Source organism: Nuphar pumila, chromosome 8 (assembly GCF_984573655.1).
Source record: "Nuphar pumila chromosome 8, dmNupPumi1.hap1.1, whole genome shotgun sequence".
Classification (NCBI taxonomy): domain Eukaryota; kingdom Viridiplantae; phylum Streptophyta; class Magnoliopsida; order Nymphaeales; family Nymphaeaceae; genus Nuphar; species Nuphar pumila.
In genome coordinates this window covers 113,206,288-113,267,235 of record NC_143256.1, presented here as the reverse complement: position 1 = coordinate 113,267,235, position 60,948 = coordinate 113,206,288, and the positions used below count along the sequence as shown (strand labels likewise).

The 60,948-nt window shown below is 39.2% G+C and overlaps 1 protein-coding gene across 3 annotated transcripts; it reads left to right on the top strand.

Annotated features, from left to right (window-relative positions):
* The first annotated feature begins 335 nt into the window (after positions 1-335).
* On the top strand, positions 336-42,466 carry LOC149830270 (adenine phosphoribosyltransferase-like protein, putative (DUF2358)). 3 transcript variants are annotated; one of them, XM_090015763.1, is made up of 9 exons: positions 336-425; positions 611-753; positions 949-1,058; positions 2,739-2,804; positions 6,623-6,705; positions 39,808-39,854; positions 41,269-41,347; positions 41,446-41,550; positions 42,213-42,466. In XM_090015763.1, exons 1-8 carry the CDS (start codon positions 351-353, stop codon positions 41,533-41,535), a joined length of 693 nt encoding a protein of 230 aa, XP_089871889.1. In that variant the 5' UTR covers positions 336-350; the 3' UTR covers positions 41,536-41,550; positions 42,213-42,466. The 3 variants fall into 3 exon arrangements, with proteins under 3 accessions (XP_089871889.1, XP_089871887.1, XP_089871888.1); XM_090015761.1 differs by having other exon boundaries at positions 41,266-41,347; XM_090015762.1 differs by having other exon boundaries at positions 41,266-41,347; positions 42,168-42,466.
* Positions 42,467-60,948: the final 18,482 nt, after the last annotated feature.

Below are 60,948 nucleotides of genomic sequence, written 5' to 3'. Positions count from 1 at the left end.
TGTCACAGACCAACGGGTGCTATGCGTGATTGGTAAGAGCTGTCAGTGCACGTCCCCTTGTGGTGGGACGTTGCAGGTTCAAAACCCAATGGTACGTTGAATAACTGGTGGGGTCTGCCTCACCCAACTTGCCTTTAAAAAAAAAAAAGAGGTGTGCCACGAGTTTACAATGTTGCGAGCAGGCTTAGCCAACGCGACTGTATCTCTGATCTCGATGGTGGTTTCTGTTCTTCATGGAAAGATACTTAAATGGATCGGATCCGGTTCCGGATCAGCGTGTTACGACCCGTTTCAACCCTTCTGTGAAGTAGTTGACGAGCACGGGGTGGAATGTCGACCGTTGAGTGGCGATGGCGGCACTCTGCTGTTCGTTCCCTCCAAATCGCCACTTTCCCCTCTCCAACAGAAACAACGGGAAGATCGAAGTAAAGCTAAATCTCTGAGTTTCACTAATAATTCTTCGTATCCGATCCTTCTCGAAGTTCATGGATCCATGATTCTTTTTCTCTCTTCTTTTCGGATTTAATTCCGTCCCTTATTGCGTATTTTTCGTGGTTTAGAAAAAGAAACCGAAATCGTGATCTGGGGAATCGTTTTCTTTCGTTCGCAGAGTGGAAATAGAGTGTTTCCCAGGAAATTAGGGCAAAATAGTGGTTGGTTTTGTTGTTCGTCGAAGAAAGATTCGCGAATCCTCAGGTTTGCAGTGAGCGGAGCAACGGAGTTGCTTCGGATTTTCAGTAGGGGAAAAGCACGGTAATATCTGATTTCCTGACTTTTATTGAGATTTTCTTCTTTGGGGTTTTCGTTTTCGAGATTTTTGTGAGCATATATCATGAGAATTTCCCTGTTTGGCGCGTTTATGGTAGTTTAGGTAGTTTTATTTTAAATGCACTAAATTGGGTTATTTGCCTTTGCCCCCATCACGAATGACTTGGTTTTCGATGATAGTCCGAGAGAAATTGCAAAAGACCCCTCAGAAGAGAGGCTTTTGGTTCGCAATGTCGATGACGTGATGGACATCATCAAGTCGGATTATCAAAGAGCTTATTTTCTTACGGGTAATCTCTCTCTCTCTCTCTAAATTTTTTCCGATGAAATATTTGCTTGTATGAAGATTTCTTCTGCATTTTGTACTAGATATTAGCTATGGCTGCTATTATCAAATCTTTGATTTTTTTTTTAGTTTTTGTTGGTGTACGGTACTTTTTTTCACCTTTACGGTTGGTGGAGAAAAACTGATGAGCAATGCTGTAAATCTTGGATCTGATTGAAAGTTGGAAAAACTTCAAATTAAGTTGGATAAATAAAAGTCAGAAAAAGGATCGGATCGTTGTTTTCTTTGCTTAGTTAAAAATTCTAAAAAAAATATGAATATAACAGTTGCACATGAATAATACGAGAAAAATAGTAATTTGGATCATCAAACAAACATTCTCAAAATCCAGAATATTGAACGGTAAAATATAGAATTTCACTTGCATGGGTATGAATCATAAGAAGACATTTATTTGATTTGTTGTTCTGTATTTTCTTGGGCTTTGGACTCAAAAGTGTTTTTTTATGTTTTAATGATCAGGGCCTTCCTTTCATGAGATTAAAGTTCAAATTTTAATTCACAAATCTTGGAATATGAAACCAAATTTTTAGGAAGTTCTATTTTGTTGCACTTCTGACACTTTTCATCTTTTAATTATGTCAATTTTATCGATTATTTATGACCCCACAAGATCAAGATACTAAAATTATCATAATTTCCTTTATTTTCTCATCATTTTAACTTGAGAAAAAGTAACAACATGCATGACCCACAATCACTAAGGGGACAAAACATACAGATATAATAAGGCTGATAGCTGACAATGAGAACATATTAGAAAATTAACTTTGCATAAGCCAGTTAATATAGTACTGATGAAATGTTCCTTACCTTCTACCCCAAAAATAGAAAAGCCTGACAAGAATTTAACATCACCTGTGGAATTTTCTTGGAAACAGAATGGTTTGAAAATGACTAGCTAATCAGATTTCATGTTGTGGCAGTTATAATTTTTGATGATCTAGTTGTATTGATTAGTTTGCTGCACCTTTTATTTGGACACCATTATGTCCAACATTTTTCTTTAAATCTGTAGTGGTGGACGCTTGCTTTCTGGTAGACTTTATTATACCATTAAACTTCTTTGTTAGATTTCCTTGGATAAATAAAACAATTCTGAAAATATTGCAACAATTCAAGATCCCTGACCATGGGTCTACGAATATAAAGATTTTATGTTCCTTTTGTTTGAAATTCAGTAGGAATTCTTTTATTTGTTTCTGAATGGTGTTTAAATTCTTTCAGTTATACCTAATGATATGTGCAATTTGGTTATATTGATTCCAGTACTGTGATATTATAATCCTTTATTGGTGATGGTTTTGTAATTCTGGCGAAGGCAACACTTTTCTAAAAGTGTTTGCCACACTATCCATATCCTCATAATTTTATTTTGTAGTTTTTAACACGGATATTAGATGCATATATTAAATCCTTAGAAACTCATACTTGTCCTTAATCCTGCAGTTATATAGTGTTATAAGCTTTTTTGTGTCACTATAATTGCTACAGCAATCATTACAATTGCAAAAAGTTCATGTGCATGTGTATCTGAATTGATTTCCGCCTCATCATGCAATAAGAAACTGTTAGTAGATATCATTATTTTGAAATATTGAGGAATGTGACACCATTGCAACAGGGAATTTCACATCAGCAATTTATGCTGAAGACTGCTTGTTTGAAGATCCCACAATCAAATTCCGTGGTAAGTCTTTTGAATCAACTTGGTCATGTAAGCTTTCTTGTGCATTCGGTGTTACTGTGCTGAAGTTGAACAGAAAACTCTTTATCTCCCTAGTCCAAAATACCAAAATCATGTTTGGTAACTATATTCAATGTTTACAAGAATTTCTGCTTAAAATAATAGTTTAAAATCAGAACTGAAAGTCGGAGAGTGAAAAAGGTTGCCCTAAACCCCTGATTTGTTGCTAAGCTGGAAAAAAAGGTTTGATACATCAAAAGGCTCTTAAATCTAGATGATCAGTTGCAATAGAGCTGAAAAAAATAAAAGAAAAATATCTCTAGAAAGACGCCTATCAGATGCTTTTATTTGAGTCAGTAAAGTTCTCAAGGTTTTGTTGCTCCATCAAGCATATGTTCTTAAAGACAAAAAAGAGAAAATTGGTATTGGTATTGGTATTGGTATTGGTATTGATGACATTGTGATATTCCATCAGCGGCTTATCTTTTGGATTTTCTACACATATGCTAATAACTTCTTGAGGAATAAGAGTAGATAGAAGAGGAATAATGGTTAAGGGCCAGAGACTAATGTAGCCCCTAAATCAGTTTGTGTACGAGGGGAAGTTTTGAATTATACTATTTATTTAAAAATGCTAATCAGGGTTAAAATATATTACAGCGAAGCTATATCATATCTACGGATCTGCAACTCATGGGTGATGCAAAACCCAAAACGCAAATATTATTATACAGTAGTCAGACCCTGCCCTTATATGCATTTCATTAAAAAGTGAAGGCTATGATGCGACTTTTTATGTCAAAAATAGCATTTATATGCCAGTCTAACCAAGCAGTATGGTTAAACCCATGGTGAAACCTGGTCAGATATACTGTAAACAAATATGACTATCTCTCACAACAAGCCTTTTCAAGTTTGGGTGAAGATATCAATCATCCCCAACTTAAAAGCACACACTATCTGCACATACTATCTGGTTCTATTCATGACCCTTCTGAATAAATCAGCCAATTGATCTTGGGTTTTCTCATAAAGCACCTTGAATTTTTGTTCCTCTCTTCTCATGAACAAAATGACAATCTATATCATTATGTTAGGTACATTCATGAAGCATGAACTTGTTTACTTGTTTACAATGTATGTAATTGACTTGTTATCATAATAGAGTCATTGGTAAGGACACCTCAATCCCTGACTTACTTAGAATAGACTTGAGATACATCCCTTCAAAAGCTCCAAAGTTGTAGCTCTGTACTCCAACATGACACTTGATGTAGACACAATATTTTGCTTCTTGCTTCTTGCTTCTTCATGAAATGAGATTTCCACCAACAAAGATACAAAATTTAAATGTAGATCTTCTATCATAGTTTGACGCCCTGATCAGCATCTGTAAAATTTTTTATATTGCAATGGCTGTGGTTAACATATAAGATGTTTCTTTTTGGATATTTTTTTAAGTACCTTGGCACTCTTGACAAGGCTTGAATGTGATGTGAGTTGGTAATATGCATGTGCTGACTTAGCATACTCTCAGCATATGATATATATGGTCTTCTGATGGTGAGATAGATGAACTTGCCAACAATAATTTGATATCTTCCTATGCCTTCAAATGACTTCATCACTTTTGTCAAAGTTTTTCTTTTCCATAATGGATATACCTTTACATCCTAGCATTCTGGCCTATTTCAACAAGTCAATCACATATTTCCTTTGAAAAAATGAGACGCCCTTAGGTGATCTTAGTCATCTATTCCAAGGAAGTATCCTAATCGTCCTAAGTCTTCTATATAAAAAACTTAGCTCAAATAGAGCTTCAATCTTTTGATCTTCCTTGATATTATCTCCATCACCACTATATCATCAGCATAAACAATAAGAATGGTAATATGAGTTCTTTTCTTAATAAAAGAGAGCATGATCAGACATACCCTATTTGAATCTAAAATTTATTATAAGTATAAGTTAGAAGTATTATGACACTTGTCCTCCTATGCAACTTTCTCTACCTTGGAGATGGTCGGATTAGTTGACGATTCCGAGCTTAGGTTATCAAGGGCTTTGCACCGATGGGATGCGTTAAAAGGTATTTTATTGTGCTAAAAAAAAGAACCGATGAAACGTCTTTTAATTTATTGAAATAAGCAAAGTTTGCATGGCAGGGGTCGAACCCGAACCTAGTTTGAGTCGACTGGACCGAGCCGGGCTCAGTACCAAAAAGATAGATTGTGTCAAACTCAACTCAGCTGAGCCAAGTAAGAGGCTGCCCAATGTTGCCCCTTGACCGAGCCGGGCTCAGTTTAAGAAGATCGAACCGGGCTCATGCCAAGGTTGAACCGAGCTGGGCTTGGTACTAGCCGGGCTCAGCTCGGCTGTGCCTGACTAGCAGAAGTTGGGGACTGAGCTGGGCTCCATAATGACCTAGCTCAACTTGGACGGGCCTACCCAGCATGGTTGGGCAGGCCACAACCAAGCCAGGCTCGATTCCTGGGCAAGAGGGGAAACAAAGGGGGGGAGTGGGCGACGGCTTCAGCCGCCCCTACCTGGTCGGCACCCAACTGCCACAACAGCAGCCAGTGGGTGTTGATGTCCTCTGAGAAAGCAGAGGAAGAAGAGGGAAATACATAGAGGCGAGAGAGGGCAGGAGGGGGGTGTCGCCCTCCTCCCTGATGTTATCAGAGAGACGAGAGTGAGGGCTCTCATGAGCCTCTCATAACCCAGAGAGAGACGAGAGAGGGTAGGAGGGGCGACACCCTCCTGCCGTGTGTTAACAAAGATGAGAGAGGGCAGGAAGGGTGGCACCCTCCTGCCGTGATGCTAAAAGAGAGAGGACAGGAGGGCGACGCCCTCCTGCTGGCCACAGATGAGAGAGAGGGCAGGAGGGTGTTGTGCCCTCCCTCCGGCTGCAACAGAGAAGAAGGAGAGGTGAGAGAGGCGGCAGTGGCACGTGCTGAACCGGTCGGGCAGGGTGTCGGGCTGCTATAGGGGTTTCCCGATGAGGTGGTTGGTGCATGCGTGGGGTGGTTGTCGTGAACCACCACACGAGCGAGAGAGCGAGAGAGAGAGAGAGAGAGAGAGAGAGAGAGAGAGAGAGAGAGAGAGAGAGAGAGAGAGAGAGGTGCGTACCTGAGGGTTCGGGTTCCGGCCAAGGGAAGCTCGGCGAGAGGGGGAAGAAGATGAGGGACAGGAGAGAGAGGTGGTTGGGGGAGCTCGGAGGTGAGGGGGGGGGGGGGTCGGGGCAGGCTCGGGGGTTGGGGGTTTGCGTTAAAAAGAACCCCCCCGGGGGCTGTGTGGACCCAGATCCAGGTTGGATCCGGTCCTGGATCCAAAATAACATTTTTTTTTGAAAAGTGCGGGTCTTACATATACACCCAAACTCCAAAAGCTGTTTTAAACAGTTTTTCATTGAAACAATAATAATGTGTTTCTGTTTATTGTTTTTTATAGATATTTATAACACTGACCAGTGTATTATTTATAAAGGTCATACATAAATAAATACATATGGAGACCAGATAAAGGAACGTTAAAATCCTTAATCCATCTTATGAACATATTCTAGTTTTAGAAAGAGTTTGATTAAATATTTAAGTTACTTTATATACACTCCATATCCTTTTAAGTTTTGTACCCTCTGCGATATTCAGTCATGAATTTTTACGATTCTAACCCTATTATCTGTCTTTAGTTTCCCCAATATGTTGGAGTAGTTGCAAAATGCCTTTTATAGGAACATTTTTGTTTCTAAATGCATGGTATTTTGTGTTAACTGGCTTATAGATTTTAACAACAGAATCTCATTTATTCTTGTATTTCAGGTAGAGATCTTTATAGACGCAATTTGGAGTTGCTTGTGCCTTTCTTTGATCAGCCATCTCTTTTCCTAAAAGAAATTACAAAGGTATTATATGAGCATAAAACCCTTTTCTTAAAATAGTGCCAACAATGAGGCCAATCTTAAATGTTGTTGGGCTTCGTGCTGAAATATCATTATTCTCTGTTCTCGTGAGGATTATACGACTGATGTGGAATCTCTTTCTTAATCAGTTCTATAAGCATTTTGAAGTCATTTACTGGGCATATTGGAGCCCGTCTGGGAAAATTATTATCTATGACCTCTTTTATATTTCTTGATTTTGAGTTGTTGAAATGGTTTTGAAAATCATTAACAACCTCATGCAGGAATCTTACTAGTTTATGTACAGTGTTTCACAGTACCATTTCCTTTTCCCATTTCCATCTGCATTCTCAAACATTTTTGAATTGGATTGTTCCTTAAGTCTTGTAAAAATGTCTACGAAGAGACAATAATCATACAAGCACTAATACCTCACAAGAGATGTGCACAAAGGCGCTCAAATAACACTTGAACAAGTACGCACAAAGGCGTAAAAGGATATAAACATGCACAAAGGCATGAAAAAGAAATATATATTAAAAATGTGACAAGAGCTTGAGCTCCCAAGCTTAACCATTTACAAGGGGAAACACCCCTATTACATCACAAGAAGAGCCACATAGGAGGCTCCCAAAAGAGTCGTTGGGAGCCCTCAACAGTCACATTTGTGACCGTTGGGCTCCCCAACGATTCTTTTGGGGAGTCTTCCCTAGGTGGCACAAACCACAAAAAAAAAAAGAAAAAGAAGAAGAAGAAAAATACAATCATATTCCAAATGGAATATGCATAAAATAGGAAATTTCAGAAATACCCTTTTCAGGTTATTATGAGCAATATATATATATATATATATATATATATATATATATATATATATATACATGCAACGAGATTAAGGATTACATTTTAACACCCCCCCTCAAACTTACGGTGCGATAACCACAAGTTTTCCAAGAAGAAAATTAAATCTAGACGAACAAAGAGCTTTAGTGAAGAAATCAGTCAGTTGGTACTTAGACGTCACATACGGGAGATCAATGACCTTCTTCAAGTATTCTTCCCTTACATAGTGACAATCCGTCTCTATATGCTTCGTGTGTTCATGAAAATTATGATTCTTGGCAATATATATTGCACTTTTGTTGTCGCAGCATAACTTTGTTGGCTCTTTAATATAGACTCTCATATCTTCTAGAAGACGCCAAATCCATACAATTTTTATGGTTGTGGATGCCATGGCTCGATGTTCGGCTTCGGTGGAGAACAAAGAGACCTTTTGTTGCTTCTTGCACTTCCAAGAGACCAACGATTCACCTAAGAAAACACAGAAATCAGTGGTGAAGTGACGGTTATTGGTGTCACCTCCCCAATCAGAATCAGTATAGGCAATTAACTTTAATTTAGAAGATAAAGACAAAAATACTCCCTTATTTGCAGTTCCCTTTAAGTATCTGATGATGCGAATAACGGTACTCATGTGAACCATTGTGGGAGCATGTTGAAACTGACTGGAAATATGAATCTCATGTGACAAATCATGTCGAGTGATGCTAAGATACATTAGCGAGCCTACCAGTTGTCTCTAAGGAGTAGGATCGGTCAGAGGAATCCCGCCATCGATCTTCATTTTCGAGTTCACTATTTCAGGAGTTTCGCAAATTTGGTCATCTGAGATTCCTGACCTGTAAATAATCTCACAAGCAAGTTTAGTTTGAGATAGAAAATAACCACGTTGGTAGTAAGCAACCTCAATTCCTAAGAAATATGTCAGAAACCCTAAGTCTGACATTTCAAATTTCAAAGTCAAGACGGATTTGATATCCTTGACTCCTTTGACATCATCACCTGTTATTAACATATCATCAACATATAACAATAATATCACAATACCTGCATCGGATTTTTTGATAAATAATGTAGTATCTGTATACAACTGGAAGAAAATTCATTTTCTAACATAACATTATTAAATCTGTCATACCAGGCTTTGGGTGCATGTTTCAAACCATAGAGAGCTTTCCGAAGACGAAGAACATTATCTTTAGGAACTTTCATGCCTGGTGGGGCATTCATATAAACTTCTTCATTAAGATCACCATTTAAAAAGGTATTTTTAACATTCATTTGAAAAATGTTCCATTTTTTAATAGATGCAATAGTGATGAGACATCTGACTGTAACCATCCGTACTACAGGTGCAAATGCCTCTTCATAGTCAATTCCATATTCTTGACCATACCCTTTCGCGACTAAGCGAGCTTTATACCTCTCCGGAGATCCATCACTTTTAGTCTTAACTTTAAACACCCAACGACAACCTATAGTTTTCTTTCCAAAAGGTAGAGTTTAAAATTCCCACGTGTTAGCTTTCTTAAGAGCTTTGAGTTCATTTTGCATAACTTCTTGCCATTCTATACATTTTTTGGCTTTCTCAAAATTTCTTGGTTCAAAATAAGAATGAATGACACTAAGACAAGCTCTATACTTAGGTGAAAATGAGTCAAAAGAGACAAATCTTGTTGGAGGCTTTCTATTTCTTTCAGATCGTCTGGGATCATGTGTGGGAATAGAATCACTATGTTACTCAATTGCACTTCTAAATGTATTTTTATCTCTACGAGAATAGGTTATTGGGTCATTTGATGTTCTATCTTCTTGAGTATTGGGTGATTTGAAGTCATTAATGTCTACTTCATTATCACTATCATGGTTTGATGATATTTCATCATCACTAGACATATCATCATTACTAGATAATAGGTTAAATAAGAAAGAATAGTCAACATTTTCGTGGTGAGAGTCATTTTTTCCAAAGCCACTCTCATTTTCCAAAAATGTCACATTTCTTGAAACGTATAACTTATCATTTTTAAAATCGTAACAACGAAATCCTTTTTGAGTCTCGGAATATCCAAGAAAGACACAGAGAATAGCTTTAGGTGAAAGTTTATCATTTTTATCTGTAAGAACAAAGCATTTGCAACAAAAAATTCACAATCTGTTATAATCAGGTTCCCTTTTATATAGTGTTTCAAAAGGAGAGAGTTTACCCAAATTTTTAGATGGTAAACGATTGATAAGGTAGACAGATGCAAGAGTCGCTTCGGTCCAAAAAAGTTTTGGAATATTTTAAACTATGAGAAGAGTTTGAGTGGTTTCAATGATATGCCTATATTTTCTTTTGGCCAACCCATTTTGTTGAGAGGTTTTAGGGCATGACCTTTGATGAACAATATCACTATCTTTAAGATACTTCTTGAATTCATTTGAGAGATACTCTCCTCTGGAATAGGTTCTAAAAGTCTTTAAGTCGATAGTAAATTAATTTTTAATCATCACATGATTTAAAGCATGAAAAAACTTCATGCTTATGTCTAAGAAAATATATCCAAGAGTACCTAAAAAAATCATCCACAAAAATCACATAATAGGCAAACCCTCATTTTGAAACAACAGGTGTCGGTCCCAAAACATCCGAATGAACAATTTTGAAAGGTTTAGAAGTAAACATGGATCTTTGTTCAAAAGGCATACTTCTCATTTTTCCAAGAATATAGTAATTACAAGAGAATGTATCTTTACAAAGTTTTTTAGCAAAATGCAAATAAGATAACTTGGTGATATTGGGATGACCAAGTCTTTTGTGCCAAACATTTATATCCTTATGTTGGGCAACATTACAAAAAGAATTTTTAGAAACCTGAAGAGAGTCCATATAATATAAGTCTCCCTTCCTAGAGCTTTCCCCAATCAATTTCCTGGACCGACGATCCTATATTAAACATTTATTAGAGGAAAATTTAATATCATATTCATGGCCCGAGAGTTGAGACATGGAAAGAAGGTTCAAGTTTAATTTTGGTATAAATCTAATTTGGGGAATGAAAAAGTTTTGAGTTTCAAAATTCCCAACACCTTTATTTTCAAGAGAAGTCCCATCCGCAGTAGAAACAAAAGATAGAGAAATATTTTTTGAATATTCGGAAAGAGAATACATGTTTGGGGACATATGAAAAGAGGCACCCGAATCCAAAAGCCAAGAAGTTTTACCTGGAGGAGATGAAGTAGACATGGTGGCTCCCGAGATGTCTCCTTTGAGGAGAGGTTGAAGTGCCTCCATAATTTGGTTTAGTGAAAGAGATCCACTTGAAGAGGTCTCCTCCTTTTGTGGTTGAGAGGTGGTGTGGCCATAGCTAACAACTTCTTCCACTTTGGACAAACGGGTTTGATATGCCCTGGTTCTTTAAAAAAATGGCAAACAATTTTTCTATAATCTTTTTTTCCACCTTATCCACCATTTCCTCTTTGGTTTTGATTTTTAAAATGAGGGGGGCTGTCACGGGCCTATTTTCTTCAATGGGCCAACGCAGCGCAACGGTCCTTCCTTACCGCCGCAAGCCTACTTGTCAGCTTGCTTGCCAATCACGAAAGCTTGTAATCAGAGAGCAAGAGAGAATAGTGGGAAAAGAATTGCAATCACAAGAAGCAATCACAACGGGGGTGAACAAAATAAAGCTCAACGCATTTAATTCATTCACAATTTTGCCCGAGGGCTATTACAGTTCAAGCATACGGGCTGCCCCTTCGGGGTATTGATTCACCTCAATCGGGCAGCTTAAATCAGACTCAACAAAAGCAAAATAGACTCTAAGCACAACTTTACAATGTAAGTCGCAAGAGAACATGCTCCCCCCTTCAAATCATGCGCCATCCTCGGTGCCATCTGTTTCATGGTAAGCTATGACTTCAGCTGGGTAGCGGCTGTTCATTCGGAATGCAGGCTCCCACGTTGGTTCCGCTGTTTCCTTCTGTAATACCCGTGAATTTTATCCAATAAATAAACTTGAAATTTATGTCCTTCAACTGGTACAAGAATATTTTTATTTATTGTATATGTTATTTGTATTCGGATATCAGATATTTTGTTTGGATCTTCAATATCGGATTCATAATATCATGTTTAGATTTTTGATATTCCCTTTTGGATCTTAGATATCGGATCACAAACCTTAATTTGAATACTTAATAATAGATTTTGGTCAAATGGATCAGATCTCTGGTTTCAGATCCTCAATATCAGGGTCATATTAGATATCAGATCCAGAATCCATGAAGGATCCATATATATAAACATGCATATAATAAAGATATATACACAACGAACTCGAGGATTCACAGTTGGATCCATTTGGATCTAAATTTTGGATCCACATCATAAGGGGGTGGCGCGGATCCAACTCAAAAGGGCTTCCGGGTCCGGACCCGGGCCACGTCCGTGAAAAAAAAAATAGAAGGGATTTTAAGTGAGGGGCTTAAGAAGGCCCGATAAAACAAAAAAAAAAGAAAGAAAGTTAGGGTTCAGCGTGAACCCTAACTGATAGTGCATGGGAGGGGATGGGCCGAAGCACAGACTCATGTCTTGACTCTCACTCAGCACAAGTATACGATAGATGTTCTCAGCGAAGCAGGTATGAAAGACTGCAAGCCTCTAGGAACTCCAAGTGTGCTCCACCAAAAACTAAGTGCTCATGATGGAGACCTGTGTGAGGATCCCACCAAGTATTGCAGTCTAATAGGGATGTTACAGTTGTTAAAATGTACCTATTATATATATATATATATAAATTCTGTATATTACATCAATACCCGATAGGGGTATTTTTGTAATTTCACAGTTGTTTTAGAAAACAACTAATTTTTCTTTTTTGAATAAATGTAATTTTTAATTTTTAATTTTTATTTTTTTCATTTCTTTTTTATTCTTTTTGAGGACCTAAAGGGGCTCCAACATAGAAGTCGTTGGAGCCCCCAACGGTCACAAATGTGACCGTTGGGGGCTCCCAACTGTGAGAAATCAGATGTGGGAGTCACCTTACTATCGTAGCAAGAGATAAAGAGAGAGGTAAGAGGGAAGAGAGAAAAAAATGTTGGGCGGCAATGATGTCTTCTCCCCTTTCCATTGATATTTATATGTTGTACGAGTGGTACAATACAGTACAATAGTACAATACAGTACAGTATGCTGTACAATACAGTATAATACAGTACAGTAGTACAATACAGTACAGTATGCTATACAAGTGGTACAATACAGTACAGAAATATATTCATTTACATATACATATTTAACAGCCTCCCTCAAGTTGAGGATGATCTTCAATCATGCTCAACTTGCCCTTAAGTAACCAAAATTGATGACTAACCAATCCTTTGGTGAAGATGTCTGCTACTTGGTCTTCTGATCTGACATACGAAGCCTCAATTTCTTCTGTTTCAATCTTTTGTCTAACAAAATGCTGATCAATCTCAATGTGCTTCGTGCGACAATGATGAATAGGGTTAAAAGAAATATTAATGGCACTTTGATTATCACATAAAAGCAGAGAGGAAGAGATATGTTCATTCAACTCTTGAAGAAGATGCCGTACCCAAGTGACATCAGCTGTCCCTGCTGCCATTGCCCTGTACTCTGCCTCAGTGCTGGATTTAGCAATGGCCTTTTGTTTCTTACTACTACAAGTGACAATATTTGGGCCAATAAAAACACAATATCCTGAAACCGACCTACGCTCATCAGGGTCCCCACCCCAATCTGCATCACAATATGTAAGTAAACGGTGTCCTGTAGTGAAGCTTTCATCTTTGTGATAGAGCAATCCATCTCCAATAGTCCCTTTCAGATATCTGAGAATACGCTTAATACATTCCATATGACAATCAGTGGGAGCATGCATAAACTGAGATGCTTGATTTACAGCATAAGCAATGTCAGGTCTTGTAAATGTAAGATATTGCAACATACCAACAATGCGGCGATATAAAGTGGAATCATGATATAATTGGCCTTCTTTTGCACTAAACTTATGATTTAAGACAGATGGGGTGCTGAGAGGTTTACAATTAATCATACCAGTGGTGTGAAGAATGTCAAGAGTATACTTGTGTTGACTTAGAGTGAGTCGATCATCTTGTCTATCGACTTCAACTCCCAAGAAGTATCGCAATGGGCCTAAGTCCTTCATCTTGAATTTGGCCATGAGTAAAGACTTGACCAAGGCAATATGTGCATCATCACTCCCAGTGATAATGATGTCATCAACATATATAAGAACCCAAGTAGTAACATGATCATTCTTATACATAAATAAAGAATGATCAAGTATACTCTTAGAAAAGCCATGCTGCTGAATTTCCATGGAGAAACTCTCAAACCAAGACCGAGATGCCTGTTTTAAACCATAAAGAGACCTTCTCAATTTACAAACCCATGTAGCCGCATCATGTTCACTATATCCAGGAGGTTGCTCCATATACACCTCTTCCTTCAAGTCCCCATGTAGGAACGCATTCTTGACATCCAACTGGCTAAGAGACCAACCATGCTGAAGTGCCAAAGTGAGGATCACACGAATGGTGCCAATTTTGACAACAGGGCTAAAAGTTTCCTCATAATCTTGCCCATATTGTTGTGTGAATCCGCGTGCAACAAGGCGAGCTTTATATCTTTCAATGCTACCATCTGGTTTACGCTTGATCTTGTAAACCCATTTGGAACCAACAACATTTCTATCAACAGGTCGAGGAACAATATCCCATGTATGACATTCATGAAGTGCTGCCATTTCTTCGTTCATAGCTTCAACCCAAGCTCGAGAATGGGCTGCCTGATGGAAAGTAGACGGCTCTTTCTCTTTGGCCACATTGGTTAGAAACAACTGAAAGTCAAGAGAAAAATTGTTGTAACTAACCCAACGATGGATAGGATGCCTTTCACGTGTGGATCGTCGAAGAGGGGGAGCCTCATGAGATGGAGTTGAAGGGGCTCCTCGACGGGCATAAACCAAACCTGAAAACCGTGAAGGTGCATCCTGGATGATGGAGTTGTCTGCTTCAAACTGAATTGGTTCATCAACAACAGGATCTCTGATAGAGTCATATAGCAAAGTATCACAAAGCCATGGATCATAAGTAGTTTGCTCATATACCTGAGAAGTATCACAAGTGCTGAAATGGTCATCATCAAAAACAACATTTCTAGACACCTTAATCTTACCCAAAATAGGATCATAACATCTATATCCTTTATACCCATCGGCATATCCCAGAAATCTGCACTGAACTGCTCTGTCCTGAAACTTGTTACGTAAAGAATGATCCACATGGACATAACAAATGCATCCGAAAGCATGCAAATCATCATAAGAAGGGTGAGAACCGTGAAGCAAATAATAAGGAGACTGATCTCCTAATAATTCCATAGGCAACCTGTTAATGATATGCACTGCAGTGTGAAAGGCCTCAGTCCAAAGAGAGAAAGAAATATCAATATTGTGCATCATACTTAACGCGGTTTCAACAATATGCCGATGCTTACGTTATGCTACTCCATTCTGTTGTGGAGTGTAAGGACAAGAGGAGTTACGTGTGATGCCATGGTCCTTTAAATATTCACTAAAATCATGAGATATGTATTCTCCACCACCATCACACTGGAAATAAGTGATATTTGAATTGAAAAGGTTCTGAACAAGAGCATGGAATTGTTTGAAAAGTTTGAACACTTCAGATTTAGATTTCATAAAGTAAATCCAAGTGTAACGAGTGAAAGAGTCAAGAAATAACACATAATAACGAGAGTCAGATAGAGATGAAACAGGAGCTGGGCCCCAAACATCAGAGTGAATAATTTCAAATGGCTTGGAAGCTCTTTTATTGATACTTTGAAAGGGAAGTACATGACTCTTGCAGACATTACAACTAGGACACTTATGATCTAATTTGACTTTGGGAATAAAACCCTGAGAAGACAATTTGTCAAGGAACCCTTGACTACAATGACCTAACCGACGATGCCAAGAAACTGGCTTATTACATTGCATAACAGAAGAAGACTGACTAAAATAAGCAGGAAAAGATGGAGACACGGTAGATGACGTCTTCAAAGTCCCGGGGGCTGCTTCGAAGACGTACATGTTTCCGCGTCGTTCACCCTTAGCGAGCATCTTCTTGGTTCGAAGGTCCTTAAGACAAACAGAAGACGGAGTAAATTCCATGGATGAATTTGTTTCATCAACCAATTTAGAAACATATAAAATGTTTTTCTCAATGGCAGGAGTGAGTAAGACATTTTTCAATGGTAGTGTAGATTGTGACAAAGAGAGAGATGCATTTCCAGTATGAGAAATAGGGTGGTGGGAACCATCTCCCGTGACAATAGTGCCAGTGCCAATATAAGGAACCATGTTGGAAAGTTTACCTGCATCAGAAGTAACATGTGCGGTTGCTCCAGAATCAATATACCAAACTCCATCATCATTCTGACGCAAATTCATGTTGTTAAATGCAGTCATCAGAATTTGTTGCACATCATGTGGCAACCCTGCACTCTGTCCCTGATCAGTACCCTGATGTGCTCGAAAATTTCCCTGCGGCTGCCCCTGAAACTGTCTAACATTCATCTGTCCAGCTCTTGGTCCTGGCCTCCCTACCTTGTTGCGATTCTGTGGGTTGTGCCAACAATCTGCTTTCACATGGCCACGCTTGTTGCAATGGAAGCAAGTAGGGACACGGGTACCTCTAGTGGCAGGTGGAGCAGTAGGAGTAGGAAGGAGTCCTCCACTGCCCATATGAGCAGCAGGTGGACGAAATGAGGTAGACCCAGATGTAAACATGACAGGATGAGGATCATCAATAAGATGATCTTGAGTCAAACTAAATTCATACTGTAGGAGTTTGGCCTGTAAATCCTCAAAGCATGGAAGTGTAGAGGCAACCTGTAATGCAGTGCAAAACATACGATATTGGGGCCCAAGGCTTCCCAATACCTGCTGAACAACATCTCTGTCAGAAACAGGATATCCAATAGCGGCCAACTGATCAATGATAATTTTGATATCCCCTAGAAATTCAGTAATGGTCTTAGTTCCCTTTCGCATAGATTGGAACTGCCATTTCAGTTGAAGTGCACGTGATTCAGAAACCTGTGAATAAGAGTGAGCAAGATGTCTCCATAGTTCTGCAGCAGTAAAATGGTCAGAGATAGTTTGTAATATACGATTAGATAACGTGGCAGTCAAATAGGCAACCACAGATTGGTCCTTCTGAAACCAAACATCATACGCAGGATTTGGAATAGCAATGCAACTCACCTTCCCATCATTACCAGTTACCTCTTGCGTAATAGTCATAGGTGGGGCGGGTGATCCCCCATCCAGATGCCCGGAAAGACCATGACTTCGGATAAACGGCAGAATTTGGCGTTTCCAAAGTAAGTAGTTATCATGAGTTAATTTGTGAGAAACAAGTTGAGAAAGAAATCCGGGGCTGATTTTAGAATCCATAAGGAAGAAGATCAAAGATGAATCAAACAGCACGACAGAAATTCGTAGGTTGTACGGACAGAACCGTACGGACAAAAATTTTTGAGTTTTGGAAATCACGATTTTTTAGTTAATCGTGCAGAATGTACGATTTATCAACTATATTGCAAGAAATAGATAAAAAATCACAAGAAGTTTGAGAAAAGAGGCACTTTTGAGAAATGAGGGTTCCCAAATTTGGGGAAAACAGAAATTAGGGTTGATAAAATTGGGGATAACAGAATATGTAAGAAGGAAAAGATGCACGATATGAGGAAATGAAGAAACGACGTCGAAATATAGTGATTCAACGGAGAAACAACAGAGAAAAGATGAAAAAAAAAACACTTTCCTTGAGAACGCCCAAAAACGCACGTCAAGGTCCTTAGGGGCCTTCCAGATGATCGTGATTACCACGCCCTTGGCTTTGATACCATGTGAGAAATCAGATGTGGGAGTCACCTTACTATCGTAGCAAGAGATAGAGAGAGAGGTAAGAGGGAAGAGAGAAAAAAATGTTGGGCGGCAATGATGTCTTCTCCCCTTTCCATTGATATTTATATGTTGTACGAGTGGTACAATACAGTACAATAGTACAATACAGTACAGTATGCTGTACAATACAGTACAATAGTACAATACAGTACAGTATGCTGTACAATACAGTACAATACAGTACAGTAGTACAATACAGTACAGTATGCTGTACAAGTGGTACAATACAGTACAAAAATATATTCATTTACATATACATATTTAACACCAACGACTCTATGGGAGCCCCCTTTTGGCTCTCCTTTTGAGGCCCTTTGGCCCTCCTTTTTCCTCCTCTTCCTCTTGTATAAATAGGGGTGATCCCCTTGTGTATTCTCATCTTGGAGAGCTTCTCTCTCTTTTCAATAAGAGGCATTGTATATTGTTGCCTTCTTAAAGGCTTGTGCTTGTATTGTCCCTTCGTGGACTTGTGATATTTTCTCTTTTATTCATTGTTGTATGTGCTTGTATGCACTCTTTATATTTCTGCAATATCTCATCACATGGTATTAGAGCCACTCGATTCTTGAAGGAAAGGTGTGGTTCGTGTATCTCTTATTTTAGTGAACATCTTCTCACTTCTTGGCAACATCATGGAGACAAAGATTGATCTTTCTTTCAAGCTCAATGGAAAGAACTATATGATGTGGGCATCGGCAATGGAGAATAATCTCAAAGGAAAGAAGCTTTGGGGTTATGTCATGGGGACCGTTCCGGAACCTAAGCTTATGCTCACGAAGATGGAAGAAGATCAAGAAAAAGCTCTTGAGGGAGATGCTCGTCTCAAGGCCATTGAAAATCATCAAAAGGAAGTGGAAGATTGGGAAAGCAATCACGCAAAAATCCTTGCGTGGTTTATGAACAATGTGGAGCTTAAGGTATGTGCTAATATAGCTAAATTTCGTAGAGCCAATAAGGCTTGGTCCTTTATGAGGGGTATGTATACCCAAAAGGATCTTGCAAGAGCATACTTCTTGCAAGAAAAGGTTAGAACCACTAAGCAAGGTGATTCTAGCATTCAAGACTACTATAGTGCCCTTAACCCACTATGGGATGAATTGGCTCTTTTAGAGCCAAAGTGGGTTTCTATGGAAGATGTTGATTTAAGACAAAAACAAATGGAACAAGAGCGATTGTTTCAATTTCTTTTTGGGCTACGTCCCGAATTTGAGCAAGTGAGATCCTCACTTCTCCATAGATCTATTTTTCCTCCTATTGAGGATGCTATTGCCGAAATCACTCAAGAGGAGACAAGGCTTGGCATGAGTAAGCATGTTGATGAAGTCCTTGCCGTATCCAAACCGGGTAACAATGTTAGAACCTATAAGCCTCCTCATTTTGGGAAACAAGGGAACTACAATGGAGGAAGAAAAAATGATTGTTTGTCATTATTGCAATGAGCCGGGTCACATTAGACCCGCTTGTCCAAAGCTTATGGGAGCCTTCAAGCCTAAAGTAGCCTCTCTTGAAGAAACCACCACCAAAGAAGATGAAGGCAAAAACAATGACATTAAAGAAACTCTTGGACAAATATCTATGGCTCTCCAACAAATGCTAAAAGTTTCTTCCTCCACATCGGGTGCGGCCATTGCTTCAACATCATCACCCGGTACGTATTCTTGGATCCTTGATTCCGGAGCTTCTTTTCATATGACCCCTCATGAGAATGCACTTAGTGATGTTTGCATCAATTCAAAGGACTCTTGTGTCTCAACGGCCGATGGAACTTTTTTGAAAATTTCAAGTATTGGCTCTTTTAAAGATTCTCAAAATTTTTGTGTTCCAAAAGTAAGAGTTGTTCCCAAATTAAATTTAAACCTTTTTTCGGTTTCTCAAATTGCCGACCATGGATGTGAAATATCTTTCTCATCTAATGGTTGCTTTGTGCAAGATCTCCGGTCTGGGAAGCGGATTGGGCAAGGCCATAGAAAGGGAGACCTCTATTATATGGACCATCTTGATCTCCCTACAAATTTTTTTTTGTTCTTATGTCCAAGAAAAAAATATGGAAACTTGGCATAAAAGACTTGGTCATCCAAGTTATTCCAAAATGTATCTCTTTCCTTTTGGAAACAAATTTTGTAAGGAAAAAGAAATTAATTGCAAAGATTGCATTTTTGGAAAAATGAAGTCTATTCCTTTTCCAACTAGATCTTTTTTCTCATCAAGGCCTTTTGAATTGGTGCATTGGGATGTTTGGGGTCCTTCTCCGGTTATGTCTAAAGGGGGCTATTCATATTATGTTACGTTTATTGATGACTTTACTCGGTATGTTTGGATTTATTTCCTTAGTCATAAGTCGGAAGTATTTACTTTCTTTAAAGATTTTCATAAATAGGTTCAAAATCAATTTCAAAGTAACATATCTATTTTAAGATCCGATTCCGGTGGTGAATACTTATCTCACGAATTCCAAAACTATTTAAACCAAAATGACATTTGTCATCAAAAGTCATGTCCTAGGACTCCTCAACAAAATGGCCTAGCGGAAAGGAAACATAGGCACATTATAGAAACCGCTAGAACATTACTTGTGTCTAGAAATATTCCAAAAAAATTTTGGGCGGAAGCCGTTCTTACCTCAACCTATCTAATCAATAAAATGCCCTCTTCTAAGTTAAAAAATGCTTCTCCCTATGAGAAACTCTTTAAGTTTTCACCCGATTTTAATCGACTTCGTATTTTTGGTTGCAAATGTTTTGTCCTACTACATAAAAGGGATAAGTTATCTCCAAAAGAAATTGAATGTGTATTTTTTGGATATGGTGAAAATCAAAAAGGGTATAGATGTTATGATTTTAAGAATCATAAACTATATGTTTCAAAAGATGTAACATTTCTCGAAGAAGAAAACGGTTTTGATAAAATAGAAGAGACAAATGAAATCGATTATATATTCTTATATGATCTTATTGATGACATACAAGAAGATTCTCTTGAAAACATAGATGACACTCACGAGGTATCCCCTCTTGACATAACACTCTCAAATGATAGTAATTCAAATACAAATGTTCATGATAGCGATGCCAATATAAATGTTTACTCAAGAAGAAATCAAGAAAAACCTATTAGTGCCCTCGAAAAATACTCTCAAATTTCCGAATCCATTGAGGAACCACAAGTTAGGCATTCTTCTAGAATATCAATACCCCCAAATAGGTTTGTCTCCTATGACTCTTTAACTCCCAACTATCGGGCATGTTTGATAACTCTACACTCTTATTTTGAACCAGCTCACTATAATCAAGCTAAATCTATACCTCATTGGGTTGAAGCAATGCAAGTTGAACTAAATGCTTTAAAAAAGGCCAATACCTGGGAAGTAGTTGATCTACCCTCACACAAAAAACCTATTGGTTGTCGTTGGGTCTTCAAAGTTAAAACTAAAAGCGATGGCTCTTTAGAACGATATAAAGCCAGATTGGTTGCTAAGGGATACTCCCAAAAATATGGTATTGATTACGAAGAAACATTCGCCCCCGTAGCTCGTATGACAAGTGTCAGAACCTTAATAGCTGTCGCATCAACCAAAAAATGGCCTATTTATCAACTTGACGTAAAAAATGCTTTTTTAAATGGAAGTTTAAGTGAAGAAGTTTATATGGATCCACCACCCGAAATAAATATTAAGCAAGGTCAAACACTTCGGCTTTTAAAGGCATTATATGGTCTTAAACAAGCCCCTAAGGCTTGGTATGATCGTTTTAGTGATATCATGATAAAATTAGGATTTCATTCTTGTTATATTGACACTGCTCTTTTTGTTAAAAATGCAGGTTCTAGTATCGTAATTTTGTTGCTTTATGTTGATGATATGATTATCACTGGAAATGATCAAAGTAGTATTATTAATGTTAAAAATATGTTAAAAGATAATTTTGATATGTCTGATTTAGGTTTTCTCAGATATTTTCTTGGAATTGAGGTTGCATATTCTCCTAGAGGATATATTTTGTCACAGATGAAGCTTGCTGCAGATATATGTTCTAAGTATGGGATTTCTGATGATAAGAAGGTAGAGACTCCCGAGGTTATTAATGCCAAATTGCGGTTAGAGGATGGGGTTCTTCTGGAAGATCCTACACCGTACAGACAACTCATTGGGTCTCTTACATATTTAACCATCACCAGACCAGATATCACTCATGCGGTTCACTCAGTCAGTCAATTTCAGCATGCTCCTACAACCGTGCATATGAGTGCGGTTCTCCGAATCATCCGCTACATTCGGAATACCATCAATAAAGGGCTATTTCTATCCTCCTCTTCCCCTTTGAATCTTCTTGCTTATACTGATGCAGATTGGGGAGGTAATCCCAATGATCGAGTCTCAACTACTGGTTTTTGTGTCTTTTTAGGGGACTCATTGATTGCCTGGCGATGCAAGAAGCAGCAGAAAGTTTCACTATCATCCACTAAAGCTGAGTACCGGGCAATGGCAACCACAACAATGGAACTTGTATGGCTTCGCAGTTTGCTTAAAGATATGAGAGTTGATATTACTGAAGCCTCAAAGCTGTGTTGCGACAATAAGAGTGCCATCTATATTGCGAGCAATCATACTTTTCATGAACGTACGAAACATATCGAAATGGATTGCCACTATGTTCGTGACGAATTTTTACGAGGAACTATTGCTCTGCCATATGTCACTTTAGAATATCAGTTGGCAGACTTCTTCACTAAAGCTCTTCCGGCTCCTCGCTTCATGTTTCTTCTCGGCAAACTTTCCGTCATTCCCCCGTAAAGTTTGAGGGGGGGTGTTAAAATGTACCTATTATATATATATATATATATATATATATATATATATATATATAAATTCTGTATATTACATCAATACCCGATAGGGGTATTTTTGTAATTTCACAGTTGTTTTAGAAAACAACTAATTTTTCTTTTTTGAATAAATGTAATTTTTATTTTTTATTTTTTTCATTTCTTTTTTATTCTTTTTGAGGACCTAAAGGGGCTCCAACATAGAAGTCGTTGGAGCCCCCAACGGTCACAAATGTGACCGTTGGGGGCTCCCAACGACTCTATGGGAGCCCCCTTTTGGCTCTCCTTTTGAGGCCCTTTGGCCCTCCTTTTTCCTCCTCTTCCTCTTGTATAAATAGGGGTGATCCCCTTGTGTATTCTCATCTTGGAGAGCTTCTCTCTCTTTTCAATAAGAGGCATTGTATATTGTTGCCTTCTTAAAGGCTTGTTCTTGTATTGTCCCTTCGTGGACTTGTGATATTTTCTCTTTTATTCATTGTTGTATGTGCTTGTATGCACTCTTTATATTTCCGCAATATCTCATCACAACAGTATCTCACATTCACTCGACCTGATATTGTTTATTAAGTCAATCAAGTGTCTCAGTTTATGCATGCGCCGTGTACTGGACATATGAAGGCGGTTAAGAGGATACTCAGATATCTGAAAGGGACCATTGGAGATGGGTTGATATATTCTCCACAGTCGTCTGACAACGATGTGCGTGAACTTACTGTATATTGTGATGCAGACTGGGCTAGAAACTCTGATGAACGAAGGTCTACATCAGGATATTATGTCTTTATTGGAAGAAACTTAGTCTCTTGGAGTAGTAGAAAACAAAAGGTTGTCGCTAGATCAAACACTGAGACTAAGTATAGATCCATGGTTGCTGCTACTGCCGAAGTCATATGGGTTAAGCATTTACTAACTGAAGTGGGAGAAACAATCTCTCGTTCTACCTTGTTGTGTGACAATCAAAGTGCTCTCAATATGTCATTCAATCCAGTACATCACAGTCGTGCTAAGCATATTGAGATCAACCAACATTTTGTAAGACAAAAAGTTGAAGAAAAAGAGATCGAGCCTGAATTTGTTAATACTGAAAAACAAGTTGCAGACATATTTACAAAGGGCTTGACAAAAGATCGCTTTTGGATGCTTAAAGGCAAGTTGTTCATGGTTCAAGACCATGATCAACTTGAGGGGAGGTGAAAAAGTAGGGTTCATTGTAGTTTGGGTCTGGACATTATACCAGACCCGTGTCCATGTTGTGTCCATGTTGTGTATAGTATATATTGTATTCTTGGTCTGGATATTATACCAGACTCAGACCCATATTGTATAGCAAAACAATATAAATACATGTTTTAGGTCACGATTTCATTATTGAAATCGTGACAGTCGTAACCCTTATTCTCCTCTTGCTTTCTCTTTCTCACAAGACAGGTTCTAGGGAAGAATCTCATAGCCCCTGCTTGTCGAAAAATACAGGCGTCAGGGGCATCGCCCCTGCTGGTCAACTGGAAAAGGAAGGGCAGGGGCAAAATCCCCTGCCAACCGATTATACACAGGCGGCAGGGGGCGTTTCCCCTGCCGGTCTGCCAAAAAACGAGAGGGAGGGGCCAAGGCCCCTGCCTACCTATGATATGCAGACGACTGGGGGCATCGTCCCTGCCGACAAACGACAGGCAGGGCACCAGCCCCTGCTGACCTGCCATAAATGACAGGCAGGGGCTTTAGCCTCTGTCGCTCAAAAATTTCAGGCGACAGGGGCCAAAGCCTCTGCCGGCCAAAGGAAAAAGAGAGAGAGAGAGAGAGAGAGAGAGAGAGAGAGAGAGAGAGAGAGAGAGAGAGAGAGACTGGAAACCCTTGCCGACCGAGCAAAAACAGGCGGTAGGGGGGTGTCGCCCCTGCCGACTCTCTGAAAGGCAAGAGGTAGGGGCAAAAGCCCCTGCCAACTAGGCGGACATAGGCAGCAGGGGGCGTCGCCCTTGCCGGTCTGCCCACTGAAAAGAAGAAGAAAGAAGACAGAAGAGAAGAAAAAGGGAAGAGGAGGCGGCGCATACCTGGAGGTTGCCGACGTCGGCATTGGCGGACGAGCGAGAGAGAGCGTGAGAAAATGGGAGAACAGAGGGGAAGGGTGAGAGAGAACAGGGAAATGAGAGGGGCTGGCCGGTGATGCTGCCGAAAAATAGAGGAGAGGGGGAGCGACGATCGCTGCCAGGTGGAGGGCGGTGGTTGACGCGTGGGGGAGGGGCTCGTCGACTGTCCCTCCCCCTGCGTGTTTTATCTGGATCCGACCCGAGTCCAACACGCAGGCGGTGGGCGGTGCCCGACCGCCTGTCTCCTTTTGGATCCGGGTCGGGTCCAAATCTAGATTCGACCCGGGTCCAACAATTTTTTTTCGAGGGTTTTACAAGGGGTATGGGTTTCTTAAAAGAAAATCCAACACAGAGTTCACAAAGACATGATGTAAGTAATTCCTTTTAGTCTTTTGAAATAGAAATACAATTTGCATGATTTTAGGATCGCCATGGATCTGAAACACTTCTCCCGAGTGCACAGACTTGGGGAGAACTAGTTGCTATTTCACAACTCATAACATTCTCAAGCTTTGCTTTACAAGACTGCATACTCGATAAGCCGAAATCCATGCAAGAAATCCTCTTCTCGATGCGAAAATGGTATGCACTCCTGCACGCCCTGTGAGGCTTGCATTTAAGGAATCACAAGTATAAAAAATGAAAGCATGTGCGCTAAGCGTGGCGGCAAGGTATAGACAGAAGGCAGAAAACAGTAAAGACAAAAAGCAAATACAAAAGCAAAAGCCTATGCACTAAAGCACGACGGCAAAGTAGACAGAAAACAATAAAGACAAAAGCAAATACAAAAGCAAAAGTTTGTGCACTATAGCGCGACGACAAAGTAAAGACAACAAGCAGTAAAGACATAAAGCAAATGTGAAAGCAAATGCGAAAGCACTAAAGCATGGCGACAAAGTAAAGACAGAAATAGCAAATACGAAAGCAAAGGCCTATACATTAAAGCGCAACGGCAAAGTAAAGACAGAAATAGCAAATACGAAAGCAAGCCTGTGCACTAAAACGCGGTGGCAAAGTGAAGACAGAAAGCAGTAAATGACAGAAAGGAAAAGGACAAGGATCGCGAAACTGCATCATTGAGTTAAAAGCGTATATATATATATATATGTTTTTGTCCCTTTTTCCCATTTTAGTTTTAGTTACTTAATTTTAGTTCGTCCATTATCCTTTGCGCAACTTTGCGAACGTCTTTGAGTGTAAGTGATGAAGGACTCGGGCCGCGGGGCATGAGCGGGATCCATTGTGCAAGCTGCGAAGAAACAAAAATGAGAACTCAAAATAAAAAACAAATGTCGATCTGCATTAGGGGTCGAACCAAGGAAGTGAAAGTAGGGGGGCAGGCTCGACTGTCAAGCTGGGCCCGACCCTAGCCCGAAAGCAACAGGGGGGAGGCAAGGGTGGGCTTGGCTGTCAGGTCAAGCCCGTCTACTCATTGGGCTGCTCCCAAGGGTCCTTGTATTATAAATAAGGGTTATACCCTATGTCACAGGGACTCAGCCAACCGGGTGCCGCACCCGCGTCGACGCGACGCGATGCGGGTGCACGTGCGGGTGCGGCACCCGGTGCAGTCAACCAGACCCTGGGTGTGGTTGTGCAACATTGAGTTTGGAGAGTGAGTACCCTCATATTTTTTAGACTCTCTATGTAGCACACAACTTGAATCTGACCCTTAAGAGCATTTGCAACCCCAAAGAAGAAGAAAATTTATCAGCATATGCTTTATGTTCATAGATTGAAGATTTAGAAAGAAATGTAAAAAACATTAGGAATTTTGTTGTTAACCATCATCATGCTAATGTAATATTTAATAGGCATTCTGACCTGAAATTGTTGAAGGACGCTGAAACACGTTTTTGCGTCCATCATTGTGATGGTGAAGAAGATTAAGGAAGTGAAGAATGCTTTGGTTAGTATGGTAACTGATGAGAATTGGACATTCTATCGTACTGATGATGATGCCAAGGCTCAAGAAATTAAGAAATTCATTGTTGATGATGAGTTTTGGGACATAGTCGTATACTTCCTTCAATTTACGCAATCTATTTGGGAAATGTTGAGAGAAGTTGATAAGGATGAGCCTATGCTTCACAAAGTTTATGAAATGTGGGATAATATGATTGAAAAAATACAAGTTATAGTTTTCAATTATAAAGGAAAAAATCCTGCATTAGATGATTCATAATTTTTTTAACCATATTCGTTCAATTTTAGTCAGAAGATGGGATAAGAACAACACTCCTTTGCATTGCATGGTACATTGTCTTAATCCAAAATATTTTGCAAAAGAATGGCAGGAAGGTGGTATTGGTCGTGTCCCTCCAAATTTAGACCTAGAGCTATCAAGACATAGAAATATGTGTATGACAAAACTTTATCCAGAAACACATATTCTAAATCAAGTCACACGAGTTTAAAAATTTGCATTACTCACGAGAGAGGAGGATAATATAGATCTTATTACATGATGGTCAATATTTGGATCAAAAACACATCTTCTCCAATGTCTTACATTGAGATTGCTCTCCCAGCCTGCTAGTTCATCTTGTTGTGAAAGAAATTGGAGCACATATTTTCAAATTCACAACATGAAGAGAAACAAACTCACCAGCAAGCGTGCAAAAGATTTAGTATATGTTCATTCAAATCTTTGACTATTTTCACGAACCAATGATGAATACATGTACTAATTTGCTCTTTTAGTTATTTGACTATTTCTTAGTTTTTCATTTAAATATACTTGGATTGTATTTAACATTTTCAAATTGGGTTTGTAATGCAGACAAGGAACATCCAAATTTTGGGATGTAAACCCAGAAGAGTGTGACTTAGAGAGAGAGAATGATTTCAACATTGCAAACATGGATTTATCTGAGCCCAATCTTCTTTCTTATGATGCATTTGATGATGAAAAAAAAAATTATTAAGATCCATTACTTCATCGTCATATACATTGTAGGATATACTTTTGGTATGTAACTTAGTTCTTTTCTGCTTTACTTATTTGATTGTTTTTATAATATATTTAGGTTGATTTAATTGTGGTGTTAGTTTTTATGATGTAGAATAGAATCGTAGATTGTTAATTTGATTTATTGTATGCATGATGAATGATATTATGATAATTGTTTTTTATTTCATTAGTGTTACTTTTGTTAACTGTTAAAACTTTAAATATATATATATATACATATAAATATATATAATTTTTTATATTTTTTCCCTCCCGCACCCGCGCACTCAAGGTTTTTTAAAGTGCCGCATCCCCGTACCCGCACCCATGTGACATAGGTTATACCCCTTGTATTCTTCAATGATTTTCTAAGCATTTTATCAAGAGAACATTTATTTTTTATGCTTTGTGTTGGCGCTTAGTGGCTCTTGTTGTGCTTTTGTATTTGTTCTCTTTTGGTGATTGTAATATCCCTTGGTGGATTAGTGCTTGTGCACTTCTTTTGTATTCTTATTAACCCATACTGGGTTCTCTATTGTATTTCTGTGTGTTTCATTACAAAGACATGGACTTCCTTTTACAACGATCGAATCTCTGATGCCAAACATCAAGATTACTGTCTGTTTTGGATAAAGCAAAAGCCTAGAACTTCTTCAAGGGAATGTTATGACATATAGCTCCCAATGCCATGTCCTCATAGTGCACGTGGCTCCTGTTGTCAGGTTTGTCAAGAAAGCATGATTAGGAGTAAATAAAAATGACATTATTTCATCATGAAAATGAGATTCTTATGGAAATTAGGGACTAGTAACACATTTCTAATGACAATGAGACCTTCAGAGAACTCAAGACTCATTGTACCAATATGAGTAATGTGGTGAATAGTGCCATTTTCATTAATGATGGTGTATTTACCACCATAAAGACAAGGTTCAAGAACAAACTAATGTACTTGTAACATGACTGTCAGCTCCACTATCTATGAACCATTCACAGACAATGTCAATGAAAGACCTTTCAGTGAGGTATTTAGGTGGCAACTTCATCTTCAACTTGTGGAAACTGTCCAATATTTTTGAAGCCGCTGTTGATGTTGGAATTGTAGGCAATATGTTGAAAATTAGAGCTAGATCCAGAAGCTCCTTCGTTGGTGTGTCCACAATACTCCTGCAACAATAAAATTGTGAAAATGCCTTTTGTCTAACAAAAACTTCATTAGCTCAAGTCACTTACTGCCCTTGTATTCTGATGTACTAATTTGTTTGTGGGGTTGATATTCCTGACACATGTAAGTCTCTGTTAGAAAATGGTACTCCACCGTCAATCACAAGAGGAAGAGGAGTAGAGGGGGAGAGAGGCATCGGTGGCTGCAGAAAACCCAATTGGGGTCTGCGGTATTGGCTTCCATTTAAATATATGCTGATACAACTATTAGAGTACAAAAATACCCATTACATAACAATATAAAATTACATTATGCCATGAATGACATTAATGAACATGTGTTAAATTAAAACCGGGTTGGGTCTGGATCCTGAGATCCAAACCCAGCCGTGACATCTTTTCACCCTCCCTCAAGTTGTACATGGTTTTGAACCATGAACAACTTGCCCTTCAACATCCAGAACCTGTCTTTGATAAGCCCCTTTGTAAACTTATTAGCAACTTGATCAGCGATATCCTGTAGGATCCTCATACAAATCTCCATCTTGTGAATTGAGTTTCTGATGAAGTACACTAGGTGTGCTCAAGGGCTTGCAATCTGTCATACCTGCCCTACTAAGAATATCAATGGTATACTTATGTTGGGTAAGTCTCATGCCTTCAGTAGTCCTATCAACTTCTACTCCAAGAAAATATCGTAGTTTACCAAGATCCTTTATCTTGAATCTATGATTTAAGAGTTCATTAACCTGATCAATATGTTCATTAAAGTTACCTGTAATGATAATGTCATCAACATATATCAATAACAGGGTAACTATATATTTATATTTGAATATAAAAAGAGAATGATCAAGAAGAGACCGACTAAAACCATATTTTCCACTTCAAGAGAAAAACTGTCAAACCAAGATCGAGAAGCTTGCTTCAAGCCATACATAACTCTCTTTAACTTTCACACGTATTCTTTGGAGTTCCCTTCTACATACCCAGTGGGCTGCTCCATGTATACTTCCTCCTTCAGAGTTCCATGTATAAACACATTTTTCACGTCCAGTTGGCTGAGGGTCCACTGGTGCTCAACAACCAAAGATAGTATGACTCTGATAGTGCCCATTTTCACCACTGGACTGAACGTCTCGTCATAGTCTTGTCCTTGCTCCTGTGTGAAACCTTTGGCAACCAGTCTAGCTTTGTATCGCTCGATAGTACCATCCGGCTTATACTTTATCTTGTACACCCACTTTGACCCAACCACATTTCGATTGTGTTGTCTAGGAACAATATCCCAAGTGCCACATTCATGAAGAGCCTCCATTTCTTCGTTCATAACTTCAATCCATCTTTCAAAATTTATTGCTTGATAAAATGTGGTGGGTTGATCCTCCTTGCCCAGAGAGGTTAAGAAAAGTTGAAAATCCATTGAAAAGTTTTTATAGCTAACCCACCTATCAATAGGATGCCGAGGCCGGGTAGACCTTCTGTGGACAGGGGATCGAATGGAAGCAGGAGAGTCTAGCTCCGGATTAGAGCTGGGGAATATCTCCTTCTCACGTCGAGAGTAAACAATGCCTTTATACCTTTTGGGGGCCAATGATGGTTCAGAGATCACACTTTCTTGAGTTCTTTGCACAGTAGTAGACACGTTTCCCTCATCTCTTTGATTACAGTCTGAAGAACAAATACCATCAATACTAGAAAAGAGATCTGAGTTCAACCAAGGGTGATAAATTTCAACTTCAGGAGGAGTGTCAACATTATGACCAAAATTTGATTCATCAAACACAACATTTCTGGATATCTTGATGCGCTTGTTCATGGGATCATAGCATCTGTATCCTTTGTAATCATCAGCGTATCCCACAAATCTGCATTATAAGGCCTTATCCTGAAACTTGTGTCGCATTGAACTGTCAACATGAACATAACATACACACCCAAATACATGCAAATCATGATAATTTGGATGTACACCATGCAAAAAGAAATATGGTGATTTGTTTTCCAAGATATTCATGGGCAATCGATTTATGACATAGACTATTGTATGAAAGGCCTCTGCCCAGAAGGTAACTGGAAGATTACTATCATGCATCATACTTATTGCACTTTTGACAATATGTTGATGCTTTCGTTCAACAATTCTATTCTATTGAGGAGTATGAGGGCAAGACACCTGCCTACTTATTCCATTTGTCTGAAGAAAATTAATAAAGTCATTTGAAGAGAACTCACTCCCTCCATCACATTGGAAACAAGTAATATTTTTAGAGAATTTATTTCGAACAAATGAATGAAAATTCTGAAACAATTTAAAGGTTTCAGATTTACTTTTCATAAACAAGATCCATGTATATCGAGAATAGCTATCAGCAAAGATGAGATAATATCTAGTGCCAGACATGGAAGGAACTGGAGCCGGACCCCAAACATCAGAACATATAATTTCAAATGGTCTTGAAGCTCGTTTATTAATGGAATGAAATGGAAGAACATGACTCTTACACTGAAGACAACTAGAATATTTTTTATTATCGACACTTAAATTCAAACTTGATACAATGACCCAGATGACCATGCCAAAGATTCGGCTCAATACATTCAGAAATATTAAGAACACTCTCAGGGGAAACTGAAGAAGCTGAAGATGATGTGGTGAACTTAAAGTATTGAACACGAGAGGAAGGATTCTCTTGGAATACATACATATTCCCTTGTCATTTTCTTTCAGCGAACGTTTTCCTCATGTGACGATCCTTAACATGAACAGAAAAATGAGTAAACTCAACTAAAGCATTAATGTCATCGACAAGCTTTGAGACTGAAACAATATTTTTCTGAATATTAGGAGCATGAATGACATTTGAAAGAGTAAGGAAAAAGTTGGACATAGGAATGACAAAATTTCCAATGTGTGAAATATGGTGATGAGACCCATCTCCAGTGACAATACTATTTCTACCAACATAAGGAACAAGATTTAGGAGCTTACCAGCTTCACCAGTGACATGAGTGGCTGCACCAGAATCAACATACGAAGTACCTTGATTATTCTGTTCGATGTTCAGTTCAACTAAGGCAGACAATAACAACTTTTTGACTGCTCCAGTATTCTGCAATGTATCGGTTCCCTTTCTTGTCTCCAATCATTTTCCTCTATTTTGCGGGTTATGCCAGCAATTTGCTTTGATGTGGCCCCTTTTGTTGCAGAGAAAGCAGGTAGGTATTGTCCTTTGCCTTTGCAGATTAGGAGGCATACTGGAGTAGGTAATATTCCACCGGCTCCTTGTCTATTCTTCTCTTGACCTCTCCTTTCGCGAGATTCATACCTGCCACGTCCTCGACCATAAGTAACCCCTGTGGCAAAAACATCGTGTGCTCTAATGGGGTTGTGAATACCTTCAGAAAATCCCTTTAAGGTTATCTCATACTGTAAGAGCTTAGCACGAAGGTCTTCAAATGTGAGTAAGTCTGGCAAACACAACAAAGAAGTAACGATCATGTGATAATCGGGTCCCAGCCCGCTCAAAGTCTGTTGCACCATATCTTTGTCACTGATCGCGCAACCCACGATAGCCAACTGATCCGTGATAGTCTTCATTTTGTTTAAGTACTCCATGGCAGTCATGGAGTCCTTCCTCAACATTTGAAACTCTTTCTTTAAAAATAATATTCTAGCTTGAAAAACTTGAGAATATGTCTGAACAAGGTGATGCCATAACTGCATAGCTGAACAGTCATCTGGGATTGTCACAAGCACCTCCTGTGATAGAGTGAAAGTGATGTAGGCAACCAAAGCCTGGTCTCGCTTCATCCAGGATACATACTCTGGATTTCTAACAAAAGTAATGGAAGTGTCACCCTCCCCATGCTTGCCTTCTTGTGATATGAACTCTGGAGGAACAAGAACAGAGCCATCCAGATGTCCAGAAAGATCCTGACTCCTTATAAATGAAATGATTTGTCTCTTTCAGGTTAAAAAATTGTAATTGTTTAGTTTCTCAGACACAAGCTGACTGAGAAAGTTAGAAGAAAGGCCAAATTGTGAAGAAGAAAATGAATCCATAGTCAATGGGAAGCGAAAAACGAGGATTAAGAGGCCGAAAAGAGAAGTCACTAAAAGAATGAAACCCTAATCTACAGTGAGAGAAGAGAAGAGAGGGAGAGAGAAATTCCAGATGAAAGGAGGGTTTAGTCCATCGTGACTGCCCTCTCATTCTATTTAAAATAAAGTGTAAACATTAGGGTACGAAAATACCCTTTTACAAAATGATAATTTACAATACATGAACTGGATCTGGACCCGATCCATTATACAAATGGATCGGGTCAGACATACAATGAGGATAATAATGTCTTCTTTTCAGCCTCCCTCAAGTTGTGCATGGTGTTGGACCATGAACAACTTGTTCTTCAAAAACCAAAATCTATCCTTTGTTAACCCTTTAGTGAGGATATCAGCAACTTGTTCTTTTGTTGACACATACATGGGCTCAATCTCTTTGTCTTCAACCTTTTTCCTAATAAAGTGTTGATCTATTTCAATGTGCTTCGCTCAACTATGGTGAATGAGATTGAATGACATGTCGATGGCACTTTGATTGTCACACAGCAACAGTGATCGAGCAATCGGCTCTCCCATTTCAGTCAGAAGATGTCTTATCCATGTACCCTCGGCCGTGGTAGTGGCCATCGATCTGTATTCGGCCTCAGTGCTCGATCTAGCAACCGCCTTTTGTTTTCTACTGCTCCAGGATACCAAGTTTGGCCCAATGAAGCTGCAATAACCGGATACTGATCGTCGTTCGTCTGGATCCCCCGCCCAATCAGCATAAGCATAAGTAATAATCTCATGGCCCCCACCTGGATCTAATTCTTCCTTGCCTTTGTATACCAGCCCATCACCCACTGTACCCTTTAGGTAGCGAAGTATACGTTTGACTGCCTCCATATGTGACACACGAGGTTCATGCATAAACTGGGATACCTGATTAACCGAGTATACTATGTCAGGTCTAGTAAAAGTCAGGTATTGCAACATGCCAACTAAGCTGCGATACTTAGTGGGATCTCCATATATATCCCCTTCTTGCGAACTCAATTTCTGATGAATGACACTTGGAGTTGTTAACGGCTTACAATCTGTCATGCCTGCTCTGCCGAGAATGTCTAGCGTATATTTGTGTTGAGTAAGGGTAAGTGTATCATTCTTGTTATCAACTTCTACCCCAAGAAAATATCACAGCTCTCCCAAATCTTTCATCTTAAATCTCTGATTTAATAACTTCTTCACCTGCTCAATGTGGCTTTTACAATTCCCTGTGATGATGATATCATCTACATATATCAACAGAAGAGTAGTAACTCCTTGTTCATTGTGAATGAATAATGAGTAATCCAGAAGAGACCTAGAAAAGCCATGCCGTTGTATTTCTAGAGAAAAACTGTCGAACCAGGAACGAGAAGCTTGTTTCAAACCATAGAGTGCTCTCTTTAATTTGCATACATATTTTTTGGCGTCTCGTTCTGCATACCCAGTGGGTTGTTCCATGTAGACCTCTTCCTTTAAATCCCCGTGCAGAAAAGCATTTTTTACATCCAGCTGACTCAATGTCCATCCATGTTTAATGGCTAGACTCAACACAATACGAATAGTCCCCATCTTAACAACAGGACTAAAAGTTTCATCAAAGTCTTGACCTTCCTCTTGTGTGAATCCCTTGGCTACAAGTCGAGCCTTGTACCTTTCGATGCTTCCATCTGGTTTATATTTTATCTTGTACACCCATTTTGACCCAACGACATTTCTGTTCAGTGGTCTAGGCACAATCTCCCATGTGCCACATTCATGTAAGGCCTCCATTTCTTCATTCATTGCTTCTACCCATCTTCTAGAGCTCGCAGCTTGATAGAACATAAGAGGCTCATCCTCTTTACTTATGGATGTCAAGAATAACTGAAAATCCATTGAAAATTTTTTATAACTTACCCACCTGTCAAGCGGATGTCGAATCCGTGAAGATCTTCTGATATCCATTGGCTGCGAAACGGGTGATCCAGATGGATCCGTGTTCGTACAAGGAATGAGTGAGGGCTCTTTCTCTCGCCGAGTGTACACAATTCCCTTATACCTTGTTGGCTCCAAGTCATATGTAACAGTTTCCTTCGTTTGAGCCTCATTGGCTGAATCCTCATGTGGCTCATTTTGACTGCAATTTTCTGGACAGTCTACTGTACCGTTGGAGAAGAGTTCTGAATTTAACCATGGGTAGTATACCTCAATGCTGGAGCTTGAGTTATCAGTATCTACCATAGTTGAATTAGTATCCTGATCAGCAAAGTTCATTTCATCGAAAATAACATTCCTTGATATTTTGACACGCTTACTCGGGGGATCATAGCACCTGTACCCTTTGTAATCTTCTGCATATCCTATAAACCTGCATTTCAAAGCCTTATCTTGGAACTTGTGCCTGAGAGAGCTATTAATGTGCACATAACAAACTGACCCAAACACACGTAATTCATGATAATCAGGTTGTATGCCAAAAAGCGAGAAGTATGGTGACCTATGTCACAGGGATTCGGCTAGCAGGGTGCCGCACCCGCGTCGACGCGGGTGCGGGTGCGGGTGCGGTACCGGGTGCGGTCAAATGATCCTGGGTGCGTTGACCGCACCCAGGATCATTTAAGTCCATTTTTTTTTTGGATTTTTTTTTTTAAAAAAATTTGCCCTATCACCTATGCTGCGATTTTTTTTTTTAAAAAAAAAAACTGTTGACAGCAGCTGTCTGTCAGCTGTGACAATAGCTGTCAGCTGCTATTCTTTTTTTAAAAAAGCAGCTCTGTCAGCTGGCTGACAGCAGCTGACAGACAGCTGCTGACAGCAGCAGCTGACAGCTGCTTTATTTTTTTTTAAAAAAAGCAGCAGACTGCTGCTTTTAAAAAAAAAAATAGATTCGTAAGGGAGGGGAATCCCGATCCCATATATATATATATATATATTGACATTTTTGCCCCTGCCGCACCCCCGCACCCGGGTTTTTTGGAAGTGCCGAATCCCCGCACCCGCACCCGCACCCGCACCCGCGCCCGCACCCGCACCCGCACCCATGTGACATAGATGGTGACTTATTTTCTAAGATATTCATGGGCAAGCGATTTATTACATGAACTGTGGAGTGGAAAGCCTCAGTCCATAATGATAATGGGAGATTGCTCCCGTGCATCATGCTCATCACAGTCTCAACAATATGTCGATGCTTCCTCTCAGCAATCCCATTTTGTTGAGGTGTATGAGGACAAGACACTCTTCTCTTTATCCCATTATGTTGAATAAAATTAACAAATTCACTCGAGGAGAATTCACCTCCTCCATCACACTGGAAATTAAGAATGTTGATAGAAAAATGATTTTGAACAAAAGAGTGAAATTTCTGGAACAATCCAAAAACTTCTGATTTGTGCTTCATAAAGAATATCCAAGTGTAACGTGAGTAACTATCAATGAAAATAAGATAGTATTTGCTGCCAGAAAAAGAAGTAATTGGAGCAGGACCCCAAACATCTGAACAAATGACCTCAAATGGTCTTGAAGCTCTTTTATTAATGGAAGCAAAAGGTAAAACATGACTCTTACATAGATGACAGCTAGAACATTTTGTATCAACGACTTCTGAACTCAGACTGGACTTAGGAATAAGATTATTCATGACAAGTTTTTCAATGAAATGACGACCACAATGGCCAAGACGACTATGCCAAAGTCTTGGCTTATTACTTTCAGAAACATTAAATATAAAATCAGAATCAAAGACTTGACGTTGGTGAGGCTTCAAGAATGAATAGTTGGAATGAATGAAGGAAGGATCTTCTTGGAAGATGTACATGTTGCCCCATCGTTGTCCTTCAGCGAATATCCTCCTCGTGCGAAGATCCTTGACATAAACAGAAGAGGTAGTAAATTCGACTGAAGCATTAGCATCATCAACAAGTTTTGAGACAGAAACAATGTTCTTTTGAATATTAGGAGCATGGATGACACTTGGAAGTTTAAGAGAGGATTTTGACATGTGTATAATGGCATTTCCAGTGTGTGAGATGGCATGATGGGATCCATCTCCTGTGACTATGCTATTCTTTCCAACATAAGGTGTAAGAGTCAAGAGCTTACCTACATCACCTGTAACATGAGTAGCTGCTCCGGAGTCTACATACCAAATTCCTTTATCATTTTGCTTCATATTTAATCCTGCCAAAGCTGCCAACAGTAACTCTTTTACTTCTCCATCCCTTTTAGTCTCTGCTTGTGGAGCTTTCCCTTTGTTTTGGGGATTAAACCAACAATTCGCTTTAATGTGCCCTTTCTTGTTGCATAGGAAACAGGTGGGAATGGGTCGTTGTCCCTGGACATTGGGTGTTGAAAGAATGCCACGACCTCCATAGTTATTTCTCCCTTGGCCTCCTTTTCCTCGAAAGGAACTTCCTCTACCTCGACCATAACTCATTCCCATAGCCAGCACATCTTGTGTCCCGGAATTCCCATGGGAGGTTTCAGAGGAACCTTTCAGATTCATCTCATATTGCAATAATTTTGCACGAAGATCTTCAAACTTTGGAAGTTCTGGTAGACATAGTAGGGTTGTCGTCATAACATGATAGTCTGGCCCCAATCCACTCAAGGTTTGTTGTACTTTATCTTTTTCACTGACAAGACACCCAACAACCGCGAACTGATCTGTGATGCCTTTCATTTTATTCAGGTATTCCATAATAGACATGGAATCTTTCTTCAGCATTTGAAATTCTCGCTTAAGAAACAGGATTCTTGCCTCAGAAATTTGTGAATATGTTTGAACTAACATATCCCACAGTTCCTTTGCCGAACAATCATCAGGAAGAACAATAAGGACCTCCTGTGAAAGAGTTGAAGTGATGTATGCCACTAGCGATTGATCTCTCTTCATCCAAGCAACATATTCTGGATTCTTGTGAAGAACAACAGATTGTTCTCCTTTATCGTCCGCCTTTTCTTGCGAAAGGAATTCTGGAGGCGGTGGGACCGATCCATCCAAGTGACCAGAGAGGTCCTAACTTTTTATAAACGGAATAATCTGTCTTTTCCAGGTTAAGAAATTGCAGTTATTCAATTTTTCAGAAACTAGTTGACCAAGAAAACTTGAGGACAGGCATGATTGCCCGTGAGTAAATTCCATTTGATGAATATGATTGAACTGACACTTAGGTAAAACAAAGAACTCGGCTAACTTCTTGGGATTAGCAGGTAGCAGGAAAACACATATCAATGCAGGGAAAATCAGCAAGAAAAACAGCAGGAGGAAATCACAGATCAAGAGAGGTAGATTGGCAATGATTAGCAGAAATTAACTGTAGGGAAAACAACAAGAGAACAACAGAAATTGACTACGGATAGAGAGATGATCGAATTTTCACAAAGGAAAGGGGGGACCTGATTTTATTAGACACAGATTTTGTTGACAGAAACACACAGATGAAGGTTCCAGAATCACCCAGATTCACGACTGGTATACTGATGAAACTTCCAGAATCACGCTGATTCACAGCCAGACATTCTCCACTGGGTATTCACGTGATGAAACTTCCAGAATCACGCTGATTCACGGCCAGACATTCTCCACTGGGTATTCACGCTGGGTATTCACACCCAGATTCACGCAGATAGCTGATGCAGATCCACGCTGATGCAGATCCATGCTGATGCAGATCCACGCAGATAGCTGATGCAGATGTGGGTATTCACACCCAGATTCACGTAGATAGCTGATGCAGATCCAAACTGATCCAGATTCACGCAGATAGCTGATGCAGATCCACGCTGATGCAGATCCATGCAGATAGCTGATGCAGATCCACGCTGGGTTCTCTTCACACAGACTCACGCAGATGCACGCTATGCTTTCTTCACGCAAATTCACGTAAATCCACGCCTTGTTTTCTTCACGCAGATTCACGCAGATCCACGCCCTGCTCTGATACCATAAAAGAATGAAACCCTAATCTACAGTGAGAGAAGAGAAGAGAGGGAGAGAGAAATTCCAGATGAAAGGAGGGTTCAGTCCATCGTGACTGCCCTCTCATTCTATTTAAAATAAAGTGTAAACATTAGGGTACGAAAATACCCTTTTACAAAATGATAATTTACAATACATGAACTGGATCTGGACCCGATCCATTATACAAATGGATCGGGTCAGACATACAATGAGGATAATAATGTCTTCTTTTCAGTCACTTTAGAGCAAACAGTAGAACAAATGACTGAATTTCAGAGAACTCAGCTGCCTTTTTTTTTTTTAGTAATAACCTGCAGACCCGAGGCAGAAAAAAATAGATTATCCAGTAAACAAACTGCTCTAAAGAAAATTAAGGATTCAATTGGTAAGAAAACACGTTAATATGAAAAAGACGTGTTTTCTTTAACGTGGTTTCTTTCTAAATGGGAAAAATCCATAGAGAGGAAGATAAGGTGCTGTTAATCAATCAAGGCAGGACAAAGATCGTGTTCAGGTCAGATTCAGTTTTGACGTCAATATGCAGAAAGAAAAGAAGGAGTTTGACGTGAATTCAATTGGGGTCTGCGGTATTGGCTTCCATTTAAATATATGCTGATACAACTATTAGGGTACGAAAATACCCATTACATAACAACATCAAATTACATTATGCCATTAATGACATTAATGGACATGTGTTAAATTAAAACCGGGTTGGGTCTGGATCTTGAGATCGAAACCCAGCCGTGACATCTTTTCAGTCTCTTGCTAAATAAGAATAGATTTCTGATATTGCGTTGCAGTTCCTTGATGCTTTGTGTTGTTTCTAAGTTAACTTATCATGTTCCTTTCCTGATCTTAATATTAACTCATAGTGACAAGGCTTCAGATTGGACAACATCTACCTTGGAAGTTGGTCCTAAATTTGTGTTGTATTTGAGAAGTATTGCGTATTTCAATTTCTTTGGCGACTTGCATGTCATCTATGAACTAATGTGAACTACTCAGTTGTTCAACTTGTTTCAGTTTCACACCAGTATGGGTTTTTATGTCTGTTGATTGCATTTGACCAGTACTTTTAGAGATCTACTTTTGGCATTTCTTTTTATGCGAAAGTTTACATAAGTTTTGGATTGGGATACTTTTATATACATCTAAATATAAAATTAATTTGTCTCCATATGGCTGTTTCTTTGTAGTGCACAAGTTGTGAAACTAATTGCATAAAAGCATCCTGGAAATTAAGGTATTTTTGTCACTTTCTTGTTTCAAGTGATAAAGCATGCTGCTTTTGTTTTCACATAATATATACCATTATCATTCTTCAAATGAATTAGGCGCAACTTTACTTAGAAAAGTGTAGAGGCCAAAACATTATATACTTGATGTTAGTTGAGATGGTGTGAGAGGGAGAACTCAAGCATGTAAAATGGAAAATAGGTAGGTGAAATCAATGAATATGGGTAGTTAAATACTATTTAATTCCTCATAGTCTCTTGGGCCTTAAAAGAGAATTGTAAGCCAAGAGATCATCAAAAGCTACAAACTCACAAATCACATACACCTTCCTGAGGCATTTGAGGCCAATCAAAGGTTATTATGAAACAGAACAACTAGCTCATTGTCCTAAGTTACATTTGGTTCTCTCTTTTACACTGGTGATTAAAGTTCATAATTTTGATGTTTCAAATCAAGGAAGACCTCAGCAGAGCGATTTATGTCAGGCATCATGTTTCTGACGCTTCTTTATTGTCTATTGCTTATATTCACTTATGGAAATTTCTTATCGACTGTCAATTTATTTATTATGACTGTAATGAGAAAAAAATTAAAGTTAATCTGTTTAGAGAGTCTGATACTGCTGCTCAAGTAAATTATTTTTTTAGAATCACATTAAAATGATTAACAATGTTTTTCATAGAACTTCTAGATATCCCTCTCTTTCTCTCTCTATATGCACATATGGATATATTCATGTGTACCTTTTAATTTTTCATATTAAAACACCTGTACAAATTACTGAACTTCATTGTACTATCTTTGGATGACGTTAACAGACATTATATAATGTGTTCACTAAGTTTAGAATCTGTGTATAGTTAGTTTCACCGATGGAAGAGCTTGTGTATTTTGTAAGTTTTCACCATCATCTTTCCCCCTAGTTTAGTTGTATTGAGAATTTTACACCAACATGTCCCATTTCCTGTTTTAGCCCACAATTTATGTAATTGTAATTCCTGTCTTTTGGTTAAATCTAGCTGGTGTATATCATGTGGATTTATTCCTACACTTATTTGGTTATGTATATGCACTGTGAGCTTTGTTGAGGAGCTATGCATGTAGGAGCTAACTTGGAGGGTGGGCCATGGTACAGCTCACCCCCTTCTTTCTCACCTTTTGTCTAGGTTTGAAGGGATTCATGGAGTGAAACTTTTACCACTTTACTAATGCAAGTTATTGCAACTGAAGGAATTAGATTACTGCATTGAGAGATAATGTGATAACTCATCACTTTAGTGGTTGATAGAAAATGGACCTCTATACGTACAGATATATGGTAACATACAATTATTGTCGCAGAGGACAAAACTAGATAGTAGAAAGCATTCTTTTGAATCATATAGGCAGTCTGAATTTAACAGTTCTCTGTCCAACAGCAGAACCTACCTGAATCTTCCATGGAAGCCTCTTATTTCTATTGAAGGTGCTACTGATTACAATTTAGATGCTGAACTGAAAGTGAGTACTTTCTTGGAGCAAGTTTAAATATTATTCAACATCTTGAATAGTGTCAGAATGTTTAGTGAATTAATTGCTTGTAAGAACCTTTCTTGCAGATAGTAAGGCATGCTGAAACATGGAATGTTTCTCCAGTTGAAGCTATTTTACAGATATTCAGATCCAGTACTGTGAGGCACAAGGAGTGAATCATGGAGACCGAGGTATGTTCTTATTACAAATTCCTTTGGAGAAATCAATGTGCACTTAGTGCTGAGAATCAGGCCAAAATAGTCTGTTATGACTTATGAGTCAACTGTCACATTGTCTGCTTTTTAATCACATATGCAGGTGCATATCATCCACTATTGTTGTCATATCACTTTTTATCTGATTGTCTCCTCTGAAGTACTTGACAGATTGCATTATTAATGAAATGAGAAACAAAAATGTGCAATTACACAGGAAAAATGAAAAAAATAATTAAATGTAGTAAGGCCAATGGGAGTAAATGAACATGACAAAAGCACCATCAAGGTGAACAAGAATTAACATGTGTTGACCATCTTCACTTTTCACTCTTTTCTCTTGTTGGTCAAATGGGACAGTGCACATGGGAGTCTTTGAGATACCACCTACCCTATCTTTTATTAATTAAGACATGACCTTCATGTTTTAAAAAGCTCATGTTGTCATTTTATTTCACTCAAATGATTTTTTCAAGATTTTTGTTTAATCTGTTCTCTAATTTATTAATCTTTTACAGTTCATAGTGCCATATCACTGTTTCACAGTTCATAACGAGTTGTTATCTTCATGTTAAATTGTTTTGGACATGCAGTTATCATCGTCATCATTATTTCATTGCATTACTGCTGTCATACAGGCAGTAGCATAGTCTTCAGAATGAATAGCAATCTTATTTATGACCACCAGATGAATCATCACGTGATGTAGCATTGTCAGCAATCATCATTTTGAATTACTTCCATCACGAATTGTTCATAAGCATTCGCTTCAACAACAGAACAATGCCACCATCATTATCTCCATACTCACCTCCATTGTTGTCATCTCACTGGAACTGCCTTTGTTTGCATGCTGCAAATACTGAACTTTGGAAATATTTTTCTCATGTGAGCTGAGGAGCATCAGGTTTTGAATGGCATTGAGGTAGCCCAAAATGCAGGAAATAAAAAAAAGGAAAAAAAATATGAGAGAGAGAGGTTTGCAACATTCATGCTATCAATAAAGGTTTTGACATTTTAAGGCACCAAATCTAGGTAAATTGTTTGTGATTAAAGATAGTGAAGTTAATTTAACAGCCATGCCTCTGTTCTTTGTTCGAGGTGCTTCTGAATTTTAACTGAACAGGTGACAAGCTCTAAAATTGATTCACGATAATTACAAACATAAGAAACAAAATGGATTGATTGAGAAAAAATAAAGGAAAAGAAAACAACTTGGTGTTTGAAGATGATTGTATTAATTTGCAGCTAATAATATGTTTGGAAAGCATCTGAAACATTAAATGCCGAAGTTCATGAACTTGGTCTCTTTTCACGTAAGCACTTTAAACCTACAGATAACATTTTAATGCTGCCCTGGAGTGGGGATACAGGGATCGCTTAAGTGCCTGCCTATGCGACACATGACAGCATTCCATGCCCCCCCCCCCCCCCCCCCTAGCAGCAGAATGCAGGTCACACTTACCATGATGTCATGTGATTGGCCTGTGTCACATAGGCAGGCACTTAAGCGATCTCTGGATCTTTCTCATGCTGCCCTCTTCAACAATTAAGCATGTTCCCTATCACATGCAAGCCAGTCAAAGTGGAAAAACTGCAATTTCATGAGTTTGATCATGTTTCTTGTAACAAAATTTATGCATTTAAGCATCTGAATTGCATATCTTGAGGGGTCATAGAAGATAGATATGACCAAGGTTTATGAACAAGAGGTTCATTTTTGTCATTAAAGGGTCAAAAGACCTAATACTTAATTATCACCTCAAGCATCGCATACGTATCTTTTGCATCTCTCCTCAATTGCTCTTCCTCTTGGTGTGGGTGGGCTGGTAGGCCTCCATTATTTTTTTCACATGCTTTGTCAAACCACAATCTTTATCACACACAAACAACATTGACTTCTCTTAGCTACAGGGTCCCAATAGAAGAAAAAAGCCATAACATGTGATCTCAACATCTTTGGGCTTATTCCAATTGTTCATTACTAACATGAAACTGGAAAAGATAAAGCAGAAATCCACCATGGCCGCTTCTGCGTTATGTGAAATGTGGACAAGTTACATAAACTCTCATATTTCTGCAATATTTGTGTGTGACCATGTTCATCAATTTTAACAAGCCTACTGCTTTCACTCCTACCAAGTTCATGTTTCTAGTTGTAGTGGAGCCAGAGTAATGAATAATTGAGATGTATGCCCAACATCCTCAATAGGGTATGTCAGAAAGAGGCATATTGGGGAATTAGCATTGGTGAACTATGAAAGTACCCGTTAAATTGAGGGTTATTTTATAACCGAATTTTACATTGTGGTTTCACCGCGAAAAAGATGGAATGTACACTTTTGAAAAATGAGCTTTGTGTTATCCTTCACAAAGAGATAATTTGTTGAGTTGCTTGCCTTCAAAAGATAAAAACCAAGGAAAGATAAATGCGGGTGTGCGCTAACTGCTAAGTTCAGTTTCAAGATTGACCAGAGACTAACTGCTACATTATTTTAGTAGGCCGTGCATGTGGTCTCTTGCTAGCATAGCGACAAAAGTTTAAAACGGAAAAATATCCGCAGCAAAAAAAATTAAAATTAAAAATTTATGATGAAATACGAACAAAAAGTATATAAAAATAAAAATAAAAATAAATGATTTTTCACGATAAATAGCTGTCAAAAACTCATGGTATTTTAAAAATATCAAGAGAAATTACCATTTAAAACATTCAGCTATATTTTCGCAATTTTTTTCATAAATATTGCGATGTGTGTCACACAGCTTGCTAGTTGGTGCAACTACTCACAAGCCTATAATGGCACATGTTTTCATAAATATTTCATAAAACATGTTCTAAGATGCGAAGCTTTAAACTTGATTTCTATAGGCTATAATGGCTACAAGATTTATGCTTAGTATGTGGTTTGAACTCAATGATTGGTTTGGCTGGTGTGTGTGTGTGGCTTAATTAGAGCTCATAAATACCTGGCTCAGCAATAAGCTTATTCTCGCTCACATAAAAGCTCGTATTCTGCTTGTGCTATGAGCCACAATTGGACAATGGGTGCTTGGTTCAGCTCATGTAGGCTCGCATGACAACATATATATTCTTTACAAAATATGTCTCATATGCAAGCTAGGCGTAAATCATTTGGGTGCTACGTATAGGTTTAGAAGATTGAGAGCGCAGTTTTTTTTTTTTTATAATGAAGGAACCCTCACCGAGAACCGGATCACTTAATGGGTTTGCCTGCCTGCCAGGTAAAACTCGGGGTTGAGGACACAACCACCGAGCCTTACGTCACTTCATCATTACTTGAAGAAAGAAAAAGCCAACAAATCTTAAAGTACACTTGTCCCACCTGACAAAGTTTACTTTTTTCAATTGGGCTACCTCACTCATGTTTGTGTTCAGCCAACTCAAAATCAGATTGGGCTCAAGCTTGAGCACATATTGAGCAGAACGAAACAAGATTGAACAAAGCAAGCTTGACTTGTTATCTCATTTACCAGACCAAGACTTGATTATGAGATCTTCGCTTCAATCAGATGCCAGCCTAAAACAGCATAACTGCTCACCTCGAACATGACTCTATAGGTTGTTACATAAAACTAGACAAACCATTTGTCTGGCTTGTTAATATGCTAAGAAAATTGAGGCGTGGTCCAGTGTTTGCCCCTTTAATAATAAGGGGGCAGCCATACACCCTAGTGTTGGGCCGAACACTTTATAGGTGGGTCTCTCTCTCTCTCTCTCTCTCTCTCTCTCTCTCTCTATATATATATATATATATATATATATATATATATATATATATATATATATATACACGAATGCGAACTGAACATATTAAGCCTCCTTTTTTTGTTCTGCCGTGTTCGGTCCCATAGTATGAAGTGTTTTATGATAGGCATGAACCGTCAGATGTGTTTAACATGCTCTATTTAGTGAGAATAGACTCTTGGATCATGTTTTTTTTCATGAAAAATATAGTTTTATGAGCCAGGAAAATTAATGTCTTCATAGCCATTGATTTTGGATCACCGAAATACCCTGTATATAGATCAGATTCCGGTGATCCAAAAGCTGGTTCTCACTAAGCAAAACCTATAGATCACATATATGGTGTTAAATCTAATAAGAAATGCAAAAAAACTATAATTTTTGAAGGGGCCGAACGGGGCAGAACGAGAAAAGGGGGCAGCACCAGCGCATTACTCTCTCTCTCTCTCTCTCTCTATATATATATATATATATATGTGTGTGTGTGTGTGTGTGTGTGTGAGAGAGAGAGAGAGAGAAAAGAGAGAGAGGTGAGTTGATTTTTTTTTTTTTAGGAAAAAAAGTCTTTTGGGGTTGCAAAATTCAACCATACGGTTCCTTTCCAAGAGGTGTAAGATGATTTCATTCGTAATGCTACCCTGCTGTACATCACCTGCTTTTGAATGGTGTCATTGCTCTTCGTTTCTGATGGTCAAAAGCAACATCTTTTTTCTTTTATGAATTCCATATTTCCATTGCTCAACTAAGGACTCAACAACTATTGCACCATGACGGCACGACTCAAGTTCCAACCAGCCAATCAATTCCAAACCAGTCAATGCAATCGTGCATCATCAAGAAGTCTTTTTCCAACTATATGGGGCCGGCTTTAGGGTTCCAGTTTCTCCATTCCATGGGCTACATTTTCAGTCACTTTAGTCAATGTGATTACTAGAGTTGAATATATATTTCTTTTCTTTGTTTTTTTGCACTTTTCGTTTTCAATTATAATTGGTGATAGAAAGTTTCATAGAAAACAAAACTAGTGGGAGTAGCAGAAACACGAGAGAGAACTACGACGTACCTAAGTAGCAGGAGGGGAAGCAACTTGGATTGCATCAACAAAGATCATGACCTCTAATGGTTCAATCTCTTCCTGCTCTACTCTTTCCAAAAATGATACAATCACTACTCCTTCCCTCCTCTCATATGTTTGCCCAATATGAGCAACCTCACTTTCCTTTTCTTTCTCAGGGTATGAAATAAAAAATGATATATTTTGCTCTTACTATCTCTCTCTTATTATGCTCAAAGCAGGACATGCTCCATAAATTCCATATGTCAGAAAATCCAAATTTTCATATTAATAGAATCATAATATTTATATCCCACTCTACAAAACCAAGAAAAGAACATTTCACAACACATGGAGAGAGCTTATCTGTATCTATCTCATGTAATAACACAAAACATGTACAACCAAAACCTTCAACATGTGATAATTGAGTGTTACAAAATTCTTGCTATAGATGTGGATATCGTCAAAAAAGACTGATACAAATTTATGGAGCAAGGGCCAAAAAACATTGTTCATGGCCCCTTGGAAGGTCGTCCGGGCATTAGTGAGCCCAAACGACATAACTAGAAACTCATATAGATCGTCATGAGTTTGAAAGGCTGTTTTGAACACATCCTATTCGGTCATGTGGATTCAATGGTAACCCGCCCTCAATTCTAACTTTGTGAAATACTTGGCCCCATACAACCCATCAAGCAATTCTTCGATTATGGGAATCGGGTGATTGTCCTTCACCGTTTTGGTGTTCAGTGCTGGATAGTCGATGCAAAATTTCCATGATCCACCTTTCTTCTTGACTAATAAAACTGGAGATAAAAACATACTTGACCTTATTGTCCCACTCTCAAGCATTTTCTTAACCATTTCTTTCATAGCTTCTTTTTATGATACCACATACGGGTATGGTCTTACGTTGACCAGTTTAGCATTAGGTGCCAAAACAATATGATGGTCTTGGGTTTTTTTGGGTGGTAGACTTAATGACCACAAAGTTTTTGTGCTCACATACATGAGCCACCCATAGTTTCATCTAAGATGATGTGGCTACACAACCGAGTGTAAAATCAAAGAACACCTTATATTTAAAGTCATCATTGGTGATGGGGGTCATCTACAATGCCTCCAAGTTTATCAAGATCCTCCTTAGTGAGACCATGGTGTTATGACCATTTGGTAGATTCATGGGCTTGTACATGTGGTCTTCGCAAAATGCTCAACAAAAGAAAAGCTTACTCGGCTAAGGACTTCTTGCACCTTCACTCATGTTCTTGGTGCAAGGGGCAATATTGGCAAGTGTAAAACCTCTAATTTTTGAGGGCTATAAATAAATAAAGAAATCATCTTAATCCTCAAGTTAGAAATGTATTTCTAGATTTTAAATTTCATTTATTGGTATTTTGCATATTCAATTGCTAATTTCTGGCCAATGAGTTTTCTTGATTTTGGTGCACATACCCAGCATTGGGAACCATACCCAGCTGATTTACACTATGTGCTATGTTCAACAACACTATCTCCATTCACGCCATCCCTTTTACTCTTCCATTTACTTGATTTCCAATAGATTTTCCCAAGGAAATTGGGCACCTCAAGAATTGTGCAACAAATGTAGGTGACATTTTGGGGTACGTGCAGACTGTAGAGGTCATCCGTCATTAAGGTTCAGTCGTGTGTGGCCATTGGTGAAGCTATTTAGGTTAATTTCAGAGAAATTGCCCTACCTGATCCTTGTTCGTTGTTGATTCAGGTGCAGATTCACTTCCCAACACTTCCTCAATCTTTGTAGAGCCATGTTGCACACTCTCCGTCAGCAGGAGAGCACTCCAGCAGAGCCCTACTTGCTATTTTTCCTTGGTGGTGCACGCGCACACCAAGTGTTCGGTGAATTGCCAAAGTAGCAATTTGTTGCGAGTTTCACGAAACTCCTTGGCTTTTTGAGTTTCACAACGTTATATTTTTGGATCTATGAAAATAGGATCCCTAAAATGAACTTGTTGAATGCTTAATTAGGTTGTTTGGTCATAATCTAGTGTGTTTTAGTGTTATGTTGATTGATTTATGTAGCGTAGTATTGTGTTAGCGAATTAGGTTTTTGAGATGCCTAATTAAGTGATTATACTATAATCTAATTATTTAGTATAGTAAGCATGTAATTAGAATGATTAAATTAGTTTGTTTAATTCAATAATACATGTTTATAATTCTAGAAATTTTGTTTATGCCTTGAGAATTGTGTTGCACACTAAGTGTTTGACAAAATGCTTAAGATAGTGAAAATTTCAAAACTAGAAGCGGTTTTAAATATGATTTTAAACCGGTTTTACAATATAAATTATGTGTATTTAAAACTCAAATTTGAAGATGTTTTATGTATAATTGTATCACGGTTATGATTATGTATGAAATGAGTCATAAAAATGCATATGAGAAAGCACGAATGTGCGTAGTTAACTATGTTAACACGCACAATGCAAATGCATCTTTGTGCACATGTTCACACATTGTTTATGTTTGCAATTGAAAGTACAGAGAAGCACATGTCAATTCAGTTCAGAATTGTATGAACGCTTAAATGTATGTACCTTGTGAGTATATAAATTTTCATGTAGGTACCACAAATAAATGATACTTAATGTTAAGTATCATAAGCGGTTAAAAGCCAAAGTGCATTAAAAATGCAATGGTTTATGAAAATCAGGTAATTACCTATGGTAAGTAAAAATGATATAAAATATCATGCAATATATTGATTGAAGTTTGAAGATCATGCTAAGCACGATTTGAATGTATGATAATAGAAGTGTTCTTTTGTCATGCTTTAGGAGATTATGCTTGACATGGTTTTAGTTAGTAGAATATGGAATGCTTTTGCCGATATATGTGTGCATATACATGATTGAAATGAATATTACACGAATGATATGAATGCATGGCTAAATTGAATGTTTTTACAAATATTTGCATGTGAAGCATGCCATGTATGCAATGAACGTATCATGCATATGAAATTGAATTTGATGAATCATAAATATGGGCATGAATAAATCATGGCATATATCATGCATCAAGGCATATTTGAATCAGTCATGTATTATGTACGAGGATATGAATTAAATATGACATAAATCCTACATAAGAGCATGTGAGGGTTATCCTGTGAGATAATGGTAATGAAATATGGCCTATGACTTTAATAAAAGATAATCCTCAGACCACAGGTCTAAATGAGGTGCCGATGAAATCTAGGTCTCAAAGATGACTGAGTTCATCCTGATATCAAAGAGATAGCTGAGTCTGTCTCGATCTCATGTCTTTCTTTGAAAGAAAAAGACAATACAAACCTCATAATGTATTATAATGTTGGAGGACTACGTGTGCCTCGTCCTCATCCCACAAAGGTTATGGGAATAGACCTACCGGAGGATTCACATAGTAAGGCAAAAAACTCAGCAGAATAAGGAAAGGCGTTTTGTTTGTTTTTATCTTGGGCATTGTACGTGGACATATCCTAGTACAAGGACTTTGTGTTTATCTCCCAATTATTGCATTACAGAATTGACCGCCTGAGATAGACCTAGTTAAGCCATAGGGGAAAAATAAAATACATAGAATAATAAATACTCCTATGATTGTTTCTGGGTGGCTATACCCTTTATTGTACTAAATGAGTTTAAAATAATAAATAAAAACAATGCATTAGATTAATAGAATCACAATTATCATCTGCATAAACATATAGAAGTAGACATGTAGAATTTCTAATGTTTACATGTCATTGCATATGAGAATACATGTGAATGAAGAAAGCATGTTGTGATTGACCGATAATTCAAGTCACAGACTTGATATACACGTGTATGTGAGACACACATAAAAGGTCGAGAGAAATGACTTATTTTTTATATGATAAAAATGTAAAAGTGCATAAATGATCCTAAGAATGAACTTAATGTTTATATAAATGTAAAAATGCATATCATAGTCATGAGATTGACATGTTTATGCTTATTTGAGAAAAGAATGTTTATATAAATGTAAGAATGCACATCATAGTCATGAGATGAACATATTTATGTTTGTTTGAGAAAATGAATTGCTTGATTATTATTCATTTATGTAAATGAATAACATGAATATAAATGAATGAATAAATAAATAAATACCATGAATGTTATGTTATGGATTCCCTTGAACTTCATTTTATAAATGATGAGAATCACACTATGGTTGTACCATTACAAACTTGATTTGTATTCTTCAAGTTTAGTTTTGATTTTTCTACGGGCATGTTGTTAATGCCCTACCACATTACAAATATCATACTGGAAGATTAGAGAGAAGAACACTTTGCTACGCACTGAAAGGGACACTCTTACCCATTACGATCTCTGGGGGATCTAGACTTTATCTTGTTTCAAACTTGTAAACATTAAATTTTTGTTCTGAATAATTACTATTTCAATGACTTGTAAATATTTTGGAATAAGATAAACTCGTGAATGTTGTCTTTTCTCTTATGCAATAATTAAAATATGATTGCAAATATCAACTTTTAAGTAACTCCTCAAGGGTCTCAACCCTTGAATAAAATTTCAGCTTTCACAATTTTATATATGAATTTTTCTAGAGTAATAAACTCAATCAGGTTGCATCTACATATAGTTTCATATTGTATTTGATACTAGGAGGCTAATATATGCTTGTGATTGCGCTTAAACGGGTCGTCCAATATTTGGAACGGTTGGAACATGACTCTAGATAAACTTGTTGACATTTTATTGTTGGGAGTCATAAAACTTTATAACAATTTTTTTTTTTTAATTTTGGGTTTTGAAAAAAGTTTTAAAATGGTAGATTTTTTGGGACATTACAATTGGTATTTGATCTACTTTAAGAGTGACCTCGAGTTGCGAGTCCGACCACCTTTGTAGGTAAGGTATCTGTTTGTTAATGTTGTTGATGAACACATATGAAATGTGATGTTATTAAATATAGAAAAATATTGTGTGATGTATGATATTGGTTTTAAAACTTAGATATATGCTAGGACTCATAAATTGTTTGTGTGTATTGCTTTTTCCTGTCTAGATGGCATCAACATAAAGGGTAAACATTCTCCTGAACACCCTGACTAGTGTGGTGGGTGTAGTGCAGTGACAATCTACTGCAATAAAAGCCATGTGAGCTAACCTACAGAACCTGACTGATCATCGCCAGAACGCAGAGAGGGACATGGGATACAAGAAGTTCATGGGCATGGACCCTTCTGTGTTCAAGGGTAGACTTGACTTGATCGTCGCTGAGAATTGGGTCAAATAGATAGAACACATCTTCAGGGTGCTTCGTGTTCGCGAAGATCGGAAGGTGGACTTCCCGCTGAAACTCATTTCAGGAGGGATAGTTGCAGAGGGTGACTTGTTAGAAAAACCACGAGCAAGAAACAACCAAAAGGAAACAAAGAACAAGAACAATTTAACGAAACACAAGAAGAACACAGATTTACGTGGAAAAACCTCTCCTCAAATCCGAAAGAGAGTAAAAAACCACGTCCGCCCAGAGAGAAATCTTATTACTCTTATCAGACAGTTACAAGCTAGGGAAAGAAAAGCGAGAATATAAACAAGGAAAGGGCGACAACCCTAACCCTAACCAAATCAGGTCGGATCTACTGAAAACCGGGTCCCAAACATAAGTCCCAAAAAAATTTCTTCTTGGGGGGCGCTGCCCCCCTATAACCCCCCGCCAGGGGCACCCCCCCCGACCCCCTGCCCGCCAGCGGGAGCCGCGCTGAGGGGAGTCCCCGGACCCCCTTAGTGCAAGGGCAAAAACAATGAATCAGGCTCCACAACTCATCATGACTGTGCTAGGCGAGGACGCCGACTGAGGGCTTTCTTTGCAGCAGATTAGACTTTCTCATCTACGACATTGTCATTCTTCAACCCATCATTTTTGACATGTTGGCCGTTACCAGTCCACCACTAAAGTGTCTTCTATTGTGCCTCCTACCCAATTCCTCGTCCCCGGCCTTCGTTGGAGGCCTTGCCACAGATGATGAGCGTGTTCTGGGCCCAACATATCCATCCTCAACTGGAAAGGGTCGCCATCCTCTCCCTCTCGTGCTCCACCGATTATCTGTAGAGGCCGGCTAGTAAAGAGAAGGTTTTCCCCTTTTTATGAAAGGAAAAAAAAAACAAAGGAACTAAAGGGGGTGCGATTGCCTTCACCCTCGCCGCTGCTTTCATCGTGAGATTCGACAACTGCCAGCTGACAGGAGATGCCCCATCATCTTTGATCCTTAACTCCCTTTGCGTCTGCACCTTCATGACAATCGTCGAATCCTTGGGCTTCAGTGGTCTCCTTCGAGATCGAGGCGACCCTGTCGTTGGAACGCCGACCTTAGGCTTAGGCGGCCGACTACTTGGCCGAGGCGACCCCACTATCGAAACACCAATCTATGGTGACCCGACTGCCGAAACACCAAACTTTGGGGTCGATGGGCGACCACACGACCGAGGCATGCTAGGAGGTCAATACCACCTCAGGTAGCTCTGTCGCTCTCCGACGCTTTCCAAGGCCGCCGCCACCGCCACTGCGGCATCTAATCACTGCTTCCTCAAAACCACCAATGTCGCCGACAGCGGCTCCGGCACAACCCCGTCGACCCTTTCCTTCTTGTCACAGTCCTCCTCTACCATTTTCGGCATGGTTTCTGGCGGAAAAGTAGGGACCTTGATCGGTCCCCCATTGGCACGACGGGAAGAGGGCCGATCCCCTCATTTTTTCAGTTTTTTTTTTGTTTCCCATTTTTTTTTCTGCTGCTTTGACAGATAGAACTGTCAGACATGTTCATCTGGCGAATAAAACCTTTCAATGTCGGTATCCCTTTCGCGACTTTTCTCCAATTGTCGTGTCCCTTTTACGTTGCAGTAGATTTTTGCAGGCAGCATCGCGGGTCGAGCCTAGCAGTTTTTGGGTTTTTTGGCGAGGAGAGCTCAGACCAATTGGTACCGGCACAACCCCGTAGTGTGCATAATAAAGGTTAAAGTGTTGGGTTTCCGGCGAGGAGGCAATACCTACGGCGTCACTGTAGCAGTGACCCTGCAAAAAACAAAAACAGAAAAAGCAGTAGACAGCGTACCTGATGCTGCCATTTACGGAGGTCGCCGAAGTTAGTCGCCGGAATTTTCTGCTCAGCCGGACTGCAGCCCTTCACGAGCCCAGGCTTCCGTATGCAATCGGTGAGCAGACCTTCGATCTCCCTTTTTCACACACTCAGGGTCGCTCATGATACCCTGTACATTTATATGCATAAGGTGGGAACGGTTACGCACCGTTCCCCTTTATCTCATGCTGATTTATCAGCATGATCACCCTTCAATGGGGATGTATCCACATTGTGGATAACCACCACGTTAATCGTGGTGGTTAATCCAACATTCTCCCACTTGATCCGACGATAAATCTTTAACCAGAAAAAACCTTATGGAAATAACTTGATGAATAGAATGGCCTTTATATTCTATTCTAAAGGTCTTTAGTTGAATCTCTAATCCTTATGAGATTAACAACAACCATAATGAGAATCAAAAGACTGAAAGTGATCACTTTATTTACATGCATATGTCAAAAAGAGTTTAACAATCCCATCCTCATTACATGTTCGGAATATAATCCCGGTGCTAGCCCTTTAGTAAGAGGATCAGCGATCATCTCTTTGGTACCAATATTGACAATATGCACTAAATGATTCTCTGTCCTTTCTTTAACAACAAAATACTTCAATTCCATATGCTTGCATGACATTGTACTTTTGTTGTTGTTCGAAAAAGACACTACAGCTTCATTATCACAGTAGACCTTCAGTGGCTTCCCAATGGAATCGACCACCATTAACTGTGATATGAAGTTCTTTAACCATATAGCCTGCGAAGTAGTCTCATACAATGCAATGAATTCTGCCTCCATGGTGTGGGCAGCAGTGGTCGTCTGCTTTCCACTCCTCCAAGAGATCGCTCCCCCAGCAAGTAAGAAGACGTACCCAGTAGTAGACTTTCTACTATCAAGGCATCCTCCTAAATCCGCATCTGAGTAGCCAATGACCTCGAGGTGATCAACTTTATGATACGTTAACATATAGTCTTTTGTCCCTTGCAAATACCGCAAGACTTTCTTGACAGCCTTCCAATGGGGTAAACCTGGATTAGACTGAAATCTGCCAAGTACCCCTACTGCAAAAGAAATATCTGGTTGAGAACATGTCTGCGCGTATTGCAAGCTGCCAACAACTGATGCATATGGATAAGCAATCATCTGTGCTTTGTCAATATCGTTCTGTGGACAATCCTTTAGGCTCAGCTTGTCACATTTTGATATGGGTGTAGAAGTAGGAGAACAATTCTCCATCCCATATCTCTTTAACACCTTTTCTATATAGGATCTTTGGGAGAGGCCTAAAAACCCTTTTGCTCGGTCTCGACGAATCTCAATGCCAAGAACATAAGCAGCCTCACCCATATCTTTCATATCAAAATGTGATGCAAGAAACTGTTTTGTCTCTGAAAGTAACTTAATATCGTTGGTTGCAAGTAAGATGTCATCCACATACAACATCAATATAATGAACTTACTTCCACTTTCCTTAAGGTATATACATTGATCAATAATGTTTTCTGTAAACTCGAAAGTCACAATGACTTGGGAAAATTTAATATACCATTGTCGGGAGGCCTGTTTAAGTCCATATATTGATTTGTTAAGCTTACAAACCAAACGATCATTTTCAGAGAAACCAAGAGGTTGTTCCATGTATACCTCTTCATTCAGATCCCCGTTGAGGAACGCTGTTTTCACATCCATCTGATGTAGCTCTAAGTCATAATGAGCTACGAGGGCCAGAATAATCCTCATTGACTCCTTAGTTGAGACAGGAGAAAATGTCTCATTATAGTCAATGCCCTCCATCTGGGTGAATCCTTTAGCAACCAATCTTGCTTTATGTCTCTCTATGTTACCTTTGAAGTCCTTCTTGGTCTTAAAGACCCATTTACACCCTACGGGCTTTACTCCTTTAGGTAACGTGACAAGATCCCACACTTGATTTTTAGCCATAGAGTCTAACTCTTCTTTCATGGCTTCAATCCAGTGCGAAGATTGTTTGCTATCAACAGCTTCCATAAAATTCAACGGGTCATCATCCATATCTATGAAATCACCAGGCTCCTGAAGGTACACCACATAATCAGGATGTATTGCAGATCTCCTAATTCTTGTGGATCTCCAAACAGGTCGTTCCTCAGGCTCAGATTGAACCTGATCATCCTGTTCGTGCTCTTCCGCATTGTCCACAATAGGTTCACTTTGGATTTGTGCATTAACAATCGAATGATCAACCACACCATCATTAGGAATAACAATGTGGTATCTTTCGATGTTTTCCTTAACAGGTGATGAAACTGGATCCTGTATTTCCTCAAAACCAATGCTTTGAAGTGCACTTAATCCTACTGAACCATCTTCTAGGAATTTAGTCTTATCCGTTTCAACAATCTGTGGTGAGTGAGATGGGCAATAAAACCTGTACCCTTTTGATCTTTCTGGATAACCAATGAAATATCCACTGGTTGTTCTTGGATCAAAGGCTTTAATGTGAGGGTTATACAGTTTAGCCTCTGCAGGACATCCCCATATGTGCATATAAGACAGTGATGGTTTTCTACCTGTCCACAACTCGTAAGGAGTTTTAGGCACAAATTTCGTAGGAACCTTATTCAAAATATGCACAGCTGTCCTTAAGGCTTCACCCCACAACTTTATGGGAAGTGTTGAATAATTCAACATAGCCCTGACCATTTCTTTAAGCGTACGATTTCTCCTTTCAGCTACACCATTCTGATAGGCACTACCAGGCATGGTATATTGAGGCACAATGCCTTCCTCTTTAAGAAATCGCGCTAATGGTCCTTCCCTTTGCCCCATCTCAGTAAACCTACCATAATATTCGCCACCTCTATCAGACCTGACTATTTTAATAACCTTATCAGTTTGTTTCTCTACTTCTTTCTTAAATTCTTTAAACATCTGAAAAACATCAGATTTTTCGAAAATCAAGTAGAGATACATATACCGAGAATAGTCATCAATAAAGGTGACGAAATATTTTTCGCCTGTGTAACATGGGGAAAACGGTCCACATACATCCGTATGGACTATTTCTAATATCTCACTACTGCGTTTGACATCCTCTTTATATGTGTTTGTATGCTTAGCCTTTATGCAATCAACACATGAGTCATTGTCAGTAAAATCTAGAGATTGCAAGATTCCTTCATTTACCAGTCTCTTTATTCTCTTTTCAGAGATATGACCCAACCTTCGATGCCAAAGCATGTAAGATTTATTATCTGTCATGCTACGTTTATTTCCAACTAATGCGTATTCAGAAGTCAAAGACTCCTGAGTTTGGATCTTCACATTTAATCTATATAAACCATCATAAACGGATGCAGAACCAATTTCAATTGAATTTCTGAATATGAACAATTTGGAATTTTCAAACTTAAAACAATATCAAAATTTATCCAACTTTGAATTTGAAATTAAGTTTCTACTATACGATGGAATATAAAAGACATCATAAAGATCTAAAACTACGCCTGTATCCAGAGTAATCCTGCAGGTTACAACACCCTTCACATGTGAACGCATCTTGTTTCCCGAATAGATGCTTTTCTCATGCATTGTTGGTTCCCTTCTGCTCAGGAACAACTGTAGACAGTTGGAAATATGAACAGTAGCACCAGAATCAATCCACCAGCTATTTTCAGGAATTTGTAATAAATTACATTCATGAGAAACAAATGACAAATTACCTCTCTTTTCCAACCACTTCTTGTACTTTATGCAATCTGCCTTTATGTGTCCCTTCTTCTTGCAAAAGAAGCACTTTATGGGAGTAGAGTTGGATTGCTTATCTTGGGATGACTTATCCCCAGTTGGCTTTTTCCTAGCATTTCTCTTAAATGCATTCTTCCTTGGTCCTACCTTGGACGTATGAGAAGCCATATGTGCACTCTGCACCTTCTCACCTTTCATCCTCTCTTCTTCTTCAACACACTTGGACATAAGTTCATTAAATGTCCATTCATTATTATGTGTGTTGTACGAGATTTTGAAATGTTCGTATTCCAAGGGTAAGGACGTTAGAACTAAATGCACTAGGAAAGAATCAGAGATAGTGAGCTTCATGTCATTCAGCTGAGATGTTATGTTTCTCATCTCCAAAATGTGCTAGCGAATGTTTCCCCCTCCAGTATATTTCATAGATATCAATTTTGACATCAGGGTACTGGCTCTGGCCTTGTTTGAACTCACAAACTGTGCCTCAATGGCATTCATGAATTCCCTCACTGTTCTGCATTGTGGGATAACACTCCGAATGTTCTTAGCTACTTTAGATTGCAAAAGCAACAAGCTAAGTCTATTCGAGCGATCTCACTTCTCAAAAGCAATCTTTTGATCAGCAGTACTCTGATCAGTGAGGGCAGCGGGTTCATCTATCCTTAGGGCCAGATCTAAATCCATATACCCTAATGCAAATAAAACAGTTTCTTTCCAATCACTAAAATTGGATCCATCTAGAAAAGGTATGGAGCTAAAGCCATCTAAAATCACAGAACTAGAAACTGCATGACAAAAGACATGTATCAGGAAACATTCTTACGAGACTAAAACTTTAGTGGAAAAAGCAAAATAATAAAGGCCCTTGATATGCTTCTTTCCAGGCGAGTGAAGGGGGTCATCGGAGTCCTACTTTGGTAAGAGCTCCGACACGCGAAACCACTTCGCCTACTGACCATATTCGGTAAAACTAAGGTTCTTGTGAAGATAGACCATCAACACAAGGTACCTTTGGATACTCATGTGTGATGTATCTCGACACATTTACCTTATTCTACCCTACTTAAATTCCAAACACGATAAAATTACCTTTGGGTCGTCTATCGTTTCATGAATATAAGTACAATGTGCATATCGACTTAGGAACTGTATGATAGTATAAAATTCATTTATGACTCACGTGTATTCAGTCACTTTGGTGACATAAAAACACTGATTCATTTAACTATCCTTAATGCTAATATGCAAAATTATATCTTAAAATAGTCCATAAACCGAATGGACTAGACATATGACCCTCAAAATGGTTCTTAAACTGAATGAACCAGTCATATGTATCACGAACCGGTCTTAAAGCACTCTGAACCAGTCTGAAACAGCCCCGAACTGGTCATCCAAGGGTCCGAACCGGTTCTGAACCTTATGAACTGGGTCAAATATGAACAAAAGTTCATTAAAACCCTATAACCGTATGCCAAAAACCCCTATATTTTCTTATATTTAAGAAAACAGGGTCTTAGCATCTCGGAACTGGTGAGAAACTTGAAGGAACCGGCCAAAAACGACTCCGAACCGGTCCCGGAAGGGGACTGAGTCAGTCCTTGATCTGGTTCAGGCCAAATAGTGCCTGGACCCTTCTAAATCCGGGTCAGACCCGACTGCTAACTGGATCCGGATCAGACCCGGGGTTATCCGGATCCGGGTCAGACCCGGTACAATCCTTATCCGGGTCGGACCCGGTACTAACCGGATCCGGGTCAGACACGGTACTAACCGGATCCGGGTCAGACCCGGTAACGTCCGGATCCGGGTCGGACCCGGTAAAGTCCGGATCCGGGTCGGACCCGGTAAAGTCCGGATCCGGGTCGGACCCGGTAAAGTCCGGATCCGGGTCGGAGCCGGTAAAGTCCGGATCCGGGTCGGACCCTGTAAAGTCCGGATCCGGGTCAGACCCGGTATTACTGGATCCGGGCCAGACCCGATACATACCGGATCCGGGTCGGACCCGGTTACCGCTAGATCCGGGTCTGACCCAGGGTTTTCCTTATCCGGGTCGGACCCGAGCGGGTCCCCACCCGAATCCCTGATCCGATCCGGATCACTTTATGGATCGATTTCAGATGGTCGGGTCCGGTTCAAAAATGAACCCGACCCGAAAAACAAAAATTAAGGGTCGAGTTAGGGTTTACAGAACCCCATTTCGCCCCTTATTCAAAATTTGCAGGGTGTTGCCGCCGCCTGCCGGCAACCAGCGCCGGCGTCTACCGGCGACCAACGCCGCCATTCGCCGGCGACCAACGCCACCATTCACCGGCGACCAAAGCCGCCATCTGATGGCGCCCTTCTCCGGCGAAAGCTACCATCCGCCGACCAAAACGGTTGCCGCAGAAGTTTTTTCTGAAATCCGGCGACTCAATAGTCGCCGACGACGGCTCCCGCAGCCTCCTGATGGCGGATGAAGATGAAGATGCCAGCGGGATCCTCGTCGACAGGAAAAACCCCCATGAACAGAGGTAAGAACCTTTTTTTTTATTATTATACTGTCGCCCAACGACGACAGTTGCCGGTGCCGACGACAGGTGTCGGTGACCAGCAGCAGGGTCACCCCACGGTGACCTGCGTTTCTGGTCAAAACCGGAGCACACTCCGCGCAGCAGGAAACGTGGTGTGGGCCCATAACCCAATGTTGGGTTTCCGGCGAGGATCGGAGTCCGGCGAGGAGGCAATACCTACGGCGTCACTGTAGCAGTGACCTTGCAAAAAACAAAAACAGAAAAAGCAGTAGACAACGTACCTGATGCTGCCATTTACGGAGGTCGGAGGTCGCCGGAGTTAGTCGCCGGAATTTTCTGCTCAGCCGGACTGCAGCCCTTCACGAGCCCGGGCTTCCGTATGCAATCGGTGAGCAAACCTTCGATCTCCCTTTTTCACACACTCAGGGTCGCTCATGATACCCTGTACATTTATATGCATAAGGTGGGAACGATTACGCACCGTTCCCCTTTATCTCATGCTGATTTATCGGCATGATCACCCTTCAATGGGGATGTATCCACATTGTGGATAACCACCACGTTAATCGTGGTGGTTAATCCAACATAAAGAAGAAGAGAAAATGGTTGATATTAACGGCATGCTTAGGGGGATCCCTCGATGAAATTATTGAGTTCTCAATATGTCTTGCAAAGGCAGGGATTGAGATATTTATTCTTTCTTGGATAGCCGTTACCCAATCATAATCAACTCATTGGATCCTCCAACATGCTCTTTGAAGTGGGCTCACCACTGGTTCATATCTCAATGACCTACGCTCATCTGGCCTATTTACTAAATCCCTACCAAGATCTAACAAAACCATCCTGATTGAACACCTAATTAATGCATTCCCCTCAGCATGATGCGTCTATGTTTTATCCTAAAGAAGATTGAGGATAAGATTTTACGTCTATGTCGTTCCTTCTTGTGGGGTGGCCAGTCCCATCAAGCTCTCATGGCCTGAAATAGGGTCTTCATGCCTATTTATGAGGTCTGAGAATAAAAAAGTTGGGTACGAGCAACAGCTTGCCACCGAAGAATCATCAATGTTGGATTTTGTCAAGCACAAATACCACATTGACCAAGCTCTGCATGATGGCAACCACATGCCTCTTGG

What these genes read in the sequence shown, in the direction of transcription:
- LOC149830270 (XM_090015761.1), top strand. Translation starts at nt 351, where the DNA reads ATGGCGGCACTCTGCTGTTCGTTCCCTCCAAATCGCCACTTTCCCCTC. An exon ending in TTCAGTAGGGGAAAAGCACG is followed by an intron (nt 754 to 948) that starts GTAATATCTGAT and finishes TTTCGATGATAG; the next exon opens with TCCGAGAGAAATTGCAAAAG. An exon ending in TCCCACAATCAAATTCCGTG is followed by an intron (nt 2,805 to 6,622) that starts GTAAGTCTTTTG and finishes CTTGTATTTCAG; the next exon opens with GTAGAGATCTTTATAGACGC.